General features: G+C 35.8%; 4 protein-coding genes and 1 long non-coding RNA gene across 5 annotated transcripts in view; all 5 read right to left on the bottom strand.

The window, feature by feature from the left end:
* LOC132170442 (cellulose synthase A catalytic subunit 8 [UDP-forming]-like) overlaps positions 1-2,912 on the bottom strand; it is an 8,233-nt gene extending 5,321 nt beyond the window's left edge. Inside the window, exons 1-5 of the mRNA XM_059581433.1 lie at positions 2,662-2,912; positions 2,025-2,101; positions 1,853-1,904; positions 1,606-1,759; positions 1,204-1,470 (exon numbers count right to left, since the gene is read on the bottom strand). Coding sequence (XP_059437416.1) covers positions 1,204-1,470; positions 1,606-1,759; positions 1,853-1,904; positions 2,025-2,101; positions 2,662-2,839 — 728 coding nt within the window. The 5' untranslated portion in view covers positions 2,840-2,912. The remainder of the gene's footprint in view (positions 1-1,203; positions 1,471-1,605; positions 1,760-1,852; positions 1,905-2,024; positions 2,102-2,661) is intronic.
* Positions 2,913-4,583: 1,671 nt separating this feature from the next.
* On the bottom strand, positions 4,584-5,215 carry LOC132168500 (uncharacterized). The gene is made up of 3 exons (XR_009438877.1): positions 5,147-5,215; positions 4,918-5,068; positions 4,584-4,840 (listed from the first exon to the last, which is right to left on the bottom strand). It is a non-coding gene; the product is annotated as an uncharacterized LOC132168500 (long non-coding RNA).
* Positions 5,216-20,367: 15,152 nt separating this feature from the next.
* Positions 20,368-22,179, bottom strand: LOC132172370 (UPF0481 protein At3g47200-like). The gene is made up of 2 exons (XM_059583856.1): positions 20,615-22,179; positions 20,368-20,447 (listed from the first exon to the last, which is right to left on the bottom strand). The coding sequence occupies exon 1, from the start codon at positions 22,082-22,084 to the stop codon at positions 20,690-20,692; it is 1,395 nt and encodes a 464-aa protein (XP_059439839.1). The 5' UTR covers positions 22,085-22,179; the 3' UTR covers positions 20,368-20,447; positions 20,615-20,689.
* Positions 22,180-27,090: 4,911 nt separating this feature from the next.
* LOC132170443 (uncharacterized) lies at positions 27,091-34,253 on the bottom strand. Its single transcript, XM_059581434.1, has 11 exons — positions 34,103-34,253; positions 33,686-33,782; positions 33,432-33,493; positions 33,203-33,259; positions 32,446-32,505; positions 31,549-31,605; positions 31,291-31,333; positions 30,620-30,697; positions 28,108-28,438; positions 27,879-28,029; positions 27,091-27,804 (listed from the first exon to the last, which is right to left on the bottom strand). The coding sequence occupies exons 1-11, from the start codon at positions 34,202-34,204 to the stop codon at positions 27,715-27,717; spliced, it is 1,128 nt and encodes a 375-aa protein (XP_059437417.1). The 5' UTR covers positions 34,205-34,253; the 3' UTR covers positions 27,091-27,714.
* Positions 34,254-54,842: 20,589 nt separating this feature from the next.
* On the bottom strand, positions 54,843-55,794 carry LOC132172072 (uncharacterized). The gene has a single exon (XM_059583506.1). It carries the CDS (start codon positions 55,736-55,738, stop codon positions 55,046-55,048), a length of 693 nt encoding a protein of 230 aa, XP_059439489.1. The 5' UTR covers positions 55,739-55,794; the 3' UTR covers positions 54,843-55,045.
* Positions 55,795-71,478: the final 15,684 nt, after the last annotated feature.

The raw sequence follows: 71,478 nt of genomic DNA, 5'->3' as shown, positions 1-71,478 counted from the left end.
AAAAAAAAAAACTAGGGAAAGGGGTGGCTCGAGCACCTTTTTGGCCCTTGGGGTGAGCCACCCCCAAAAGCCAATTGAAAAAAAAAAAAATAATAAATTTAGGGTTGGCGCTTGGGGCCAAAGGGTGGCTCGAGCCACCCATTTCCCCAGTTTTATTTTTTAAAAAAAAATTTATTTTATAATATTTTTAATTGTAAAATTTTTATTTTGTATTTTTAATTTATATATGGACACGTGTCGATTTTTTAATGTTGCTGACATGGCTTTTCGTTAAATTTTGGACGGAATTTAGACGTAGGTACCATCTTTTTTTTGCCATTACTTAGGTATCATTTGTGATACGAATTGAAACTGATGGGGCAAAAAATAAAGTTGTTAAATTATAAGGAGCTGAAAGGTATTTAACCCTTAAATATAAGCATTCTCATTCTTTGGAAAATACTCTCCTCCTAGAAGAATTTAACGATGAAAATTTCAAATTCTGTATGATTAAATTTTGTTTGGCTCCTTTCTAATAATAACATGAATTAATGCTATAAAGAGGACTATGATTATTCCAAATGTGATGTACTTTTTAAAATCACCATTAAATTTAAGATAAATATTATTGAATTTAATCAACTGGTAATTTTAAAAGTCACATCACATTTTAGATGACCACATCTCATTTGAGCGGACTCAAAAAGACTTTAATCCTCCTTATAGCATTACTCAATGACATGAAAAATAAAAACAATAAACAAAATATATCTTGTTCATTGATATTCTTTGCCAACAAAAAATTGTATAGTTACGTTATTTGTATTTTACTTTCCAAATTTCTTTCAAAAATAGGAAATTTATACAAGAGATTCCCTATATTATACTATATGGGAGATCAAGGCCATAATGTCAAGTTACTGAGAAAAAAAATGTGTTTCAGAGAGGATGCTGACATTAATAAAACCAACTCGGTATATACAAGTAAGCTTGTTGCACTAATTAATGTTAAATCATCACGTATTTTAAAAGATTAAGTTAATAGGAAGATGTAAATTTAATCATTTAATTAATACTTTAGTACTTTTCTTCACTTGTAGACTATAACTCTCTTTGAATAGGTGAAGCTCAACAAGTAAAATAAATAATTAAATTTATCATTTTGTATTAGCTAAAACAAGTGAGATAAATGATGATTTATCGGTTAACGCTTTGGATGTGTACCTTGCAGAGAGCTCGTCGGTGTATGTGATCCTTTCGATTGGAGCCCATTTGGGGAACTGATCCAACACCCAAGAAACAGCAAACCAGATCTCACATATCACAGAAGTGAGCCACAGACCAAAAGCACTATCAACAGGATGTGTTATTCGGTAATGGAAAAAGAGGCACAAAATTACGAGTCGCATAATTATAACACATCTGTATGGTGTGAGTTTGCTGGATGGAATTGGAATAACACTAGAAAGTGCCTGGGAAGCCTCTGCAGACCTGCAAAAGCAATCACCACATCTCACAAATGTACACAACTTTTCTAAGACAAAGCAAAGATAGAGATCCCATGGGAATTGGTCAAAACATCATGCAGGGAATTAATTTGGTCATATCTGATCCCTTCACACTTACTGCTTCCCTTCCATCTGCTGATCTGGTGGAATTTGGTCCTCCCTTTGAGCCTTAATCTCAGCCTTGGTTGGAGCCTTTTTCTTCTTGTTCTTCTTATCCTTCCAACTCTCCACTCTGTTTTTCCAGATTGGATTCCCGGATTCATCATTTAGCTCTTCAAGAAAACACCAGTAAACATAATCACCAAAACTATCAAGCAAAATTGAAGAAAAGGATCAAAATGACACAAGATATCAATATTACTTACCACTATCAACAGTAGACACACTACTCACATGTCTAGCATGAACTCCAACATCCTGTATCAACCAACATGAATGTTTTTATAGTTTGAATTTTTAATCAACATGACAGGGACAAAGGTTTTTTTTTTCCTCAAATTTTTTATGAAAAACATAGAAATAGAGTGACATCCTTACTTGAGGATTACTAAGCTGAGCTGCCATTGTGGATCGGTTGCCTGATACCGTCAGTTCAGCATCATCGACAGAGTTGTCTATAAATCAAGAGGCTCACAAGATTAGCAATCAGAAGACTTTATATTGGAAAGTTCACATAGCAATCTAGAAATCGTCTATGACTTCTCATATGTCCAACTCAATATAATTTTCTGAACAGACATAGAAGAAAGGAAAAATAAAAGCTTAAAAATCAAGAAAAGAAGCCATGTTTATTAGAAGTTCTTTTTCTTTTTTCTTTTTCCTTGCATTTCCCTCATTTTCAGCCTGTGAAATGCAAGAGTTTAACCCTTCAAACACCAACATTTATCTAGCAAAGCCGAACTTGACCAAGAACTTGTTAAAGACTTGATCAAATGATTAAATTTAATTTTTCTTATCAATTAAAACTTTTAGAATAAGTGGTAATTTATCAATTATCGTTCACCTAACTTAAACTTTTGAGATAAGTTATGATTTAACATGGTATAGAGCCATTTACTTCCCATTTCAATCACACATGAGGGTGACAGTTAAAGTTATATAATTTACTCTTCTCATCTGCTTAAGCTTTTGAGACAAATGGTAATTTAACAAACACATAGAGTTCGAGAGATACCATCGTACGGAGCAGCACACCGCAAGCATGCCTTCCGCCCTTCCTTGATCTCATAATCAACACAAGCCTTGCAAATGGAGAAATTGCACTCATGGCAAGCCACAAATACCTCCCCATTGGCGCCAACCCCCACTTGCTCACCACAAGAGTTGCAAAGAGGAACACCGGATTCCATCATATTGGTTACACTTATCCTTTTCCTTACAGACCCAACACCTTGGTTCCTGCAAGGTGTCCTTCTCTGCTTCTAAATCTTCGTTTTCTTTGATGGGTTTTATATGAATAACCTCAACCCCATGTAGGGTACTCTGGTCCTCATGGGAAGGTGGTGCAGGCATTTTTGTACCGTTGGGAAGGGGATTTGCAGGGTGGTGGTTGGACGGGTCTGCAGGAGGTTGGTGTGTTGGTGTCATTGTTCTGCAGAGAGACAGAGAGAGAGAGAGAGAGCAAGAGAGGTGAGATGCAACGTCTATTTTGTTGGTCTAAAGAAAAAAAAAAAAAAAAAAAAAAAAGATTTTGAAATTTTGCGGGCAGTCTAAGGAAGATTTCGGTTGGGGTGTGTACGTCTTTAACTAACCAACCATGAAGTCAAGTCTAAGGAAGTTCAGGCTGGCACAGTTGGTCAGGATGCTGATTGCAGGTGAGGAGAACCTGAAACTGAAACATTGCGTGCTGCTCTAGTTGTGGAATTTACATGGGTATTCAAATCTAGTTAAAGATGCACACATCACATTTGAATGGTCACAGCCGATCCTGTTAGGTTATGGTGGCAAGTAGGGTCGGTAATTTCTTACATGATTTGCTAACTTGATATGAATCCAACATGAAATTAATGGGTTCGGGTTTTGTATAATCGGGTTTGGATCAATTCAAGTCAACCCAAATTAACCTGTCTCGCTTAATTCATGCGTGCTAAAATTTTAAAAAATAGTTTTTATATAAACGAGTCGGAACCTGTTTATTAAAGTCAACCCAACATGACTTGTTTATTAAACAAATTATGCAAGTTGTGTTGTGTCACCCACTTATTTAAATGGACATGTCAGTGTTGAAGGATTTAATTAAATGGGTTATGTTTAAGTTGACTGGTGAGTCGACCCGATACAAACCCAACACGCCAACACGAATTGACAGCCTACTATAAATTGGCAAGCACTTGTCTTGTTGGAAAACAATTCTTTTCAAAATCCTCAGCAAAAGGGTTTTTTTTTTTGGTCCCCTTCCCTTTTTTCTTTTCTTTTCATTTAAGCAATATGGGTCCTTCAAATGGTAAATTGTGTTTATATTCAAGTTAGGAAAGTTAATTGACAAAGCTCCGCCTCCCACTAATTATACCTTTGTTTCCTCTTTCTTCTTTTTATTTTTCTTTTCTAGCCCCCTATATTGCTTTGAAAGAGCCATGAGCAAAGTGGAAATTGTTCTAGAGTTAAGAGCCTCTCACCTGCTCACCAACTTCTGATGTGCTTTTCTTCATATTGTCCGCCTGAGTTGTACATCGCAAGTAGAATGCACATTGGCACATAGTAAAAAAAACCCCAAATTCAATCTGATTACACTTGAATTCATTAAATCTTCTCAAGTAAATCTTGTTCTTCATTTCTCTGGGACTAGAATTATATTCTATTTTGTGGCACTAAATTGAGGGATGTTTGGTAGAATTCATAACCCAGAGACATGTCACAAACTTGAGGCCTATTAACTTCAAATAAGAATAATTAGACACTGATAAAGGACAAGGTGCTTTATCAAGGTGTTCACCGACCACTGATGGGGCAAGAATCCTCTCCATTTAAGCATTTTAAAAGGCGTTCCAATTCTGACCATGAGTAGAGAGGATCATTTTCCGCACTAATGTCTAACGTGCCATCAAACAGGCAGTTGCAACAGGCTATTTAATCAAGTTGATTGGTAAGACCCCTGCCAAGTTTCCTTTGGATCCCAAACAAAATGGGAATCACAGAATGAAGTGTGGTCTTCTAGTAAACAGACTAAGCAAACTTTGGACAATCTTCCACTATGCCAGAAAATTGGGGGTTTGTGCTCAAAAGTAGGGAATATTTGTCCACAGTCAACAATGTGTAGCTTTTGCCTATGATATGGAGTAGACCTTTACCACTTTTGTTGTATCACAAACAACAAGGTTTTCTGATTCAGTAGGAGTGGTACACAGCCAATTGACCTGCCAAGGAGTAGTAAGCATACAAGATTAGAAACTCCATACAAACAGACAAGAAACTGAATCCAAGAAGAACTTACTTTTTTGCTGAGATTGATGTTCAAAGGTGGCTCAGTGTTGCCATTAGCTTCCCTTGCATCAAGATAGGTGGACCAGTCCCAGACCTTCACAGATTTATCGTTCCCTCCTGATATTATGAATTTCCCTCTTTCCCCAAACAATGAAAATGCCCTGAACAGTAAATACTAGTTAGTAGTTAGAATAAATCAAATTTAGTTTCATTTCAGTGCATACAAGTAAATTACTTACACACAAGAGACAACAGCAGTATGCCCACCCAATGAGTAATCCAAATGCAACCTCTGTTTTCTATTTTGATCTAGGTTTACTACATCAGCATTTGGACTACCGTCTTTTTTTTTTTTTGGATGAATTAAATATTTGTAAACACAAACAAAGAATACAACTCTCTCTAGCCAAAAGCTAGAAACCAAGAGGCCATCAGCCAACAATTATAATCAGTAAATCCCCAAATACAACCCTCAATCTCAATCTTCTGAGATGAAAGTCTACAACAATCCACTATACAAGACAAGTAGTACTACAATACACACAAACAAAGGAACAGCAAATCTATACAACAGCAAACCAACTCAGCAACTAAAGCTCTGAAATCCACCAAAACAACTGATGCAGAAAGAGAACCAACACCAGCAAAAGCACTGCATAAAATCATCTGCAATACTAGAACTAATCAACCCAATTCCATTAACGACCACAAGCCACAAAACAGAATGCAAGATGCAGATATCAGTAACTCTGCTCCCTAAGCAAACAGCACCAGCAGCAAAGCAGAAATAACCTTCTGCAGGACTATAGCGCAACCCAATCAAATGTCACAAACCAGAATGGTAGGAGAAATGCTCCAATTATTGCAAATAGCCACATTTTCTTCATTCAACTTAAATTTCCCCTTGCCCATAATACGGGTCCTGACTTCCCAACAGATTCTCTGCAAAATTCTATCCTTAGAAAGAGCTTGGTTTCCAAATTTTAAGTCATTTCTTTACCTCTAAAGGTTAAACACAGAAGAGCCCCACGCAAACTTGCAAACAAAAGCCTTCAAGCTCTTGCCTTTCCACTCCTTCAACCCTTCACAAAGGATCTCATCCCAGGAAATCAGAAAACATCTCAGCATCACTCCCCGCCACAGCCTTCTACTAAAACTACAATAAAAAAACAAGTGATCTCTACATTCAATGCAACTCCTACAAAAACAAACATTTTGTTTCACCTTTAGCGCCCTACTTTAATGATCTATCTCCAGTTGAAATACAGTCTTGGACTACCAACCATAAGACAAAATCATGCTTTGAGATGGTCATGGAAAACCAAATCAACTTATCCCATTCCACTCTAGTTTGTTTCACCCTAATAGCTTCCCAAGTATCTTTACTTGAATACCTATTTGATTTGGAAGGCAACCATAGAGGAGTATCATGGGATCCCATTTTAACATCCGGGAGTTTGCTTTGAATAGCAACCAAATTCTGAGACCTTGCTGGCAACCAATGCCAATCACCTCCCCGAATGACACTAAACAACATGGCATCAGTTTTACTCCTAGTATCATATATTACACGATAGCCATAGAGGTAAAAAAGGACACCATCCAAGTGTCAAGAGTCCAACCAAAGGAAAGTTTTCCTGCCATCCCCAACCATGAATTTCTTTAAGTGCTTTGCAGTCTCCCTAAGCTTAAGGATCATCCTCTAACTCCAAGTGGAGTTTTGAGGAATTTTTAGTAGCCAGAATCCCTTCCCCTAATCAGATTCTTATTAATCCAAGCCACCCAAAGTGACCCCAATTTAGTGAAAAAGGTCGAAATGTGTTTTAGAAGAATAGCTGCCGTGGGCACCCTTTGGAGAAGTCCCACATAACATGTTTCGCATCAAGACCTCCAGTAATAACTGCCAACATACACAAAGCATAAATTAGTACTCAAAATTGATTATTCATGGTTTAGATCATATTTTTTAGTTAGATTTTGGGACAAGTAGCAAAAACACAACATGTATGTTGCATGTGAATTGTTCTTCTACCATGACTCACCCTGGCTGAAGATGACTCACAACTGTAGCAAAGATTCTATTGATATACAGATCAAGGTACTGTGGTTAGCATATTTTTCTCAATGCCAAAGCCAATTGCTCAATCCATAATAGTACCAAGTTACATATAGTCATAAACAAGTGAATTGTTACCAGATGCAGAATTGACAGTATAATCCTTTTTCTAGATTTTATGCAATGATACACTTCCAAATCTTTTAGCACCAATTTGAGATTGCTGCTATCATAAATATCGTTGCCATCATCATAAACTGTTAAATTACCAGTTATTCCAAAAGTTTAAAGACCCAACACGTGGAATATTTAATTTTAAATGAGGGGTGATTTGATGGAATCAAGGTTCGATCCCATGACCTTTGGCACTGATACTATGTTAAATTACCAGTTATCCCAAAAGCTTAAACAAATAAGAAGAAGTAAATTTAATCACTTAATCATTACTTTAACATAAAACTGAACGAAATTTACTAGCCTTTTCATGCTTTAGTTGCTTCCACAGTAACCACAGCTTGTATATCATCATTGAGAGTACTCCGCAACAAACACACGTTAGAAAAAAAAAAAAAAAAAAACTAGAAATACCTTCCCATTGAAACCGCGCGCATTCAGTATTAATGATTCTTGAAAAAAACAAAAAAAAAACTTTTTTATTTTTTATTTTTATTCAATATGAGAGAGGGGAAATGGGAAAATAATTTGCTTTCTTTAAAATCCATCCATACGAGTGTGAAAATGGGTATAGAGAGTGGGTGTGTGTAGCATTACACTTTACTTTACTGTTTTCTTTATTTTTTGCCCCTTAAGGTTTACTTTTTATTACAGGAGGTATCTCTGATTTGTATAAAGACGAAAATGGTACATCCGTCTAAATTCTGTTCACAATTTGACAGAACCCCACCTCAACATCAATCATAAATTGACACGTATCTATATAATTGATTTAAAATTAAAAACATTAAAAAATTATATTTAATTATTAAAAAAAAAAAAAAAAAGAGTTTGGGGTGGCTACTGGGGATGGTTGGCCACCCCCCGACCCTTTAGCCATGGGGGGCCACCCCCAAGGAGACAAAGGGGTGGCCGAAACCACCCCCAATGGGTTTGCTGGTGGTTTCGGCCACCCCCCTCGGCCATGAGGGTGGCTTGGCCACATCCATCTGGCTGGTTTGGGGTGTGAGCTACCCAGCGCAGTCGGAGGCTCCTGGGGGTGTCGCCACCCTAAATCGGCCAGATGGGGGTGGCCAAGCCACCTCCATGGCCAAAGGGGGTGGCAAGCCACCCTGCAAATGGCCAAGGTGGTGGCAGTAGCTTTTTTTTTTTTTTTTTTAAATATATATTTTTAATGTTTTTAATTTTAAAAAAATTATTATTTTTTAAAATTAATTATATGTACACGTGTCAATTTGTGATTGGTGCTGACATGGCGTTCCACCAAATTTTGGACGAAATTTAGAGGGAGGTACTATCTCCGTATGCAAACTAGAGGTACCTCTGTGATAAAAAGTAAACTTTATGTGGCAAAAAATAAAGAAGTTAAACTAGGTGAATAAGGTATTTAACCCAAATAATAAATATGTCTCTGCATCCAACTTTCATTTAATTTTTTGACAAAAATCGTTTAATACTATGTTAGCACTAATTAGATTATGACCAATAAAGAAAGTTATAATTAAATAAATATATGAAAAATAAAATAAAAAACTGAAACAAGAGTGTATTGACAATCCATGAGAATATTGTGTCATTGCATCTCAACCAAGCTGTGAACTTAGGTCCGTTCTGATTGGAAGGCTTAGGAAGAAATCCATCGATGAATTGCAGCTTGTTCTTGGCAGAGAGAGCCATACACATGGATCAATTCCAGGTGTTGTAGTTCTCACCAGTTAATGGTTGAAGAACCAATAAGAGTGCTTGGATTATCTCCATTGTGCAAGTAGAAATGACGGGAGGTATTATTGGTGAGAAAATTGAAGGTGGATCAATAAGAAGAAGAAATTGGAATAGCTACGGGAATCTCCATTGATGAATCTTCACAGAATAGTAAAGAACTTTGATTCCATAACAAATCGTAAAGGAAGAAATGAAATGGGAGAAAATATGAATTGTTCTCATTAGCTTTGAATGTAATCTTGCTTACAATATAAATACTCTAAAACAAAGTATGAGAAAGAAAAGTTAGTTACAAAATTGTTCAACAGTTTAACCAATTTAATTAACAAAGTAACTGTTTAACTAACTAAACTAATTACAACGCGTGTTAGTTTAGATAGAATTAATCTGTTGTTAAGATTGGTGTATAGAATTATCAGCAGAGGAACCAATCTACGAGAATAAATGGAAATATGTCCTGAGCGCTTCCGTCAAGATCCATGGAAAGCAACTAATATCAAATTGTAAAGGAATAGAGAAAGAAATTGGAGATAAATCTGTTCTCATTAACTTGCCAAAATACAAAGCAATACATGAGTTTATATACTCTGTTTTACAACTCAAATAACAAAGTATAGACTAACAACATAACAGTTTCAACTTACATTACTAACTAGCTGGTATAACAAACTAAACTAACTTATATACAAGTATGTAAGATAAGAAAGAGTAATCTGTTGATGATGAGCTGCTGTTACTCCCCCTCAAGATGAAAAATATTGAGTATGTTCATCTTGGACAGCAAAGCACTAAATTGTGCAAAACCAAAAGGTTTGGTAAATATATCAGCTAAGTTGGCAGCAGAAGAAACATGCAAAGTATGTATAACACCTTGTTGAATCTTTTCCCTGACAAGGTGACAGTCTATTTCTATGTGCTTGGTGCGTTCATGGTATACTGGATTGGCTGCAATTCATATTGCAACCTTGCTGTCACAGAAAAGAGCTGTAGGCTGTGGATGAAGGATTTGTAAATCCTTGAGCAAGCTGAATAGCCAGGTAACCTCACAGCAAGTGGATGCCATAGCCCTATACTCAGACTCATCAGATGATCTGGAGACCGTCTGTTGTTTCTTGGACTTCCATGAGACTAAGGCATCACCAATAAAAATACAATAACTAGTGATGGACCTTCAAGTGTCCAAGCAGCCAGCCCAATTAACATCACAAAAAACTTTTATCTGAAGATCTGATGAAGAAGGAAAGAATAACCCTTGACCAGGAGAAGCCTTTAGGTACCTTAACACCCTTTGAGCAGCATCTAAATGAGGCTGCCGAGGTTGATCCATGAACTAACTGAGAGTATGAACCACATAAGCTAAATCAGGACGTGTGATTGTGAGATAAATCAATCTGCCAATGAGACGTCTGTAGCTAGTTGGATCTGCCAACAAGGAACCAGCATCCTTAGAAATTTTGAGGTTCTGTTCCATAGGGAATTTAGATAGTTTAGAAGCCAATAAACCAGAATCTTCAAGGATCTCTAACGCATACTTCCTTTGAGATAAAGAGATTCCTTTGTCTGATCTAGCTACCTCTAAGCCAAGAAAAAACTTCAACTTCCCCAAGTCTTTAAGTTTAAATTTCTCATTGAGAGAAGAAGTAAACTGGTTGATGGCTGCAGAGTTGTTACTAGCCAAGACAATATCATCTACATAAACGAAAAGGGCAATGAAAACTGAACCCTCAGTTCTGGTGAAAAGACTATAATCAGCTTTAGACTGAATGAAGCCTTGAGCAACCAGTGTATTGGAGAATTTAGAAAACCACTGGCAAGAGGCCTGCTTCAATCCATATAGAGACTTTGTCAATTTACACACCTGTGACTTCCCCTTGATGGAAAAACCAGGTGGAACAGTCAAATACACCTCTTCATCAAGATCTCCATGGAGAAAGGCATTGTTGACATCCAATTGGTGAAGAAACCAATTGTTAGCTGCTGCAATAGCTAAAAGACATCTAACAGTAGTAAGTTTGGCAACAGGGGAAAATGTTTCATGATAATCTAAACCCTCACTCTGAGTATACCCTTTTGCCACTAACCTAGCCTTGTGTCTCTCTATACTGCCATCAGCCTTGAGCTTTGTTTTATACACCCACTTGCAACCAATAGCTTTCTTACCGGGGGGTAGAGAGGTTAACACCCATGTGTTGTTTGCTTGCAAAGCATCAAGTTCTGCTTGTATAGCTTCACGCCATTCAGGTAACTTGGCAGCTTGATGAAAAAATTTTGGTTCTTTGTGGGAAATAAGAGATAAACTGAATGCTTTATGGGAAGGGGAAAGATGGTCATAGTTCAAAACAGAAGAAAGGGAATATGGGATACCTGCATTAACATTATCAATTATAGTGTCATCAAAAAATCCAACAATAGAATCAGATGAAGTGGAATTGGAAGAAGCAAGTTGGCAATGACAATTCTGCAAGTAACTAGGAGCTTGCCTGTAGTGTCCCAGAATTTTCAAAGCTATTTAAATAGATTATTTTGATAATGATGTTATTTTAATATCCATTGTAGCTAAGGATTTTAATTCTTGGAAAATTTATGAGAGTGGTAATTAGAGAATGGTAATTGGTGAAATAGTATAGGGTTGGTGAAATAGTAAAATGAGGGTATAATTGTAAATTGAAGATAGAATGAGGGTATAATTGTAAATTGAAGGTAGAATAGTATAGGGTTGGTGAAATAGTATAGGGTTGGTGAAATAGTAAAATGAGGGTATAATTGTAAATTGAAGATAGAATGAGGGTATAATTGTAAATTGAAGGTAGAATAGTATAGGGTTGGTGAAATAGTATAGGGTTGGTGAAATAGTAAAATGAGGGTATAATTGTAAATTGAAGATAGAATGAGGGTATAATTGTAAATTGAAGGTAGAATAGTATAGGGTTGGTGGAATAGTATAGGGTTGGTGGAATAGTATAGGGTTGGTGAAATAGTAAAATGAGGGTATAATTGTAAATTGAAGGTAGAATAGTGTTTGATTTTCTCCTATAAATAGAGCTCTTCTCCTTCACAATTTTCACCACTCATCTCCTCTCCCATCTCTTGCATATATTCTTCCTTCTTCCGCTTTTTACTCGGTCTTTCTTCTTTCTAAGAGTGTTTACTCAGAACAGAGAGAGAAAGGGCGAGACCAAGCGCTACAAGAAAGAAAGAACACAAGAGATAGCGGACTTTAGAAATTAGTTTCAAAAGATATACTAGTGGTGTTAGTTATATTGGAGCAACTGGATTCCTTCATACCACTTTTAGCTTCAGTCTAGAGGTAAGTAAATTCACTACCCCTTCTAAAGTTACTTCATGTCATGCTATTTATTCATTCTTTAGTAAATTGTAAATGATTATTTTATTTACGTATTATGAAGTTATGTTGCATGCATGAAGGATTTCTAAAAGAATTATTTAGAAAGTTTATATTTCTTTAAAGGCTTTTTAAGCACAACAAGTTTATATTTGGAAAAGTTTCCATTTTAAGAAAAGAAAGTTGAGAAATGATGATGATTATAAGAAAGAAAAATGATGATAAACCCTCCTACATGTTGCCCTAAGATGCATCAAAAGAAGTACAAAGAAAAGTACAAGAGATGAGATAAATGTTTATGAAATGAGGGCACATGTATGGAGGAGAGTATTTTTGGCCCCAAGATAAGATAAGATGAGAGTTCGGTACCGATACTCGGATGGAGGCGAAACCACTGAAGGAGGCTATGCCAGAAGGTGGTATTCCATCAACTAGACCGTTGAGTGCACCAAGAAAGAGTTAATTGACGGTCGGGCATGGCTGTGGCCACAGTTCAGTGCCATGGTCACAAGGACCCGCAACCCTCGTGCACAGGGGTAATAGTGTACATGGGCCTTATTATGAGAAAATGATACTATATTTTCAATGAAGATATGCTAAGATGATTTACAAAGATTATTTATAATGATGCATTATGATGATGATTTATAAAGATGATTTACAACGATGATCTATTACTAGATGTAATAGTATGTATATGTTACGGGAGATGCAACCGTACGTACATATATTATTATGGCTGGATGTATATTTATTTGTGAAAACGATTTTCAAAACTGAGAACAAGGAGTAAAACTATTTATGGTTGTGGATTTTACTTGCTGGGCCCCCTTTGGGCTCATTCAGTTTTATTTCTTGTTTTCAGGTAGAAAGGATGCTGGAATAGGAGGCCGGAATGGGGTGGGAATAATTATTAATTTTCAAAGTCTTTTCATATAAGTTAGTGTAATGATATGATATTCCGCAACTAAAGTTTAATGTTTTCTAATTTCGCTTGTAATAAAATCTCTTGAATAATGTTTTATACATTTTTCGTATCCTTTAAAATCAAGTACTCTGATAGACCTTATAGATCTTTGCAAGAACTTTTGTTGTAAAAGAAGAAAAGTGGCAAACTCAGCCTTAACGGGCTGGGGATGTTACATTGCCTGGTGCGGTTTGATTTTCTAAGGGTTTTGGTTGGGATGATAGATGATTCTGCTATAGAATCTGATTGATAATTAATGTTAGGAGAAGATAAATGATGATCATGAGAATCATGAGAAACTATGTCATGAGTGGAGTGATCATCATGCAACTGATCTTCTGCAATAGGAGATGAATGGTGACAAGTATCATCACTAATATAGGGAAGATTATTGAACCAAGGAGAATTATTGATTGCATCATTTGAATGAACATCTGAATGGAAAGAAAATTCTTTTGATGCAAAAGGAAAAACATGTTCATGAAAGACCACATTTCTAGATACAAAAACAGAATTGGTATGAATGTTTAAAAGTTTATATCCTTTCATACCATGAGGGTAACCTAGAAAAACACATGCAGTAGCTCTAGGATGAAATTTGTGTCTATCTCGAGATAAGGTGGAGGCAAAAGCTAGACAACCAAAGACCTTTAGATGAGAATAATTAAGAAGGAAGCTCAGAAAACAACAATTCAAATGGAGATTTATTAGACAGCAAAGGGGATGGAATCCTATTGATCAGATGAGCTGCTGTTAAGACACAGTCTGCCCAAAAAGAGAGAGGCAAATGAGATTGAAACCTTAAAGCCCTAGCAACATTGAGTAAATGTTGGTGTTTTCTTTCAACAATGGAATTTTGTTGAGGTGTCTCTACACAACTGAGTTGATGTAGAGTTCCTTGAGAAAATAAAAAATTTTCCATGTGAAATTCTGCACCATTATCGGATCTCAAGATTTTTATCTTGAGATTAAACTGAGTTGCTACAAGTTTAAAGAAAGAATGCATAAGATGAACCCAAGTATATCTACTAAAGTCATCCATAATAGTAAGAAAATAATGCGATCCATTTGTGGATTGCTGAGAAAAGGGACCCCAAATGTCAACATGAATGAGATCAAAAGGAGCCTTTGAAGTTTTATTACTAATAGGAAAAGGAAGCTTTTTCTGTTTTGCCAAAGGGCAAATATTACAGACTTTATTTGAATCAACAGAAATGAAAGGAACTAAATTGTGCAACATGTTTATTCTAGAATTAGACAAATGACCTAGCCTAAAATGCCATAGGTCTGTTGAAGGAGTTTCGAGAATAGCATAATTAACACCATGGTTTGCAGAAAGTTTGCTTGCAGGTTGTATCAAATGGAACAAACCTTCTTTTTCCTCACCCACTCCAATCATTTTCCAAGTGATCAGATTCTGTATGAAACAATAAGAGTTAATAAAAATGAGGCAGCAACCAAGATGTTTGATGAGCTTTGTTACAGAAATGAGACTGCATGAAAAAGATGGTACACATAAGACATTGGTTAAGATGAAATGATCTGAAATTCTAACCGTGCCTATGTGTGTGACAGAAACTAAGTCACCATTAGGTAGTTTGACAGATGTGGATATAGTAGATGTAATTGTTGTAAACAAAAAAACACAATTAACCATGTGATCAGTAGCTCCTGTATCAATGATCCAAGGAGTATCTGTCGGATTTGGTTTGAGTTTAGATAAGTTGAGGTTTGAATGAAAAACAGAGTGCTTAATATTGAGAACATGAGTGTTACCTAAAACCTAAGAGAAAAGGTGGTCTGGAGTAGTAGGTAAAGAACCTACTTGATTGGCGGAAGCTTGATGAGGATTTGTTTGCAAGAATTCCAGAAGCCTTTGACACTGTTCTATTGTAATTGGCAGCTGAGGAACTTGTGGAGTAGGAGAAAAATTTTCTCCATGAGTCTGAGCAGCATAGTTTACACTTGAGTTTGGGGAAAAATAAGGCCTCTTTGTGAATTTGAATCCAAGAGGGAAGCCATGTAGCTTGTAGCATTTATCAATGGTATGTCCAGAAATACCACAATGAGTACAGACTGGTTTATCCTTTCGAGTCATCTACCTAGGAAACCTATTTTGCTGTGTGGGGACAAATTTGGTTATCAAGGATGTAGGGTATGAAGTCATGGATCTTATGAAGATTTGTCTTTGACTTTCTTCTTGAACAACTAGTGGAAACACTTTATTAATTGGAGGAAGTGGATCCATCAAGAGGATTTGACCTCTGATGTGAGCAAGACTCATTGAGCCCCATTAAAAATTGGAAAACGTACTGTTGATCAAAAAATGTTTGGACAGATTTCAAGCTACCACAAGAACACGCAGGAACACAAGTACATGGAGAAAAAGACTTATAGTTGCTAAATTCATCACAAAGGGATTTGAGACGAGTAAAGTAAGAGCTTACAGACATGCTATCCTGCGATAAGCTAGAGATAGCTTTCTGAAGTTGGAAGGCTTGTGGTCTGTTTTTCTATGAGAATCTTTCATTCAGACTCAACCACATATCCTGGCAATTGTTGATGTAGATTATACTGGTAGCAATGTCCTTCGATACAGTGTTAACAATCCATGAAGATATTGTATCATTGCACCTCTTCCAGGCTCTAAACTCAAATTCATTCAGAGTGGATGAGTGAGGAAGAGTTTCATCAACAAACTGCAACTTGTTCTTCGCAGAGAGAGCCATGGTCATGCATCGGCTCCAAGTGTTATAATTCTCACCATTTAATGGTTGAGGAACCAACAACAACCCTGGATTATCACCATTATGCAGATAGTAATGACTGGAGGGATTATCATTGAGAGAGAAAGGTAATGAATGGGAAGAAGAAATGGGAATGGCTTCAGGAATCGAGGAAACTGGGATCGACATTGATGAACTGAACTTTCACAAAGTGAAAAGCTCTGATACCATATCAAATTGTAAAGGAAGAAAGAAAGAAAGAAATTGGAGATAAATCTGTTCTCATTAACTTGCCAAAATACAAAGCAATACATGAGTTTATATATTCTGTTTTACAACTCAAATAACAAAGTATAGACTAACAACATAACAGTTTCAACTTACATAACTAACTAGCTGATATAACAAACTAAACTAACATATATACACGTATGTAAGATAAGAAAGAGTAATCTATTGATGGTGAGCTGCTATTAACTAATTCTTTCGCATGCTCTGTTTTGTTCTTTCTATGCTTCTAAGATTTTCTTTTTTCAATAATCAGTAATCTATATTTCATTTTGTTTGTTGTCCTACACAGAGCTTCACTGTGGTCTCTTTTATGACATTTTTAATATAAAGTGATTTATGATCATAGGCTTGCTTGCAGCTTGCCATTGTTGTGACTTCAGGGGAGAGCTCTATACCATTTACGATCAACTTTCTACCAAGTCATGTGTATCCTCTACCGAGATAACTACTATTTTTTTCGCGTGGGAGTATTATTGGTAAAATTCAGACGTGTATTGTTCATATGAAAGGAGTTAATGCTTTCTAGTACAATAATTGTGTGGTTGAATAATTGTCCACATTTTTGTTGGCTACCTAGGTCTTGTCCACACCTGTTGGGAATAAATTCACACTACAAGCCTACCAAATTCTGGGCCGAATGACCAATGATAGGCCCATGAAGATATTAATTAAATAAGTAAGGGCTATTTAATTAATTAGTAGGAGGTACATTCTAATTGGGGCTATAGGGGAATCAAGAAGTTCTATTCCAAGTCTACAGGGGAATAGGAGCTCAATTCCAACTCAAGCTCCCAAAAATCTTAGTTCAACTCGAGCAAGGCGAGCTATTAAAGCTTATCTCTACAGGATAACTATTCAAGTTTATCTCCACATGAGAGCTGTTCAGTTCTATCTCAACTCTTCAGGAGATAACCCTTCAAGAGAATTAGTTCAAATTTACTTCTACTCTTCAGCCTATAAATAAGCCCTTACACAAGGTACAAAAACATATTCTCTCCTATCAGAAATTATGGATTAGAGCTCAATTAGTCCCTTTGAGCATAATGAATTATTGTGCCCCGAAGCATGATCTTTCTCTTAGAAACTGACTTTGGCATCGAAGTTTCCATGGCATAGATGCCGTTGGACCTTTGACGCTTTTTGTTCTAGGCATAGATGCTGTTGGAAAGTAGTGGTAGAGAAGGGATGATCGTCCTCATTTTTCCACCTCATCTCTTATCTTATTCTGATGCTTGCAAGAATTGTGTCACAAAGGTAGATGTTGTCAGGTTTTTCTAAGAGAAATTGTACGCTTAAAAAAAAAAAAAAATTAGAATTACTTTCTAAATGTGTCACAATCTTATGAGATAGTAATACATTTTTCAAAATAATAGATTATGTAAAATTATGACACATCATTTGAGGAGCATATTTTTTTTTTTTAAAAAAAACTGTAACATTTATTTTCTCTTAAACATCGCCCGGGGTAATCCTTGAAATTTTAGCCCCAAATTAAGTCCACATCAGGGGTAGACAAAAGAAGAAGTTCTTGGATTTTATATTCTAGACAAAAGTTGAATTGACAAGTCATCAATCATTCGTGGCATAAGAACGTGCCACATGTATAAATATATGTGATATTCTAGACAAAAGTTGAATTGACAAGCCATCAATCATTGGTGGAATAAGAACGTGCCACATGTATAAATATATGTGATATTTTTCGGATCGAAAAGTGGGTCATATATAAATTCTTTTACTATTGCTACCTAACAATATGAGGAACAAATTAGAGAGCTTACTTAATGTTTATCTTAAGGTCTTGTTTAGTTTGTAGAATGAAAGTTTCATTAGGAAATGAATAGTTATTATTAAGAATAGAAGAGAGTGTAATTGAATAGTTATTTTTATTCTTTAGTTTAGTAACAACACAAATGATTTAAGTGAAATTAAATCAAGATTACTAAAAAACCATGGCTATTTCTTTCTTTTTTTCAACTTAATTTTTAAAAGTAAAAAAAAAAAAAAAAAAAATCTAAAAAATCTAAAAATTAAATACCATGGGTGGCCGACTACCCATTGGGTGAGTGGTCGGCCACCCACAGAGCGGTCGAGGGGTGGTCGCGGCCACCCCCGATGACTCGCAGGAGTGGCCACGACCACCCCCAAAGTTGTCTGGGGTGGTCACGGCCACCCCCAAGGGATTCGGGGGTGGCCTTAGCCATCCTGCAAGGCCACAGGGGTGGTTTTCCATTTTTATAATTTTTTTTTTTTTTTTTTTTTTTTTTTATGGAAAATGTAGTATATTCTTTTAGGAATAGCTATTCTTCTTTGTAAGAGCATTATTAGTAGCCTCACTAAATTTTACTCACCAAAATAGCTAAAAATTCATTTTTCTCTATTTTAACTATTTACTTTTTTAAAGTACTTCCAACAACCATATCATTTTAACAATTTACTTTCACTATTCTATTTAAATATTATGTTTCAAATATTTTTTTTATTATTTCTCTAACTTTTATATTTTTGAATCTTTGTGTTTTTCAAAGATTTGCATTTAAGGGGAGAGAGAAAACTGATTTTAATAGCATTTTTTATTCAATTGGTGAATGAACAGTACTCATTATCACGTTGCCAAGGGGTAGCACAATCAGCTGTAGACCACACTTATGAAGTGGAGGTCACTAGTTAGAATTTCTCCCCCCCCTTCGGTGGATATGTAAAAAAAAAAAAAAAGAGTACACACTATCACTTTTTTTTTTATTTATTTTTTTTATTATTATTTTTTTTTTATCGAGGTAGTGAGGCTGCAGGGGGAGGGTTTTATGGCATTTTCTCCAAATTGCCTCACCATTTTAACTAAAAAATAGTTTTGGTGAGGCTTTTAATAATGCTCTAAGGGATTAGTTATTCTCACGACAATAACTATTCCTAAGAATAATCCCCTACCAAACATTTAATTTAAGTATTCTTTAAATTAAATGTTAGCGAAAAAAAAAAAAGAGAACAAAAAGAAAATATTTAAATATTATTTTAAATAGAAAAATGTTATGGTTCCTTATGTTGTTCTTCTCATATTCTTTTGATCCTACATAGATATTATTTTCTAAAAATTTTTTTAGAAAGTAAGAATAATTTTTTTTTTTTTTTTTAAAAAAAACTTTTTTAAAAAACAATATCCACATAGGATTATAAAAACACCGGCCAAGAGAACTGTAGGAGGAACAATAGCATTTCTCTTTTAAATAAAATGATAGAGGAAAGAGAAAGTATTTTTATATTAAACTAAGGGAGATGCTAGGTGTTTTCTTGTGTTGTCCTGGCCCTAGATAAATATTATTTTCTAGAAAAGCAAAAAAGAAACTGGCCCCACCGGTCCTTTATTTCTCTCATTCGATTTTTAGAAAATAATATCAATTTAGGATCTGGAGAACACCTCACTCTCCTTAAAATAATGTTAAGGAAACCAAAAATTCTATCCTAAATCTAAGGTAACATTTTTCGTTTCCCATGGTGTTCCCTAGCTTGCAAGTTTAGGAAATACCAAGTAAGTAATTTTTGGACAAAAATTTCTCCGAAACCAGTTTGGAAGAAATATCTTCCAACTCATTTAAAATGGTGTCAAGTGTTTATAAGCATTTAAAACGCATATTAAATTCTTAAGGTCATTAATAGTAGTTTACTAACTTAGACTAATGTTTTAAATGTTTATAGATACTTGATACTATTTTATATGAGTTGGAGGATATTTCTTCCAAACTGATTTGGAGAAAATTTATGTACGTAATTTTTTAAGAGTTTTTCTTACTTTTAAAGAAAGAAATGATTCATCAAAAAAAAGAAAAAAAGAAAAAAGAAAAAATAAAGAAAGAAATGAGATTTAGGTAAAGTTACTAGTAGCTAGTGCTCTTTATCGATCGTACATTTACTGGTGGGGTAGATGGCTGGAGGCAATTTATCAGTGGGTCAAAGAGGAGTGAGAAATTACTGGCGGGCATGAGGGGGATTTATCCGGCGGGAGCTTCAGTATTTACTGGAATTAATTAATTGGTCTATGATGTGCCGACGGGATTGAATCTTTATATCGTAACAGATATCATACTAATGAACCAAATCAAGAATATTCAAGAATAATAATAAGGTTTGAAATTAATATGTATCGTAAAATCTTCTTAATTGATTTCTAAGGATAGATCTATGCAGGTGAGGTTTAGTTAATAATATCGATCAGGTGTGGAATACAAGGTAGATGGCTTAGAATATGGAATATGCCAGTCCCATGCTGCATGTAAAACACAAATTCATCATAATTAATATATAAGCAGCGAAAAATATATAATGTTGACATAGCTAGATCCAGCGCGCCATGTTTATTGAAGCTTGAAGCAGAAAATGACAGCAACAAAAGCTGAAGAAAACTTTGAAATTAAGAAAAAGGTTTCTTCTAACCTTTTGATCAGAAATCCATGCTCCTCTTAAAATAATCCCCATTGTGTGGAGTGGGGAATTAATGGAGTAGAAGTTCTAATTGTTGGGATGCACATAGGTGATGATGGAGAAGATGGTCTGCACAACCGTAAGCAGTAAGAGCACAAAGGCAGCCGACGCCGAGATGAAGGACCACGGCGTGTTAAAATATGTTCGTCTGAAGCTCGCAAAATATACATGGCTGTTCTTCCGATAATACTTGTCCACATCATTGAACAACTTGGACAAATAACAGTGGCGGATATCGACGGTCACGTCCTTGCCCAGACCGTTGATGAAGAGTGCAACTTCGTGGTCGTCGGCTAGGTAATTGTCAATAACTATGTGCTCGCGAAGGTATTGGACATCAGCGGAGGTGTTGACAAGGCAGTCTAAGAGAGTGGCGTACGCCGTGACGTACTTGGTGCAGCTCTTGTAGCACTGCTCGAACGCCACACAGTTGAGCAACAGATATCTCATGAAGTCGTTGATGGTTATGCTGGGCATCTCAATCAAGCCGTCCTTGAATTTTACTGCCAAGAAGCTGTCCGCCTTGACCGGTCGGACCCTGATCCCTGAACTGCGGAGATTCGAGATGCAGGGAATAGATTGGATATGTGTGTCTTGTAGTCGGGGTTCAATCATACGGACTATAATCTCGTAACGGCAACATTTAGAATATTGGATATGTGTGTCTTCGTCGTTCAGTGACGCCGTTGGATCATTTGGGATTAAACTCGATCGAACCAAGTCCAGCAAATGCAAGGGCCGATTTTCGGGATTGTCGTACCTCTCTATGGCTTCGTCGGGTCTTCTCAAAACGTTGTTAAAGAATCGCAAAGCAAGCAAGGGCAAGGACAAGGACGGACCGTGCTCCTCGTCAGGAATCATGGAAATATCAAATAACTTTTGCAGAACAAAAAAAGGGATTTGATTCTGAAGGAGGAGCAAGTCCACGTAGAAATACGGTAATCTCCACAGAAGGTGTGCTAGAGGTTCGTCACTCTTGACCACTTCCGGATCATGAAACTTGTAAAACAATTCTAATATAAAACAACCATCAAGAACCATCATTTCGAGGTAGTCATTCGAGCTGAGATCGCTCTGTTGAATCTCTGCAGAATAACACTGTCTGGTTTCTCTTTCAAGCGGGAGTAACTTTTTCATGCAGTCCTCCAAGCCTATACCTTTCTTTCGGGTTCTGGACAGAAAGGAGCCGAGGCACTGATACTTGTAGTCACGGTCAAGGCCTTCGCTGTAGTAGTAGTACGGCCCGATGGAGACGGTCCTGGCGGTGTACCAGTGGCCATTGTTGTCCACAAACTTTGATGGCACTCTGTAGATGCAACAACTGCTACTGCCGGCATCGCTTCGTAACCCCTTTTCGCATCTCTCGATTTCCTCTTTCATGTCGCTGGCCAGCTGCTTCGTGTTCACAAAATTGCTTGCCATGGTGGATTTTGGCGTTTTAGATTACGTACTATGTGTAGCGCATGTGACTTGATTTCTCAAAGTCTTCCGTGGCCCCTTTTAAGTCTTCATGGAGAAGTTTTTTACTTTACTTCACATTGAAGGCCGATCACTTATTGTATATATAGATGCAACAACTGCTACTGCCGGCATCGCTTCGTAACGTCCTTTTCGCATCTCTCGATTTCCTCTTTCATGTCGCTGGCCAGCTGCTTCGTGTTCACAAAATTGCTTGCCATGGTGGATTTTGGCATTTTAGAGTACGTACTATGTGTAGCGCATGTGACTTGATTTCTCAAAGTCTTCCGTGGGCCCCTTTTACTTCTTCGTTGAGAAGTTTTTTACTTTACTTCACATTGAAGCATTCTTGGCCGATCACTTATTATATATATATATATATATATAAAGACACTTTACTTTGAAACTCTGAACTTTCAATTGCTCTCAATTTGGATTCCTTCGTCTTTTTGACACTTCACTTTGAAACTCTGAACTTTTAATTGCTCTCAATTTAGATCCCTTCGTCTTTTTGAATCGTTAACCTCAAACAAAAGCGTAAACACATGACTTACGTGTGGTTTTTCACCCCTGAATTATCCGTTATACCCTCATACTTACTAACTGAAATACTCAAACTACTCTCCTTCAAGAAGGGGCAAAATTAAACCTAAATGTTCCAAAATGTTGAGCACAAATTGCCAAGCACTTCTCGAAGGGACTACTCGTGTGAACCATAGTCTTCATCATCGGCGAACCATTCTAGCTGAAGTTTAGGTATCAATTTGTAGCGGTTTAGTCACAAATCCCATTTAAATCAGTTTGAATCCACGATAATCGAATAAGTTTCATTATCCTTAAAATATAAATTTAGGGTTTGTATTTGTAATTTTATGACAGTTGTGTTTGATCAACAATTTGTAGTGGATGTTTGGGGAGTTTTGCATATAACGCATCTGAAAGGGATTTTGTGGAGGTTTTAGTTTAGAGTATATTTATTTGCAATGGGTAATATTCTCGTCGTTTTTGAAATTTGTTGTTTTCTGACAGTGCGTTAAAAGTTGTCATATGTTTGGTCATCTTGTCATTGGTTTTTTTTTTTTTTTGAAAGTTGTTGTTGTTTTGATCTAAGTGTGGTCCCCTAGCTTGGACTTGTGTTGGACATGTGATTAGCACTATGAGTTTTATAGTTTGAATAAAATGGTCAAGTGGTCCATTCCATTACTTGTCATTATACATTTCATGTTTGGTTGCCGACCTTAAATGATAAATGTGCTTAGTGTATTGATAGAGAGGTTCACTTTTTTTTGTGAAGTTGTTGTTTAGGGTTTAGGGGTAATGTAGTCCTTTGTCGCTATAAAAAACCGGACCACAATGCATACTGTGTAGCAGAATGTACTACTTATATTTGGTTTTGTTATCATTGTAGCAAATTACTACTTAACTTTGTTGGTTGGTTCGTGGCTAGTATGAGTATAGGGGTAAGATGGAGAATTTTCTAAAAAGTTGTGTTTGTGATTAAATGAACTAAGATAAAATCTATGCTTTGATTAGGTCCAGTTGTTGACCATCAGTTATGATTGGGTTGTTTTTACTTTGTTTTGTCAATAGTGAGTTGGGTTGTTTTTACAACAATGATTGATGAAGAGAGAAAAAGTTTAATACAAATGTCTACTCATTGGTATATTTATAACTTTCTGATTGTATTAATTGTTTGTGGTTAGAATTGTTTGGGGTATTGTATTAAACCTTTCAATGTAATAAATGTAGCAGGATATGTGATGGGTACACATTCTATAATGTTTGAGGTGCACCATGTGTGTACTTTTAATAGAAAATATAAGATTAATTTTGCTTGGAGCGATGTTAGTAATTACACAGACCCATATGATGGGAACAAATTGAATTTTTCTAATATAGATCACATATGCAAGACATATGGGTATAGTTCTGGGGACCTTGTTTATTACAGTTTACCAGGATTGCCTTGAGACCAAGACTTAAGACTTTTGTCATCTGACCACAATGTAACTGAAATGGTGGCAAAATATTTATCATGATCTTGTAGTGTTGTATATAGTAACTTATGGTGTAGTAGATGTTGTAGTTGATGGAGATGAAGAAGAGGCTTAACGGTAAATACTGCAGAAACCCAGAAGAATCAACGATAAATACTGCAGAAGCCCGGTCGGCCAAAGATTAACCCTCGAGAATAGACTTCCCTGGAGTATCAAATCCTTTGCTTCCCAGAGACCACTTATCATTGCAAACAGATATCGTTGGATATCCAAATTCTCGGCGCTCAGTAGATGATTTCCACTGGGTTGGAAACTCTTGTCACAATTATCCAATATCACAAGGATAATATTAAAGCTCATATGCAACTACTATTCTCAATTCAAATCAAGCTACACAGATAACACGAAAGAGAGAGAGGATCAACCTACAAGACTTGAATAGGATCAGTGTGAAGAAAAGATAATATCAAATGAGAAGTTCTAATTTGGGTAAACCTATTAGCCTCTTTATAGGCCAGACCCCAAGTATTAAAATCACGCATAATTATTCTAGCCCTTACACATACTTTCTCAGAGACCTTACTTGAGCATCAGAAAGAGATCAAGCTCAACACAGGCATTGGAGGGAGATCACGGTCAACGCCCTTCGGAGGGAGATCACGCTCAACACAGGGCGCTTTCTCTTCGTGTTTACCTTCTGTTTCAGGAGTTCATCCCAAAGTCCGCGCGTTCACACCATACCAGAAACTATTCTAACAATTAGAATATGATTTTATTCATTAACATAGGTGTTGTATTATACCCAAAATAGCTACATATTTAATCATTTATTTTAGTGTTACAACCAAGCTAAAAATAAGATCAAGTATTTCATTCCAACTTATTTTATTTCAATAATAATAATTCCTTTCCCCATAAAATAGTATAATTCTGCTTACAAAAACATGTCTATATTCGAGGGACAACTATTCTTCAGATCGTTGCTAGTTGTTTGTTGTAAATAAATGGTTCACAAATTGCCATGTCAGCACTCTAGATTAAAAGCCAAGCCAAAAGATATCTCTTTTTATAGAAAAATGTTAGGGGTCAATATTTTCTCCATATTTGACCCATCTCATCTTTTAAATCAACCATTAGATTTGTGGACTTATATGGATCTCACATAAGTTAATGGTGACCCTCATAAATCTAATGATTGATCTATTGAATTTGTAAGAGAATATAATTCTAATATAAAAAATTTATTGACCCCTAACATTTTCTTGCCCTGTCTTTTCAATTACCACCTTGATCTCCACAACCACGGGGTTGTTTTTGAAATGAATAGACGGGGTTGTTTGTTAAACATTCCATCCCCAATTACTGTATAATAATTAGTATAAAAAAAATGAAAAAGTAGTATTGAAAAGTAAAAAACATAAGAATATTTTGATGTTAATTTTTTTAAAAAAAAAGAAATGAATAGTAATTGAGGTCACATCTCACCCTCACCAGTCACCCCACCATATTGCTTTGAAAGAGCCCTGAGCAAAGTGGAATTCGTTCTAGAGTTAACGAGCCCCTCTCACCCTGCTGACCAACTTCTGATGGGCTTTCTTCCTGTTGTCCGCATGAGTTGTACATTGCAAGTAGAATGCACATTGGCACATTGGCACATAGTCAAAAAAAAAAAAAAAAAATCAAAATTCAATCTGATTACACTAGAATTCATTAAATCTTGTTCTTCATTTCTCTGGGACTAGAATTATATTCCATTTTGTGGCAGTAAATTGAGGGATGTTTGGTAGATGATAAGTGCCGAATATTGTATATTTGAAACCCTTAATTTACACTTATTAATCCTTTAGCTGTATTATGTTTTGATGTTTTGTGTTAGTTTATGTATTTTGATGTTTTGTAGGTTGCTACGGGAAAACTGTGCCTTTAAAGTGAAAAGTACGGAGTTTAGAAGAAAGCCAAAAAAGTGCCATCAAAGTAGGATTGAGCGCACCATTCTGCGCTCAAGCGCATGTGCGCTTGATCCTAGATGGGTTGCGCTCGAGCGCACTCACGCTCACCAGCTAGTTGCAAGCGCCCAAGTTCTGTGCTGCAGGAGAAGAGTACATGCTTGAGTGTGATCGAGCGCAATGGCCATGCGCTCTAGCACACTCGTTTGCCAGATATGCCATAGCGCCGTTTTTAGGGTTTTAAACCCTAGAAACCCCTATAAAATGACTGCTAAGCCTCAAGAAACACGAGGTTGGGAGACCAAGTCCGAATTTCAATAGTTTTTCTCCATTTTAGTTTAGTTTTAGGTTTAGGTTTTATTTTTAATAATCATGTGGAACTAAATTCTCAACTAAGGTTGAAGATGAAACCTCTCCGATGAAGAACAAAACACTTTCATGTAAAAGTTAATATCATATGATTTTATGGGTTTAAAGGTTTCAATTGTTTTACTTTAATTTAATTATTGATATTACTTTTGGATATCTATTGTGATTCCCAGATACATGTAATGATTTAGGAGAGTTTCATTTAATTGTTTGCTTGTATCTTTATTAAAATAAAATTGGATCTCTATTTGTAATTTATCCAACAGATACAATTGATAATTTGATTTAATCCGGATATCTTTTGTGATTTGTATAATGAATAGATACACTAAATGATTTAATTAAATTGTGAAGTATGATAAGACATATATGATTTAATTTGTGAGAACTTCAGATGGTATTGATGAACATAGAATGTGTTGTTCCAACTTGGTGAGTCTTGATGCCACAACTTTAGCATTTTATTTTTTGATTATTTCTAATTTATTTAGTTTATGTTTGTTTATTTTTTCAAAATCAAAAATTTCTTGGAACTAGGTTATGATTTAATTAATTTAGATATATTTTGTTTTCAAAACACATTTCCCTGTAGATTCGACCTCACATTTGCAAAAGCTATATTACAAACGAATCATACACTCGCAAGTAACATTAAAACTCACAAAACTCACAACCGTAGAATTCAGAACAATCTGACTGAATTAAGTATACAAGGACTATAAACCAAAAAAAATTACATCATTATGGTAAGAAGAATGACAACCCAAAAGTCGTCCTAAATAAACCTCAATGGCATGATGGGCTTCACAAAAAACAACAAAATAACTAGTTTGCCATAACCCAGGGACATGTCACAATCTGAATGCCTATTACCTTCAAATCAGAATAATTAGACACTCATAAAAGACAAGGTGTTTACTGACCACTGATGGGACAAGGATCCTCTCCATTTAAGCATTTTAAAAGGCGTTCCATCATTGACATTATATAAACTGTTAGATGAACTAATTTTAAATTCTAGCCATGAGTAGAGAGGATCCTTTTTCCCGGGTGTGCCATCAAACAGGTAGTTGCAACAGGCTACTTAATCAAGTTGATTGGTAAGATCCTGCCAAATTTCCTTTGGATCCCAAAGAAAATGGGAATCACAGAATGAAGTGTGGTCTTCTAGTAAACAGACTAAGCAAACTTTAGACAATCTTCCACCATGCCAGAAAATTGGGGGTTTGTGCTCAAAAGTTGGGAATATTTGTCCACAGAGTCAACAATGTGTAGCTTTTGCCTATGATATGGAGTAGACCTTTACCACTTTTGTTGTATCACAAACAACAAGGTTTTCTGATTCAGTTGGAGTGGTACACAGCCAATTGACCTGCCAAGGAGTAAGCATACAAGATTAGAAACTCCATACAAACAGACAAGAAACTGAATCCGAGAAGAACTTACTTTTTTGCTGAGATTGATGTTCAAAGGTGGCTCACTGTTGCCATTAGCTTCCCTTGCATCAAGATAGGTGGACCAATCCCAGACCTTCACAGATTTATCGTTCCCTCCTGATATTATGAATTTCCCTCTTTCCCCAAACAATGAAAATGCCCTGAACAGTAAATACTAGTTAGTAGTTAGAATAAATCAAATTTAGTTTCATTTCAGTGCATACAAGTAAATTACTTACACACAAGAGACAGCAGCAGTATGCCCACCGAATGAGTAATCCAAATGCAACCTTTGTTTTCTATTTTGATCCAGGTTTCCTACATCAGCATTTGGACTACCGTCTTTTAATCTTGATTGAGATCCTTTCCAGGGTTTTGTGGAGCTTTTTGACTTCATTGCGGCAAGTTCCAAGTCAATATTAATCACATCAACAGCACCATCACCCCTAGCGACTACACACAGCTTGTCTAATTTGTCTAACATATCTGCTTCTGGAACTGCTAGCGCATGGACAAAAGCAGGATTAAAACATTGTCCCGTACTACCACTACTCTTCATGTCAGGCAAACCTGCAGTAGTAAATAAAAAGGTGGCAAGATTGAATTAGATCAAGTGTTTGATACTACCTTGAGACTCCATTTGTTTCATGATGGATAAAATCATCAAAGGATCATGTGACAGGTATTAAGGTCTATCCATCTTTTGCAATTTACTTTTAATATAACTCTCTCTAGCCAAAAGCTAGAAACCAAGAGGCCATCAGCCAACAATTATAATCAGTAAACCGCCAATACAACCCTCAATCTCAATCTTCTGAGATGAAAGTCAACAACAATCCACTATACAAGACCAGTACTACAATACACACAAACAAAGAAACAGCAAATCTATACAACAGCAAACCAACTCAGCAACTAAAGCTCTGAAATCCACCAAAACAACTGATGCAGAAAGAGAACCAACACCAGCAAAAGCATTGCAAAAAATCATCTGCAATACCAACTAATCAACCCAATTCCAATAACGACCACAAGCCACAAAACAGAATGCAAGATGCAGATGCAGATATCAGCAACTCTGCTCCAAGTGGAGTTCTGAGGAATTTTTAGCAGCCAGAATCCCTTCCCCTAATCAGATTCTTATTAATCCAAGCCACCCAAAGTGACCCCAATTTAGTGAAAAGGGTCGAAATGTGTTTTAGAAGAATAGCTGCCGTGGTCCAATCTTCTTCAGCCCCAACCCACCTTCCCTCTTAGGAACACAAATAGATTCCCAAGAAACCTTTCTCCTTAGCAAAAGATTCCTCATTTCCATTTGATAAAAATGTGTTAAATTTTTGTTCCATAGCTTTAATCACCTTCTTCAATAAGATGAAGATGTTTAGCCAATAGATTTGAATACAATAAAGAACCGAGGATAAAAGTTGTAACCCACCAGAAAAGGAGAGATGCTTAACCATCCAATAGTTGATTCGGCTTAAAATGTTCTCCAACAAAGCTTCACAATCCGAAGATGACAGCTTGTTGGAAATCAAGGGGACACCCCAGGTATCTCACTCGGAGTTTACCCTCCTTCATTCCGAAACAGTGCAGCAGCATCTCCTTACTCGTTAAAGAAATGCCAGAATAGAAAACTGTGCTTTTAGAAGGATTAGCTCGCAAACCTGATAACTCCGCAAACTCCATCAAGAATTTTCAATTTTTTAATTATTTTTGCAATTTGTTTTATTCTCAACCTCAACCATTGGAGCCTTTTGGATCAAGCACTTCCCACTTCCACCACCACCCACTTATAGTCAAGGTCACCCCTCTCTTTGACATACTTCATTAACTAGTAACTATTGCCTAAAAAACTTGTAGTTGCATAGAATTTTTAAGAAACTAGAGATTAGTGGCCTGTCCGTTCAATAGATCTTGAAGTTATAATTGACAAGCACTATGTATATATTTTATCAATCAAAACATTACCAGATTGCAAGAACTATACATTTCTCTCATCACATGATTTGCCTAGCATCTGGCATAGTATGAAAAGATGAAAAAGTAGGCCACCTTAGTGCAAACAATGTAAGCTGGGGATAGGTAGAGAAATCATGTTTCCAGTCTACCAGACTAGACTGACTTTCTGAAGCCCATTGAAAGAGTGGGAACAACTCTAGGCCCGTTCAGTAAAATTTTTGAAAGTTTTTTTTGCTTCTCAAATGCTGAAAATTCTTTTTAAATACCAGTTAACCAAACAGATTTTCAAATGAGACCCCCACCACTAACTCATTTTCAAAACCAATTACAAAACTCTTCTCAAACTCAAAACACTTCTCAAAAATAGAACACACTATTTTTCAAAACACAACTTAATATTGTTTAAATGGGTGATGCTGCTGTTGCCTAATGGCAGTGCCCACTTTGTTTGGCGGTCCTGCAGTGGCCACGATCTGGAATGGTGGCAGCACCACTACCACGGTGGTAGCACTTTGTTTTTTTTTTTTTTTTTTTATAAAAATATTTCTCAATTTTCAATTTTTACAAAACACTCCAAAATTTAACCAAACCAATTTTCAACTTTTCTCAAATGTGACCCCCACCCCCACCAAATCAATTCTCAACTTTCACCTTTTTCAAAACCCAAAAACAAAAAACACTTCTCAAAAGTTTACCAAATGGGCCTAGTTTTGGCTAAACCATATAAGAGGCATAAAAAGTGCAAAATGAGATATTAGAGATAAGGAGAGACCAGAGAAGAAAGATACATACTAAAATCCAAAACTTTGTATGGGCGCCCTTTGGAGAAGTCCCACATAACAAGTTTCGCATCAAGACCTCCAGTAATAACTGCCAACATACACAAAGCATAAATTAGTACTCAAAATTGATTATTCAAGGTTTAGATGCTAGTTTTTTAGTTAGATTTTGGGACAAGTAGCAAAAACACAACATGTATGTTGCATGAGAATTGTTCTTCTACTACCATGACTCACCCTGGCTGAAGATGACTCACAACAGTAGCAAAGATTCTATTGATATTAGCGTGACACTGAAATTCTAGGCATTCGAAATTACAGAACAAGGTACTGTGGTTAGCATATTTTTCTCAATGCCATAGCGAATTGCTCAATCCATAATAGTACCAAGTTACATATAGTCATAAACATGTGACTTGTTACCAGATGCAGAATTGACAGTATAATCCTTTTTCTAGACTTTATGCAACGACACACTTGCAAATCTTTTAGCACCAATTTGAGATTGCTGCTATCATAAATATCGCTGCCATCATCAAAAACTGAACAGGATATTTACTAGCCTTTTCATGCTTTAGTTGCTTCCACAGTAACCACAGCTTGTATATCATCATTGAGACTCCACAACACACACACAGTTTACAAAAGGAAAAAAAAAAAAAAAAAAAAAAATACAAGAAATACCTTCCCAAGGTCTCCAAGGAAGGAACTGCACACTGCTACAGATCTATAATATAGAGTTAAGGTGATAGAATGACAAGTCTCATAGCATACGAGACAAGCAATGCAAAAGAACAGAAGACAAATGGGAAGTACCAATCAAAAAATGTTTAATAAAATCAAAAGATGCGGAGCAAGAAATTTGTTTAAAAACAACTCTGACATAACATAGGACCTAGTGAAGGTCAACAAAAAGGGTAGCCTTTAAATTTACAAGGATACACTTGTATGGCCAGATCTTAATGTTTTATAAAGGCAATGCTGGTGAACGTCAATGATCTGCCAAAGAGATCATAATCAGCAGTTGACCACAAGAAAGTAGCAATATCAATCTTCTATTCTTTTTTCTTGTGCTTTAAAATAACTTGAGATAAAAAAAAATCTTACAGGGAGAGAGAGAGACATCAAGAGGGGATATGAAATGCTTCAAATAGAAAATATAAACTCTTCCAAGTAACTAAGAATAGTGGCAAAATAAAAATATAGCGATCTATCCAAGGAAACAAGAGCAGAAGTAATCACATAGTGAAATCATAAATAATCACAACAGTAAAATCACGCCTTCTGCTACATTTCGAATTCTATGTTTTTGTCACATTATGTTTCCTCCAATTGTCATTTGGCACCCTAAACTTTTCTGCATAAATTGAAAAAAAACAAAATAAATAAATAAATTATATACAAAAATTTCAATTCCTGAAGTAAAAGTCGTAATGTAAGAACTTTATTGAACTATTTCCAGTGATAAAACCAAACTCATCTTTCACGACTAGATCCATGGCCTTGGCCTCCACAAAAACTCATGGGGTACAAACCAGTGACACCAAAAGACCTCATAATTTGATGCATTTTAAATACCCATAAAAAAACTCAATGATGACAATACAGATCACTAAACATTGCCAGCATGATAAGACACAATAAGAAGTAAAAAATTTCTCAACTTAACAATAACAATCTACATAAAGCAGAGAATAGAAAAATACGTATATACAGGTAATGAAATGATATATCTTGAGCATAAAACATTATGAGTAGAAAAGTGGTTATACAACTCAACACAGATGTACATTAGAAGCCATAGAAAAAAAACTGCCAAATATAATTTTAGCTAAGTACCTTAACTTCTCCGCTGTCGTCTGCAGCAGCAAGAAAAGAGGACTTAGAGTTGCATACAAGCTGCATAGACGGAAACAAGCCTTTATTGGAAGAACTTAGTATGAAAATTGAAGAATACTGTCTGACACAGAGAGGCACATCTCGTGGTCTACAGATACAGAGGGAGTCTGACAAACCACTAAGCTCCCATAAACATATGATAAGTCAATGATTCTTTAAGAACAGAAGAGAATGACAACATAAGCCAACAAATTGGAAAGATACTCCACACAAAGAATAATACCATAGACAATACAACAATTCGCATCATTTGAACAGCAAGAGGGACATATTAATATGTTTAAAGAGGCCCAAAAATAATTATTAAGCTAATACTTAAATCGACCGAAGAGAGACTAAATTTAAAGAGAAGAAAAAGGCATAAGGTATATGTTGTAGCTGCAGATACTGAAAGTGACAATTCAAATCTATTCATATAAATTATTAGAAGATATGATGCCAAGTCACAGTATTTTGATGCTGGAAACTCACATACCAATTTTTTAAATAAAAATGTTTATAACTTACAATGGGTATCAAGTCATATAACCATGTCTTAAACACCAAAACAGTAATGGGGAACAAGTATCCAATATGGGTAAAATAGAACTTCAATGCATTCCTTTAACTTTAGGAAACAGAAGCAGCATATAGATGCACCAGCCAAAGCTACAGCAGTCAAAATTAAACCATAAAAAAGCATGACTAAAATGTCTACCTGATTTATCTCCTCTTTATTATAAGTATAACTCTCCAGTGGCTTCCATGAGGCGGCCTCCCAAAGAGAGAAAAAAAAAAAAAAGTATATGTAAGTAACCATTATTAGATATACTGTTAAACAGTAACTAAAAATGTAACTCTAAGCTAATTGTAGCAATAGCTCCTCAAAAAAATAAGAAATGAATAAAAGTTGCAAAAGGACAACACGGGCTCCGAGAAGGGATTACCATATGTACATCAAAACACTTGACTTCTTTTCCTAAAGAAATGTAAACGATATCTTCATTCCCTGAATCCAGCAACAATCATTTTGCAAAGCATACATAAATAAACTTCTGAATATAAACTAGATTGCAAACTCAATTGCACACTAAACACATCACCAATCCACCTGGTTTTTAAAGAATTAACTATAAACGGGATATAAGAAATTAATACCCAAAAAGGGAAAAAGAAAAAATATTAACACAATCATACACACCTGACTTGAAACATAATGATGAAATGGGTTCCTCCCCAACATCCATGATAAGTTGCACATCTTTGCATCGCATATCAAACCAGCAAATGCAACCATCCTACTTCATTAAACGCTCCGAATAAGAACAAAGCAAAAATGCAATAAAAGTTAAGAATTCAGTTCTTTATACATTAAACATCATTTCAGAAACAACTATGTAATTAACAAAATAGTAAGCCTTTTTCTTTTCTTATTCACAATTAATTTAACTTCCCCACATAGTTTTAATTCACCTAAAAGGTGAAAAGCTCAGCTCAAGTAAGTACGATAGTTATATAAGTTTCTCCCGATTAGTATTCCATATTTGAATTTCTATGCCTTTTTCAATTCCTAAGCAACCAAAATAAAATAAATAAATAAATTCAAGAGAGATTTTACCTCGCCGGAAGTGACAACGAGGCCAGGACGGTCACGCGAGGCGATGCAGCACGTGGCTGTGGCCTTGTGACCCCTTAGCCGTCTCGGGCTTCTCTCTGCCATGTCGTCTTCGTTCGTCTCTCTCGGACTCGAGAGAGCTTTTCACTTTTTTGTCTTTCTTTTTTTAAAATACAAAATAGGTCCCTCAACTTTTTTTATTTTTATTTTTGTGTATTAACTCGGTATCCAGTAAAGTTGAAAATGTGGACGTGGTTAGTAACAATATTTGCATTCACATCCGTAAAATGCCGATAATGATTTTATATCCAAATATTCATCCGCATCCACATCCGTATTATGTAATTATTATTCGCATCCGTGCAATTATTACTGTTAATAAATACAGTTATTATCTATTCGCATATAAAGTAATGAGCGTTCTGGAGCTTAAAGTTGTAATGCTTGCTCATAGTAAATATAAAAAGACATTATCTATAGTTGAAAATTATTATTCATATCACACTTGCTAATCTATTTTTACGAAATCTTTCAAATTTCATTCATAAAAGATTTGGAGCATAACAGCTCTATCATCACAGAGCATAAAGCTCTAACATAATATAGCCAATTGCTATGTTATTACAAAGTCATAGTTACAATCAGAAAATCCTTACAATTAAAGTTTATCTATAACAGCAGCCTCCGTTAACACTATACAATTTCAGTTATAAAACAAATCAAATCTGGCCTCCAAAAGCATACTAGATCTAAGATATAGGTAGCTCATTTTTTCCCTAATCTTATTTTCTAGTCGTGAGAGATAATCCCCACATCGATCTAACCATCATCGGCTCAAAGGTCAGGAAAAAAACAACATTCCTCGACCTAATGGCTATAAAAAAAAAGAACAAAATTGATGTAGGACGTGTGTCTCCCCACCTCAAGAATAAATAATTTACTTTAGTTTATTTTTATTTTTATTTTATAATCCTTTACCCACTAGGAGTATATTTACTTTTCTTACTAGGTTTATGTTTACTTTCTCTACTAGGATTAGATTTACTTTCTCTACTAGAAGTAGGATTACTTTCTCTACTAGAAGTAGGTTTATTTTATTGCAAGGATTTCTCTTCTATAAATAGGCTAGCTTATTATGTTAAACTCACTCATTGAATTGTTATCAAATCAAAGAAGTTTCTCTCAAATATTCTGTGGAGTTTTATCTTTCTTTTAGCCTACGAGCTTGTTTATATCTTTTTGGGTAGAAGACGAAAACGCTTCTCCTTTCAGAATCAAAGACGCTTCTCTTTGGTTAGTTATCTTAGTCTTCTACTACGTTAGTTGGTATCAGAGCAGGCTTTATTCTGATCATAACCAATTAGCGCAACGGTGACAATCCCCTTAATGACGCCGCTTGTGATAAGGAGGCTCCTTCAAGAGCCGAATTCCAAGAGCTCCAACGGATCCAGCAAACGATGCAACAGGAGATGTGTCAAATGCGGGAGATGATGGAGCGCATGCACATAGGTCCTAATTGTAATCACAAGGACAATGATGCCCATGATGACAATGGGATCTGAGTGAGGCCTATTCCTCACCAACGACCTGCACCCATAAATCGACCATTGGTCTATGAAGATCTTAGTGACAATGAAGACTTCGCTGGATAGAACGTTGGAGTAGATCAACGGGGTGAAGGACGTAGGGGTGTCAGTCATTGTGGCGTAGGCTTTAGAGGCTATGAGTATGGTGGCGCTGGCCATATGGGGAATGTCAATGAAGGCGCTGGCTACCGGAATGCTTATGGAAAGCAACCCAGACATCAGGATCATGGTAGGGAGGAATCCCACGAATACCGAATGAAGATTGATTTCCTATCATTCAACGGGCATCTTCACATTAAAGATTTCTTAGATTGGGTGATGGAGGTAGAGAGGTTCTTTGATTATATGAGTATTCGAGAAGATCGCAAGGTGAACTTAGTGGCATATAACTTCAAGGGAGGAGCTTTTGCTTGTGGGAAAAATTACAAATTTTTCGAGCTCGACAAGGGAAGGGACCTGTAACTTCATGGTTGAAGATGAAGCGGCTACTCAAAGCATGGTTTTTACCACCAGACTTTGGGCAACAACTATTCCAACAATACCAAGAGTGTCGACAAGGAGATCGAACCATCCAGGCATATGTCGATGATCTCTATCGCCTATCTGCCCGGAACGATTTCATGGAGACAGATGATCAACAAGTTGTAAGGTTTATTGGTGGACTGTGTGTTGGCAATACAAGATAAGATTTCTATGCATCCTCTCTTTTCTTTGAATGAGACAGTTAGTTTGGCAACCCGAGTAGAGAAGCAACTACAGAGGCCTAGAGCACCAACCTGGGAGCGAAACCCAAGCGATTCGACGAGACCAACATAGGTTCGGGGAAAACAACCTCTAGTCCCAACAGTCACACCAAGTCAACCAGTGATTACCACGGGAAGAGGAGCGAGCAACAGTTCAAACATCCCGAGACAACCATCCAACAATCCGTGCGCACGGCCCAATCCAGACAAGTGTTATAAATGCAACCAACCAAGTCACCAGGGACTACCACGGGAAGAGGAGGGAGCAACAATTCAAACATCCCGAGACAACCATCCAACAATCCATGCACACGGCCCGGTCCAGACAAGTGTTATAAATGCAACCAACCGAGACATAGGTCACATCAATGTCCCCGGAGAGATATGGTAAACTTAATCAAACCCGAGCCAGAAGAAGGATCCGAGAATGGAGATGATGATACACCCGAGTATGGGGAAGAGGAGTTGGTTGACGCTAATGAGGGAATCCCACTTTCCCGATCCTTATTAATTCAATGTCTGCTCTTGACCCTGAGGCAAGAGGATCAATCTCTAAAGGCACAAGATTTTTCGTACTCGCTGCACAGTCAACGAGAGGGTATGTGATGTGATTATTGATGGTGGTAGCATAGAGAATGTGGTTTCTAAGGAGATGGTTTCGAAGTTGGGTTTGAAAACTTAGAAGCACCCAGTCCCATGCAAGATCAGATGGATCCATCGGGGAATGGAGACACTAGTAACCGAGAGATGCCATTTCACATGTTTGATCAGTAAGCATTACTCATATTCTATTTTGCTTAGTGTAGATGGACGTGTGCCATTTAATCTTGGGACGACCTTGGCAGTTTGACGTGGATGCCTAGCAAAAGGGAAGAGATAACATCTACACTATCTTTTGGGATGGTAGGAAGATAACATTTCAACCCTTACAAGAAGTCGAAAATTCTAGTCATTCTAAGGGTAAGCCGGTCCTCCTATCCATTGGATCAAAATTTACAGAAGAAGTTAATAGGCCCAAGACATCATAGCATTGGTGACCGAGGAAACCTCGGGCTCCGTCTCACAAGAAGTTCCTGAGACAATGCGACCGTTGTTAGAAGAATTCCAAGACATCATGCCTGAAGAGATGCTGCCCATAAGAGATATCCAGCACTATATTGACTTAGTGTCAGGAGCAAGTCTCCCGAACTTGCCATATTACCGAATGAGCCCAAAGGAGAATGCTATTTTGCAAGAGCAAGTAGAAGGGTTAATTCGGAAGGGACACTAGCGAGAGAGTATAAGTCCATGCATAGTACCGGCCCTACTTGTACCGAAGAAAGATGGGAGTTGGTGAATGTCCGTGGATAGCTAGGCAATAAACAAGATCACGGTCAAGCATCGGTTCCCTATTCCCCGAATAGGTGACATGTTTGATATACTACCTGGGGCTAAGATTTTTTCAAATATTGACTTGAGGAGTGGATATCACCAAATCTGTATACGACCGATAGAAGAATGGAAAATTGTGTTCAAGACTAAAGAGGGGCTTTACGAGTGGATGGTGATGCCTTTCGGCCTTTCGAATGCACCAAGCACTTTCATGCGATTCATGAATTAGGTACTGATACCTTTTACCGGAAAATTTGTCGTTGCCTATTTTGATGATATTCTTATCTATAGTTGCAACCCGATGAATCACATGGATCACGTGAGGAAAGTATTGGAGGTCTTCTGTGAAAATAAATTGTTTATCAACTTAAAGAAGTGTAGTTTCATGATGGATCAGTTACTCTTCCTTGGATTTGTAGTCAGTGCCGATGGAATCCAAGTGGATGAAGAGAAGGTGAGAGCAATTCGAGAATGGCCCACGCCCAAGTCCACGGGTTAGCAACTTTCTATAGAAGGTTCGTTCATAATTTCAACAGTATTGTAGAACCGATCACCGAGTGTATGAAGAAAGGAAAATTCAACTGAGGTGACGAAACCGAGTGAAGTTTCTCAATCATCAAATAAAAGCTATACACAACACATGTACTTGCCTTACCCGACTTTGACAAGCTATTTGAAGTTTAGTGTGATGCATCAATCATCGGGATAGGAGTTGTGTTATCTCAAGAAGGGAAGCCCGTGGAATTTTTTAGTGAAAAGCTCGGAGAAGCAAGACAGAAGTGGTAAACATATGAGTTGGGGCTTTATGCTGTCTTGAGAGCCCTCAAGGTGTAGGAGCACTACCTGATCCATCGAGAGTTTGTCCTCTATACCGACCATCAAGCATTAAAGTTCATCAATAGTCAAAAGAATTTGAATCAGATGCATGCTCGATGGGTTTCTTACATTCAATGGTTCACTTTTTTTCTTAAGCATAAGTCGGGAAAACTGAATTGTGTAGCTGACACTTTGAGCCTTCGAACTACCTTGCTAATCACCATGAAAGCTAAAACGACTAGATTCGAGTGCCTAAAGGAGTAATATGAGGAAGATGAAGATTTTGGTGAAACTTGGAAGCGTTGCAAGGCAGGGCAACCAATTTCCAAGATACATATTCAGGAATGGGTATTTATTTCGTGGGAATTGGTTGTGCATTTTGAGGAGTTCCTTACGGGAATAAATAATCCGAGAATTACATATTGGAGGTTTGAGTGGTCATCTGGGAAGAGACAAGTCTATATTGCTTTGGTAGACGAGCGGTATTATTGGCTGCAACTGAAGAAAGAAGTTGGTAATTTTGTTTGAAGATGCCAGACTTGTCAGGTCGCCAAGGGGCAAACCCAAAATACGGGATTATACATGCCTCTACCAATACCGGAAGCACCGTGGGAAGATGTATCAATGAATTTTGTATTGGGTCTCCCGAGAACCCAACGAGGAATGGATTCTATAATGGTCATCGTGGATAGATTTTCCAAAATGGCTCACTTTGTTGCTTGTAGGAAAACATCTGATGCTGTTCAAGTGGCCGATCTATTATTTCGAGAGGTGGTCCGATTGCATGGAATCCCAAAGTTTATCACTTTTGACTAAGACACCAAGTTCTTGTCTCATTTTTTACGAACATTATGGAGGCGGTTCGACACAGCATTGAACTTCATTAGCACGAGCCATCCCAAACGGACGGTCAAACAAAAGTTGGTAATCGAACTCTAGGTAATTTACTTCGGTGTATTGCAGGTGACAAACCGAAGTAGTGGTACTTGGCTTTAGCACAGGCTGAGTTTTCCTACAATAGCATGGTGAATCGATCTACTGGGAAGGCACCGTTCGAAGTTGTTTATGGGAGAACTCCGAGACTTGCAGTAGATCTTGCAACTTTACCTAAGTTACCGGGAGCTAGTGTGGCAGCGAAGCATCTAGCAGAACGGGTAAAAGCTACCTAAGAAGGAGTTCGTTAGCATCTAGAAGAATCCTATGCTAAGTACAAGACGGCAGTAGACAAGGGTCGGCGATCGAAGATTTTTCGAGAAGGAGATTTTGTGATGATGTATTTATTCAAAGGGCGACTGCCGACTGGTACTTTTAGAAAGTTGAGGAATAAGAAGTATGGTCCATGCAAGGTACTAAAAAGGATTAGCGACAATGCATATGTCATCGATCTTCCAAAAGAAACGGCGATATCCTCAACATTAAACGTGGCAGACATAGTTTCTCTCAAATACTCTACAGAGTTTTATCTTTCTTTTAGCCGGCGGGCTTGTTTTTATCTTTTTGGGTAGAAAACGAAGACACTTCTCCTTACAGAATCAAAGACGTTGCTTTTTGGTTAGTTAGCTTAGTCTTTCGCTACATAAAAAACAAAATACAAAATACAAAAATCAAAACGAAACACACTAAAAACAACAAGAAAAACCTAACAAAAGTAGCAACGGAGGAGCATAACATCGTAGACATCAGAACATAAGCGTCGGAGCGTGAGATCCACGCACTGGCACGCGAGACTCCATTGGTTGATCAGCACAGCTCAATGGAGAGTGGAGAAGCTGGCCCAGAAGGTGTTGGGGCGTGTGTGATAGTATGGCTAACGGAGAAGAGTAGATTTGAGTTTGAAAAACTATATCTAAAACAAAACCACCGAAAACGGAGACCAGAAAAGATTACAGAGAAGACACCGGGTACTACTACCAGGAGAAGGAAAAGAGAGAAGGACTGGGAAAGGGGAGGAGGGAAGAATCCTCTTTGTTTTTTCTCCTCTCGAACTCTGGTTTTGTTGGCTTGACAATTTAACCTAAATAATCATTTTGCCATGAAAGTTTCATCTCATACATTATTTAGCTTCTTATATCATCTATATATAGTTGGTGATTGGGAAAAAAATATTTGTAAGAATAATAATAATAATGGAAAAACATATAAGTAATTAAATAAGAACAAATCAGAAGAGTTTCAAGTAGTGAAATCTAACAACATTACAAATCCAGCAAATATAAAAAAAATAAAAAATAAAAAATAAAAAATAAAAAATAAAAAATAAAAAATAAAAAAATTACAAATATGGCAAACATAACAAAGAAAATGGGTTGTGTTTGTGATAGGGGTGGTTATCAGTCATATCGGTCTGGTTTTGGCCATTTTCGGTTACCGACCGATAACTATTGGTTAATCGGTTTCCTAACTAATTACTGACCAATAAGAATTTATACCAAATATTATCGGTTAATCGGTAATCGGTTAAACCGATTTTTGTACGTTAAGCCTCTATTTGTTTTCAAGCAAAATAGTTTTTGGCAACGGAAAATGATGACGGCGAAAACAATTTTTGACAACTTTCGGCGAAAGTATGGCAGTTTAAGAAGAAAAAATTGCTTAATCAAAGGCTTGAAGCAAGAAGAGAAGAAAGCCTAAAGAAAGTGTGGAGGATTTGATGTAGTCAGGGGGAGGAAGAAGAGAAGAAAGCCTGAAGCAAAGGCCTTTCATTTGGATTCTTCTGTTTCTCTCCACCATCTTTTGTTCAAGTTTGGATGCCTTATTGCTGCTATTGATCATCTTCTTCATCGATTTCCCTCCCCTCTCCCTCACACCAACACAAAACATATATATATAAAAAGGGAAAAATACATTTTACCCCCCTAAACTATTCACAAATTTGCATTTTGACCTCTAATGTTTAAAAAGTGACACTTAACCCCCTCCTCCCCCTCCCCCCAAAACTTCCAAATTGTTGCAATTTGACTATTATGACTTTTTTTTTTTTCTTTCCAAAATGCCACCATCCCAAGTTAAAAAAGAAAATTTAAAAATTAAGGTGTTCGGTTTGTGGTGGCCGAAGCCACCCCTAGGCCCAACTGGGGTGGCCAGCCACCCATTAATTTTTATTTTTATTTTTTTAAAAAAAAAAACTTGGGAAGGAGGCATTTTGGGGGGAAAAAAAAAAGTCAGAATAGTTGAATTGCAACAATTTGGAAGTTTTGGGGAGGGAGGGGGTCAAGTGTCACTTTTTAAACATTGGAGGTCAAAGTGCAAATGGGTGGATAGTTCAGGGGGTAAAATATATTTTCCCCATATAAAAAAGCAAAAGATCGATTTATCAATCTATCAGAGAGTAGGTGGGGCGGTAGTTTTGATTTAGGGTTAGGGGAAAAGAGAGAAAGATAGGTATATATATGCCTTAACAAAACGACGTCGTTTTGTTTTCTATAAATTGTATATTATGAAAAATGAAAAATTGAGAATTACATTTATACCCTCTTATCGGTTATATTGAAAACTGATAACGACCGTTTAATTGACTGCTAAGATAATTGGTATAAAATTTTAACCAATTACCGACCGATAATCATCGGTTGCGGTTAATATCGGTTCGATCAAATTCGGTAGGCGATCGGTAATCGGTTAATCTGCCAATCCCTAGTTTGTGAGGCTTGAGGTATGATTTTGAGATGACAATAGGAGACAAAAAAAAAAGTCTAACATAACCTAAATGTCATAAACTTATCAAATCCAAAACGGGATTGTTTTAGTGAATTTAATTTTATATATATGTTAAATATATAATTTATATATTATATATAAAGAAAATGCGGATGCAATTATTATTTGCATCCGCATATAGGGGTGTAAACGAGCCGAGCTTGAGCGAGCTTCCCTTGTTCAGGCTTGGCTTGTTTAAATTTTACTCGAGCTTGAGCTCGAGTCGAGCTTAAGGGCGAGCCAAAAAAAATCGAGCTCGAATTAATAATAAGTCGAGCCGAGCCAGCTTGCGAGCTGGCTCTTATATTTAATGTTTTTGTTTAAAAAAAAAATTTTAACTTCAAGTACTCTTAAATAGCTTAAGAAGTTAGTTTGCATATGAGTATTTGCTTAACCTGACTAGTCGAGTATGAAGCCTGAGTCAATACAGCAAGGCATTTGGTTTCAAAGAGAGAGGATATGCATCCTTTTATAGATAAGCAAACTTGGAGATTAATGTTGTCTTAACAATGTGGGACAAGCTAACAGGTTGCATTTAGACTGCATTGGGACAACGCCCCCTACAAAAAACTATTTTTTCAACGTCTCTCTCTTAATCCCCCTCACCAATCACAGCGCATCTTTCACCTGAACTCTCATTTCCCACTCTCTCACTCTCGCTCATCAAATAGGTAGTGATAGTGTTTGAGTCTGTATGATTCTTCAATAGTTTATACCTTTTGCAATCGCCCTCAATAGTTTCTACTTGATTCTTCTTCCTTTCGTTTGGGTCTGCTCTAATTGAATCGAGGTCTTTTTAGTGATTGCTCTCTCTCTCTTTGATCACGAAGGGTTTAGAATTTTTCATTCTCTAACGCATAAATATAAATGCAATTTTAAGATTTTAATAATTATGAGATTTATAATTAATTATGTATTACTTAGTTTATATATATATATATATATATATATATATATATATATATACACACACACGAGCTTAAATGAGCTTGCTCACGAGCCTATTCGAGTCGAACCGAGCTTGCTTCGTTTAATATTCGAGTTAGGATTTGTGTTCATGAAGTGCTTCATTTAATATTCGAGTTGAGCACGAGCCGAGCTTATGCGAGCCGAGCCCGAACTTGTTCGCGAGACGTTTCGCTCACTTAACAGCCCGATCCGCATATGCGGATAGTAGATAAGTACAGATGCAGGCAATTATTATTTGCCTGCATTTTCACCCTTATTCGATATTGGCCATAGCCTTTCCCTTTTTCGGAAAATTTTCATATAAATAGCTAAATCTATATTTTGGACCAAAATAATTAAGCTTCTCCTATGGCCTTATTATAACAAAAATCATTTTATATTCAAATCTTACCCAGGTCAAATTTATCATGAGCAAATATGTTACTAAAATAATTAGGTATGAGTAATAACTTCCGAGAGCAACATAAAAGGGTTTTAAACATAATAATAAGGGCAGCAACATAAAAGCTGAATTGGCACAACCATGACATAATAGTTTCAAGTATCCATTCCTCTTAATTTTTGATAATATTTTGGTTTGATTTTTTCTAGTTGATATGCTTAATGAGAGCCATACACCACTTTGTTGTTTAGGTTGTAGTGACATCATGAGATTCTTGACAAAATCAAACCACTTACTTTTCTAAAAATTTGTTTGAGATATTTCGTAATAAGATTCTTATTTGAAAACTATGGTTTTTTTTTTTAGGGCCCTCCTCCCCCAAGCTAAGGTCTTGTGTGGCGCTCTCTAGGAGATAGGGTTTTTTTATTTTATTTTTTTATTTCATAAAACTATAGTTATTTGGCTGCATATTATAATATTTTTTAATTTTTATTTGATAACTATAGTGTATTAATAGTAGTTTTTAGTTGATGAAACCAACAAAACGAATTTATTTAGCTTCATTTGGTTTGTTGAAATATCATTTTAGGTCTACGTATGCTTTCTCGTTTTTATAAAGAATTTGCTTTAGAAAGACTTGGTGAAAGAGACCATTAAGAAATTCTTAATTCCTAAGCTTAATTTGTTATAATTAGTACAAGGAGAGCCACGCAACAACCCTACTTATAAATAAAAAGATTTTCTTGCATTTTACCAATGTGGGACAAGAATGAATACTGAAGTCAATAACTTAGGTTGCCTCTGTCACCATTTTATTTTTCGTCAAAAGTCATGGATGGTTTCCAAGAAGCAATTTTAAATCATGGCAGCGTTTTGCGCTTGGATTGTGAGACCTATACAAATAAACCATTTTGAAACAAATAAAGCTTAGATTATTTCTTAATGATATATTTCCTATATACTTACAAAAAAAGATATACTTTTTAATACGTTAATTATTTGTCTTTTAAATCTTTTGGTAAACAATATGGACAATGTTTCATCCCTGCACACTTTCTATAATCCGATTGCTCAAAATCAAACACTACAAAGATGAACACCCTAGCGACCATTAATTGGTGCAAATTTATAAAAACTTAATCATCACAGGCCAGTGCCACCTAGTTTTGTGTTTTCCCAAGTATCCACAGTCTAGTGTGAACATGCAAAACGCATAATTAGATACAAAGATATAAATAAAAACAAGGAATATAATTTGTAATTTTTTTTTAATTATTATTATTTTTCTAATTCCTATATTTATGAGCTTCTTGTAATTTATGTATAGTCCACAGGTTTTGGCAGTTATCCAAAATGTGTAGGACATGATCTAACAAAAACAATATATGCGTTCACTTAGAAAAATAATAAATGCATTCCACCTGACTTGGTCATAACAAAATGGTTGCAACACAAATCCTTGCAAATAATATTTGGTTCATGCATGTATAAATATTTTGTAGTTTTATAAATATGTATGGTGAAAGTTTTACAATGGAAAATTTTGTTTATACAGTTTTACGATGCAAATGTTTACTTACAAACTTGATTTATTGGAGGAAATCAAATGTTTGCATGATAATTTTCATACAAGAAACGCATGAGCCAAAGATTAAAGAGAGGTGGAAGAGTTATAGATGTAGGGGTAATCACACCATAATAGAATGGTCATCACCACACCTTAATATCTCTATAGAAGGTGATAACTTACCAAAGATATATAGGGAAAAACAGTAACCTAAGATTCATTCTGTAATTTTTACGCTTGTTTAGTTTTTCTCTTTTCTCTTTACTCTTTAGTCCTCTATAGGATTTCTACTCTTATGAGACTAAATCCTTCTATGTAAGATTGTCATAACATTTTCGCAAAGAAGTAGAACACTTGACTTAATTCGATATTGGATTCGTATCCTCTCACTAAACTCCTCTAAAGAAATGGATAGCATCTCTCTAAAGAAATTGAAGGCAAAAAGGTACCATGTCCTCCAAAAAGTTAACATTGTCGGTTCCAACCGATGTGGAGCCCCTTTTTTATTCAAAAAACCAACCCAAACATTCTAGAAATTTCTCCCAAAAAAAAAAAAATTTCCCCAAATTTTTTAACTCCTCCCTCTCCCACCGTTCTCCTCCCTTAACCACACACCTGCTTCCGACGAGCCACCACTGACGAGCCGGGCCATCAAAAGAGGTAAGCTTTTCTCTCTTCTTTTCGTTTTTTCCTTGATTTCCTCTGGTAATGTGATCCATAGATAAGTTTTTTCTTGTTGTTTTCGATTGCCACCCACCAGCTACTATGTATTGGATGTGTGAATGCTGTGAATTTATTTTTGTTTCTGCCATTTCTTTGTGTATAGAATGGATGACATACGATTGGGGCTCAGCAGAGCCATTTCTGCATCTAGTAAAAAAATTGATGTGACTTTGAATTTAAAGCTTTTGATTCAGCTTGCCATTTGATAACCTTCTAATTAATTGCATCTAGTGGGAATTATGTTAGGTGACTCAATTTCGTTTAATATGTATCCTTTTAAAGTTGTTTCTACCAAACTTGTTTGAAATTGTGTTAGTTTCCTCTTTTCTTTTCTTTTCTTTTTTTTTTTTTTTTTTTTTTTGGACTGTGGGAATTTTGGATTTGGTTATTTCCTTCCTTGGTTCCTACATTTGAGGTTGTTCTTGTACGTTTTTAGACTTGGCTCTTTGGTAGAACAAAGGGTATAATGAATTTCATTTGTAACATGACAGAGTGACTGATATACCTCAAAATAATATGATTTTAAGGTATATTATATTCATTGAGGCTGTATTTGGTAAAGGAGAACTTTAAGTTCTGCATATGGTTCAGAATTATTCATTACTTATCAATATGAAAATATTTCTTCAGGGCCACTCTGTTTCAAGGAGAAGATTTGAATGGATAGTGTCATAAATGAACGATGAAGCAGCCTTGGATTAAGCATTCACGAATGAGAAGGGTAGTGAAAAATGGGATAGTAAGTACATGTATATATAGATTAGAAGATTAATATTATGTTTTGTTATATTCTTTAATCCATTATAATGGAAAGATAAAACTAGAAGTATGTGTTCGATGACACTATGAAGCTCTATTATTTCTTTGTTGAGTGTGATTTGGCTAGCGTGGAACTCGTCGTTAAGCCATATGCTTCTTGTACGTATTGGTGTTGTAGTTATGTATCCATGTGGTTTGGATGAACTTTGATCCATGTGCGATAATTGTTTGACATTAATTTATAAGGCATATAAGGTAAGGAAATAAAGCAACAAAAGCAAGACAAGAAGACAAAGGAAGAAAAGGAAACAAAGCAACAAAAAAAAACAAAGTAAAAGCTACAATATAACCACTAGTAAATCACTTGTATAAATAAACCATCAATGAAATGAAATATATCAACGAAAAAATGTAGTCCCTAATATTTCTCAGTATTTCTTCCTCTCTCCCTCACATTTTCAATAATCAATAAACTTTCATTTGGTATCATAGCCTGCTGGCTCACGCCATTTTTATGCATCCTGGTTTTGATTTTTTTTTTTTTTTTCTTCATTTGGTTGCTGCACAACCCATTTGGGCTGTGTTCTTAATTTTTTTATTTTTTTTTAGAACTTCAATAAACAGCACCCATCAACACAAATCACTCTCTTCTTTTAGGTATTTCTTCAAACACCACAACCACATATCGCATTTCTCCAGCAAAATGCACAAGATCCGGCACCAGACCGGATCTTCCACTGCCACCAGATAAGAACAGAAAAGAGAGAAAAAATGCAAAAAAAAAAAAAAAAAAAAAAAAAAGGGACAAGGTCACAATAATCTGACAAACAAGTTGAAACAACGTGGGAGAAGGAGACAAAGGAAAAAAAAAATGATGAAAAAAAAAGAGGGTTGTGGAGGCAGGCGTGAAAAATTGAGAAAAGAAAAATAAAAGTGAGAAGTGATCTTGGGTATCGAAAAAAAAAAAAAAAATCGTTGGAGGTGCTGTCTGGCAATGTGTTTCATTTTTACTAGTCTTGCTGTTACGTTTTTTAATTTGTTTGATATTTGCTGCGAAAGTCCCTTGTGAGATCTACATTACAGGCTATCGGCTTAAATTGTCGGAGTCAAGTTAAATTTGAAAGCCCCAATTTGTGAAGCAAATAGCAATAGAATTTTTGAAGGCCAAAGTTCAAATACAGGCTATCGTCTAAAATTGCCGAAATCAAGTAAATTCGAAGGCCACAATTGTCAAGCCCCGAAATTCAAGCATATCATTCAATTGTTCAAGAGGTCCAAGATCAACACTCCTGTCGGACGGTTCATCTTGAGGAGGAGTATTAAGGCATATAAGGTAAGGAGACAGAGCAACAAAAAGAAATAAAGCAACAAAAGGAAGGACAAGGAGACAAGGGAAGAAAAAGAAACAAAGCAACAAAAGGAAACAAAGTAATGGCTACAATATAACGACTGATAAATCACTTATATAAATAAACCATCAGTGAAATAAAATGTATTATGGAAAAAATGCAGCCCCTAATATTTCTCATTGTTTCTTCCTCTCTCCTTCACATTTTCAATAATCAATAAACTTCCTTATATTTATCAATCTATCAATTTGTAAAGAGACATTCTAGTTTCAGATGGCTGGAACCATGGAAATAAATTTTGTTTTCAAATAAAAGTGTTTATCTGATTAAGTACAACCTTAAAATTTGTTTGTCCTAATAGATTGAGTTGTTTCACATTTTCTTATCAATTACATAAGAAAGTGTTGTAGTGTTACAAACAATCCGTTGGTTTACCATTTTATCTTAAACCATTGTTAATTTTTATGGAAAATGAAATCATCTTCAATTAGTTGATTAAGGTTCCATTTACTTTGACGTAAAATGGTTGCCGTCGAAAAGTATTTTCAGGGAAGTCATTTTCCCTGAAAATATTTTATGTCGAAAACATTTTACGGCGTTTATCGCGTGCACGAAATATATATATAATTTTTTTTCTTCCAAAAAGGTCCCTGCTGAGACTCGCCGGGACCTGCCCAAGATTTCTTCTGGACCCTGTCGGGACTCGTTTGAGACTTAACCAAAACCCACCAAAGACTTGTCCAGGACTTTACCAGGTACCGCCTAGGACTTGACTGGGACTTGACCTAGACCCCGCCGGGACCCGCCCAGAACTTGACCAGGACCTGCCCGGGACTTGACCGGACCTGCCCGGGACCCGCTCAGGACTTGCCTGAGATTTGAGCAGGACCTGCCCAAGACTTCGCCAGGACCTACTTGGGTCTTAGTCAGGTCCCAGCCAAGTTCTGGGCGGGTCCCGGCAGGGTCTCGGACAAGTCCCAGAGGGGTGCCGGTCGAGTCTCAGGCGGGTCTCGGTCAAGTCCAAAGCGGGTCCCGGTCAAGTCTCGGTCAAGTCCTGGGTGGGTTTTGGCGGGGTCCCAGGCAAGTCCCGAGCAGGTCCCGGTGGCGTCCCAGGCAAGTCCTGGGCGAGTCCCGGTGAGGTCCCGGTCAAGTCCTGGGCTGGGTCCCGGGGGGGTCACGAGCGGGTCTCAATCAAGTCCCAGGCGGGTCCCGGCGAGGTCCTGGACAAGTCTTGGGCGGGTCTCGGTCAAGTCCCGGGCGAGTCTCGGCAGGGTCCCGGGTAGGTCTCGATTAAGTCCTAGTCAAGTCCTGTGTAGGTCCCGATGGGGTCCCGGTAGGGTCCTGGGCAAGTTCTGGTTATGTCTCGGTCAAGTCCAAGGCAAGTCTCGAGCGAGTCCCGGTCAAGTCCCATCGGGGTCTTAGGCATGTCCCATGCAGGTCCCGGTTAGGTCTCGACAAGGTCCCGGTCCAGTCTAGGTCAAGTCCCGGGGAGGTCCGGTTTGATCCCGGTCAGGTAGGTCTCGGTCAAGTCTCGGGGGGGTCTCAGGCAAGTCTCAGGTGGGTCCCGGTCGAGTCTCGGGCGAGTCTTGGGCAAGTCCCAAGCGGATCTTGAACAAGTCTGGGCCGGTCTCGTTCAAGTTCGGTCTGGTCTCGGGCAGGTCTTGGCAGTGTCCAGAGCGGGTCCTAGGCGAGTCCCGGTCAAGTCCAGAGCGGGACCCGGGCAAGTCCCAGCAAGGTTTTGAGCGGGTCTTGGCAAGGTTTGTCGATTTGAGAATTAGATGCTCAAAGTTGGAAAATTGTTTAAGGTTTTCAAAACCGTAAACATTTTCTGAATATTAACGAAGAATTTTAGGTCAAAAGGAAAACATTTTCCGTTGACCACTACTTTACGTCGGAGTAAACACCATAAAATGCGGAAATCATCTTTTATAGAAGGGAAAGAACTCATCTTTAATTGATTTTTAAGGTTTGACCGTTGGTTTAAAGTCATTCGCAGCATATATACTTGGAGTACATAACTTGCTCCCAGGCCCAACCACAATTGCCTGTTACATCCAATGCCTTGAATATTAGAACAACATTTAAATGCACGAAATGATAGAAAATCAAACTCCCAAAGCAACAATTCATTTAAATTCCGAAAAGCTACCAAGCAAGTTTCCTACCAATTTAATTTGAAAGTGCAAGATCTAGAACCATAGAATCTGTGCAAAAAGCCTCACTTTTCAAAGTTTATTACTACAATTTCAGCTCTTACAAGAACTGAAAAAGAGTTTCAAACATGGTGTTGTATCATGTGATTCCACTCACTCATAGAATGAAAAACTCAAAGCAGGCAAGCTACAGAGAATGGTATACTTGGAAGGTTGAAGACTTTTGGGGTGAGGGCCGGGAAAGAACTGTGTTCTGGTACACTAAGAGCTAGGAGGGCTTCGGTGGAGATTTGAAAACAAAAACTACAATAATCAATAATAATAAACGAGAACGGTGGGAACCTCGTCGTAAAAGATCACGCAAGTGTGTGTGAACTTTGAGGGTTGATAAGTGCTAAAATATACATATTTTAGAAAGATGATGCGAGGAAGGAGTTGCAAGGTGACATGAGAAAATCTTTGCTCCCTAAAAAGTAGAGGTTAACTAATACCTAGGGTTGGTGGGGATTGAAGCTTGTAATTAGGCTGCTTTTACATCTTTGCACTATTGGAGATATTCTAGAATCATATCACCATCAATCAAGGAATGAACACACATCCTACAAGGAAGATTTATTGGAGATATTGTAGAATCAGTTGGTTTGTTTCCATGGTTTGACAAGTTATTTCTTGCCTCGTTTTTTTCAACTCTCCACAAGAAAAATGAAACCGTTTCCGTATATCAGTGTTTTCCTTGCAACAACAGCATTAAAACAGAAACTGAGTTTTTGAATTTTGAATTATTCCTATCATTTAAATTGTTCTGATAAACGGTTTCGTGATTTACTACAATTTCAATAATATGATCAGTAAAATTGTTCCTCCCAGATGGTATTCAAAAGTCAGAATTACCATTTCTCCTGATTATGCTTTTGATGTCTTTGTTTTAATTGATTTTGGTTCTGATTTAAATTGCATTCAAGAAGGATTTATTCCTAGTAAATATTTTGAAAAATCCACTCAGAAACTTGACTCTGAAAGTGGAAACAAATTGCACATTGATTTTGAATTAAACAATGCCTATGTATATTTTAATAATATTCATTTTCATATTCTTACTGTTCTTGTCAAAAATATGAGTGAAAGGGTAATTCTCGGAATGCCTTTTCTTGCTTTACTTTATCCATTTTCTGTTGACGAAATTGGTGTTTCAACTATTAAATTTGATGTTAATATTCAAATACCTTTTGCTTCAAAATTTGAAATTGATGTTAATAGGTTGGATATTAAGTTTAGGCAGTCCTTAGACCTAGAGTCGAATAAGGACCCTATTACCAACAGAGTTTTGTCTTGCCTAAACACTCTCCTGACGGTCGTGTTTTCCCATAATTCTTTATATATATATATATATATATATATATATATATATTATTTGGTATTAGAGTGAGTTATTGCGTCGAGTATAAGATCGGATGTAGCTCGTCAAGTATGAGATAAAATAAATTGCGGCTTTATAATTGAGTCATGGAAGAGGCAACTTTAAGTTGGATTGAAATGTCCTAGTATTATGTATGAGTATCATGTTATGTCATTAAATATTAATAAATGAGTGGAGTTATTGATAGATAAATGTTTACCATTGTATCACTCGCGATAGATGTGGGCCGCCGTTGACATCGGCTGAAAAGCGTGGTAGCATGTTATATGATCCTAAGTGTTTCACATGACTTAAGTATAATTTTAATCACGTGTATATAAGCTCTTAAACACTCTTTCTTACTTACCAATTTTAAAAGGTAAATTTTACCTGGAATTTGCCTCATAAATATCATTTTTCTAAATTAATTAAATAGCAAAGTTAATGACAATATCATGCCATTCCATGCAAAAACTGAAGAATGCTTACATTACATGCTCTGTTTTTCAAAGAAATATAAACAAAAGCCAAGCAAACAATTAAAGAAAAGAAAGAGCATGACTTTTTAACTTTTAGAAATTAAAAAGAACAACCTAAATCCTTTCTCAGATCAGAAAAGGAAATGTTAATCTGAAACTGGTTCATCTGACAGCAACAGCAACCGCATAAGCCCAAGACTTAAGATGCTCTTTCATGGCCGCAGTATCGTTGAATGAAGGCATTATGCTTTGATGTCGACATGTTTCCACAGACATCCAACACCCACAAACATCCTCAACACTCAAATCAGGCTCTCCAGAAACATTCTTTCTCCTTTGAATCAAGCTTCTCTTGCTTCTTCTCCTTGTCCTCCTCCTCTGTTTCATCTCCGTTGACGTCTGCAACTCCGGCGACCCCATTTCAGCCGGTTTAACCTCCTGGGATTCAATCTCTGCAGCAATTGACAACTCCTTTAGCTGATTTTGAAGGATTGGAGTATTGGGTTCTGGTGGTTCCTCTTTGACATGGTTATCTGTGGTGATTTCATCATCAGTTGCAGAACCCAACGACTCTTTTCTTGGTGAAAGAACGTTGGTGAAGAACCAGAGAGAGTCTAAGCTCTCCATGACCCGTGAACCAGCCATGAGAAACAGCAAGAAAGCCAAACAAAAGTAGAGCAGAGGAGATTCGTGATTCCATCAAATGTAATTTGGACGGACCCTCTTGACATGGTGCGAGAGGAAGATAAACAATGCGTAATTCTCGTTAAGTGGGTATAATTTTTTGAATGACTAAATTAGCCTTTCTTCTCTCCGTCAATGTGGAAGAATCTTCGAGGATAGTTTGGTTCATCGGAAAATCAGTGGCACTAGCTCAAGTACATTGACTTTTAGGTATTCAGTACATTGACTATCGGTATTTGCAAGTGACGGCAAGTCGCCAACGGTCGAAAATAAAGTTATTTCATGAATTTTCTTTAAATTTAAAGTTTTTAAATTCATAAATCTTAACCATTCATCTCATATAAGCGTCTAAAATAAATTTAATTTTTAAATTCATAAATCTTAATCGTTCATCTCATATAAGCGTCTAAAATAAATTTTGTTTTAGCATTTAATTAAGAATTTCATCTAAGCATTTAAAATAAGTCATATTTCAGCATTTAATTAGGAAACATGGCTTATTAAATTACTTAGGGGTATATTTTGTATTAAATACTAAAACATGGCTTATTTGGATCCAAAATTCCTAAAATTCCAAGGAAATTTCAATTTCTAAAATTATGCAATTTTGGCCTAAAATAAGCCATGTGTCCCACTATTAATAAAATAATAAAAATATTATTTATATTTTTTTAAAAAAGAATGTAAAATAAAATAATAAAGAAATATAAGGAGTGGCTAGCCCCCCATTTTTGTCATAGGGGGTGGCCGGCCACCCAACTGAGCCATGGGGTGTGGCGAAGCCACCCCAAGGACCAAACCCAATTTGATTTGGCCCTTTGGGCCTAGGGTGGCTGAACCACCTCCAAGGGCCATGGGGGTGGCTTCCAACCAGCCCTTGGGTGGCTTCACCACCCCCCATGACTCAGCTGAGGTGGCCAGCTACCCACTTGGCAAAAATGGGGTGGCTATTTTTTTTATTATTTTATTTTACATTTTCTTTTGAAAATATAAATAATATTTTAATATTTTATTAGTAGTGGGATACGCGGTTTATTGTAGACTCTTGAATTAAATCCAACGGTCAAACTTGAATAATTTTAAAAACTGGAATTTCAATAGATCTGGATCGACTTATTTTAGACGCTTAAAAACGACTGAGATTTATAAATTTAAAAATCTCAAAATTCATAAAAATTTTAGAAAATCTAAATCCGTGAAAAAAGGGGGTGGCAAGGTAGGATGAGAAAGTCTTTGCTCCCCACAAAATAGAATAGAAGTTAAGATAATGAGATGCTTTGGCATCTTTTTGCACTATGGGATATTTTAGAGCCATGTCAACATGAATCAAGGAATGAACAAATATCCCTATAAGGGAGCTATATCCATATTGGAGATATTATAGATAAATCATGATCCACATGAAACACGGAATGATCACAGAAACTCTCCAACTACCACCGAATAAGCAGCAAGAGATATGTTACTCAACATTCTTTTAATAATTTTTTAACTATATATTTTATAAATTTACAGTTGAATTTGTGGACTCACACGTGGGTTGATAAATCCAATAGCAAATAATTTTTATTATTTCTCTTTCACTCATCTCCGTATAGTATAGTTAATGGATAACTTCACCATTAAACTTATGTGGGGCTCATATGAGTTCACAAAGAATTATGTATACCATGTTTTAAAAAGAAAAAGAAAAAGTCTCATCTTTAAATTTCTTTCAAAAACACAGTTTTACGCCTTTTTTTTTAGAGAAGAAAAAAAGTATTTTTTTTAAATTTTGTACAAAACAGAAGACTTTTTAAGTTTCTTAATGCAATCCGGAACACCTTTTAAAATTCTTAATGCAATCTCGAACTGAAACTTTAGTCAACCGGACAGAAACAGGATTGGTTACGGTTATGAGAGCAGGAACAGAGGATGTTGCAGTGGACGATGGTAGAAGAGGAGGAAGATGATGCCATATGATCAGACCTGTGCCTTTTTGGGGTCTGATACCAGAAAGACGATTAAAGAGTGTTGCAATTGACTACTAACAGAGAATTACAAAGAACAAATAGAAAATGGTAGCTGAAATTGATACAAATAATGACTGTATTGATACAAAAAATTCTATACATTGTAATTGTATATTGGGAATGCATACTCACTCATACATGGTAACTTGTTCATCCAAAAAATCCTCTCAAAAAGGAACAAGCAAAAACAATTATCTCCAACAGTTTATAAAAGAAAAATGGAAAAAGTAGCTTGATCTTCAGCTTCAACTGGATTCATCCTCATCTGACGGTGGAAGCAACAGTATGAGCCCACAATCTTAGACTATCTTTGATGTTAATCTCACTGCTCAAAGCAGGAATTCTCCAATTCATCAATGGATTCTCTGCCTTTCTCCTCTCAAAAACCTCCCAAGCTTCAGAAAGATAAGGCCTTGAGATTGCAGACTCATCAATCTCCTCTTCTTCCCCATCTTTCTTTCCGAATCTTTGCAATCCAGGAAGGATGGAAGCCAAGTTTGAATCATTTCTATCTTCATCGGAGAAAACAAACCCCAGATCCATAAACCCTTTTAGCTCCTCAAATTCGAGGTCAGACAAGCTCTTGGTTCCGCCTCTTTCCCTTGTCATCTTCTTCTTGGATGACACTTCGAAATCTGTCGGCTTTGGTTGCTCTGGTTCCGATTCTGTCACCTCTTTTCCGGAATGGATGGTGTGGAGTTTGGCCGTGAGGAGGACCGAGACCGGAGACAGAGCAGCAGATTTGAAGCTTGTTTTGGAGCTCGATTGGTCGCTCATGGACCTGGTATGGAGGGTTGGGACGCGTGAAATCTCTCGTTTTGACGGTCCTTCTTGAATTTGGTGATCTGGGTTTGCTTCAGAACTTGATGAATCCGACGGATTCGGTACTTTCTTGAGGATTTCAAGCTCAAACCAGCAAGAATCAAAGAGCTTCATGACTTGCTCAACGTCCATTAATGGCGACCGTGAAAGAGAGAGTTTCCTAATTGTGTACGGTTAGATCATTTCTCCTTAATTTATACCAAGTGAGTTAAACTTGAACGGGTTTTTCCACGTTTTGCATTTGGTCAAATCTTAATAAATTTTGTTTTAACAGTCAAAAATCTTAATAATCTTGTATTAGTGAGAGGAAGGTGCATTGAAGGGGTGGTCCACCGGGGATATTCCGTGTGTAAATATTATTCCTCCGGAGGTTACTAGATGAACCGAGATGACGCCACCGCCGATGGAAACTGAATTTTGTCACATCTCCATGGATGTTGATGCATATCCTTTTACATCTCTTCAATAAACTATCTACCAGTCCATGGTTAAAGCAATTTTTCATACTCTATAATACTATTTTTTTTTGACTTTTGTGGTTCATACTCTATAATGTTTATTACATTTCAATTTCTCTTTCTTTCTAATAAAACATTTGAAATAAGAGTATATTTGTGATTGTGATTGAGAGCTTAGAAAATATTTTTAATACTTAAAAAATTGTGCTAAACAAAAGCTAGTATGTTTGGTAAAAAATTTCAAAAGTACTTATTTGACTTTTTTTACCCTAAAAATTGTTAAAGCATACTTTTGACAAAAGCTTAAGAGTATGTTTGAGATTGAATTTGAGAAATAGAGCTTTTAAGTTAAAAAGCGTTCTTTGGTAAAAGATTTATTTTTAATCTTTTGTCAAAATTACGTTTTGACAATTTTTTAGCTTTTTTAACCCTTAAAAGCGCTTTTGATTTTTTTTTTTTTTTACTAAGCATGTACTTTTTTCTTCAAACCTACGTTTTGAGTGTTAAACACACTTTTAAATCTTTTAAACGCACACTTAAACAAGCCTTGAAAATAAAACGTTTGCTTCAAAAATACTTTTTGACTTAAAAGCTCTATTTTTTAAATACAATCATAAACATGCTTTAAATCTTGACCCTTAGCAAAGAAATTAATTTTACTCTCTTTCTTTTTGGAGTGGTTTTTTTTTTTACTGTACTTAAGTCTCTCACACACACATATATATATATATATATACCATTAAAAGAATTATAGTGCATGTACGTAGTTTATTAATTTTTTATGACACGTAAGCCAAATTAAAAAATTATATTCACGTGTAACAAGTAATAGATTTATTTTATGATTAAATTATTGTATTAGAGGAGTTTAATGGTAAAGACTCATTTGCACGTGTAACAGGAGTTCTTTAATCAGATTAAATTATTTCTCACTCTTATATGGATGGAAGTATTGGGCAGTATAGGGGTAGATGAGGAAAATTTAAGAGGGTCAGAAAAAGGCAATAGCGACAATTTTCTTTTTTCTTTTTTTTTTTTTAGAAAATTAAGTATGCATGTAATTAACTTAATTGCTTGTGGGGCACGCACATGGTATGTATTAGGTGACACGTTTTACATATTTGAAATATATAATATTGCCTAACTAATTAATTATATATTTTGGATGTACCCATCTTTTTGGACCACCAAATTATGGTTTTCGTACACGAGTTTTATAGTCCAATTATGTAATCGACAAAGACCACCAACTTCGCGTCTAATCTTGGGTGGTGGTTAAGTGGTCTAGAATATATATTTTTTTTTATTAAATTTTTTTGGAAGTGGTTCAAATCTCTCAGTGGGTTTTGGGGTTGGTTTTTTGGCCACCCCTTAGCTTCATGGGATGGCCGAGCTACTTTCAGTACCTATTGGGGTAGTTTCGGTTAGGGGTGTCAATGCGAGCGGTTAAAAACCACCCGCTAACCGCTTAATTGTATTAACCGCTAACCGTCTAATCGTTATAACCGCCTAGCGGTTAGCGGTTATTAGGTTTACTAATCGTAACCACTAAAAGCCTTTTTATATAATATATTTTTATAATTATAATTATAAAAATATTTATACATATAACATAATCACTTGATCATTAAATCACAATTTGAGTATTAATATATTATCACTATAATTTATATGATTATATCAAATAACCACTTGACCATTAACTCACAATTTGAGTATTAATATATTATCACTATAATCTATATGATTATATCACATGATCAATTGATCATTAAATCATTTGATTATATAATAACAAATTATACATATATAATATGACATAACTCATAAGTATATCAATTCATACAAATACAACAATTAAATATCTAGAGACTTATTTTTAATGTATGTTATAAACTTATAAGTCTATATATGTTATAAGTCTATATAAGTCTACATATGCATATGAATAATATAAATATATAATATCAATACTTAATCATATGATTCAATGACAATTCAAATACTTTATTCAAGACTTCAAGTTAATCATATTATTAATATACAATGATGATATGATTCGTATAATATCAAATTAAGTAATTGACAGTGGATTAAACAATGACCAATGTGTTACTTATAAACACAATTTAAGTATAAATGTATTATCATTATATATTGTGACAGTTGTCTGAATTCTGAACTTTTTTTTATATGTTGTGTTGATTTTTTATTTTTTATTTTGTATTTTTTAAAGTTAACCGGTTATGATTTAATATTTAAAGAAATTTTTTTTAAAGCACAAGTAAATGTAAATTTTGGGTCAAATATTTTTGATTTTTCAATATAGGCTCTTTTTATAGCAATTGGGCCTAAGAAGATACTAAAAATACAAAAAAAAAAAAAAAAAAAAAAAAAAAACGTAAAAAAAAAGCCCAAAAAGGTCCAAAAAGCCCTAAAGAAAGAAAGAAAAAAAAAAACCCAATTTTGAAAAAGCGGTTAGCGGGCGGTTATCTATTTCACTAACCGCTAACCGTTAATCACTAGGCGGTTAGTAGTTGCGGTTAGTGAAATCTACTAACCGCTAAGGCAGTTACGATTAGCGGTTATTGCCAATAACCGCTAATCGTAACCACCTTGACACCCCTAGTTTCGGCCACCCTGTTGGCACCTTGGAGGTGGCTCAACCACCTCCATCCGGCCAGATGGGGGTGGCCGTAGCTACCCTGATTTTTTTTTTAATATATATATATATATATTTTAATATTTTAATTATTTTTTCTAAAAGTAAAAGATTTAATTAGGTGGCCACATCATCAGTGATAACGTGGCCATTTATTCTAAGTGTCAAATTTTAATTGGTCCACATATCAATGACACGAACTTCCGTTAAATCAACTAATGGTTAATGGATGGAATGACTAATTTGGTATTTATCAAAACCACAGGTATTTCCTGTGATAAAATTCAAACTTTAAAGAGAAAAAAAAATAAAGAAATGAAACCCTAGGGAGATATTAAGTATTTAACCTTTTTTTTTATTATTATTTTTATCATTTATTTTTTATATATATCTAATTAGTGTGAATTATCATGGGTCTTACAATGTTTTGATGGAGTGAGTCACGCTATGTATCAATTGAATTTGTGAGAGTACTTGCGGTTCTCGCTATTTAAAGAGTGTATTTACGGTTCTTACTATTTAACTATCTAAACCCCACGTGTGGTTTCTTAAGATTTGAGGGAGCACTTGCATTTTTTACTGTCTAAACTAGTAGCAACTCTGATAGCTCTCTCCTACGGCTTTTTTAATTTAAAAAAAAAAAAAAATTCACATCTAATCATTTGTTATTGTTAGGTGGTATTGAGCTTATCTCAACCCCAAAAGCTAGCTCAAGAGGTGTGACTTTCTCTTACACTTATCAAGTGACCACCAGCCCATTTCACAACCGATATGGGATAACCCAACAATCTTCTCCTCACACATCGGGCCCTAGGTCGGAGCAGCGACAACCTGTTTCTCCTGTGGACTGTTGGGCTGAGACTTGTTGGTAAACATGCGCTTTGATACCAGTGTTAGGTGGTTTTGGACCTTTTTCAACCTCAAAAGCTAGCTCAAGAGGTAGGACTTTCTCTCACATTTATAAAGTGACCATTAGCCCATTTCACAACCGATGTGAGATAACCCTAATAGTTAGTGTTATATATATATATATATATATATATATATATATATATAATTTGCTCGGTCTGCCATAGTAGTAATATGATATTTATGTGGGACAATTCCGAAGATACAGATAATAATAAATTATGGGTGCGTGCAAAACTTGAGATACAACTTAGATAAATATTACTTTTAGTCGGCAATAGGAAAAAATTTAAAAGAGCCCCAAAAAAATAGACAAGTAAATACCGTGTTATCGAAAATTCAAATTCAAAGTATGCAGAGTTTTTCCCAGTCAACCTCAAATCATTTTTGGTAAGCCAACATTCAAGGGCATCATGTTAATTGACTATGTTTCGCAACCCGTTCAACTTATTAAAAAAAAAAAAAAAAAAAAATTTCTATTTTTCTCTCACAAAAATTAACATCTTATTTATATTTATATCATTTCAATTGCTTCTTATTACTATTTAAACAATAAACCAAAAAAAAAAAATTACCAAACACCCCCGAATCATCTCTGGCTGAAAGGTTGTTCTGATACTCCGCTGTCAATGGAAAAACTGGTAGTTGAACTCTTACGTACGTACGTACGTGCGCCTTTAGACCCACGGGGCCACCGATAGCTAAGCTGAGACTTTCTGCAACAACTAGACTACATGGGTTGTTGGATTTGAGACTTTCCCTGATCACCGAGATGTTTCATAATGAAAAATTAGTTGCATATATCCGTAAATAAATTATAATGAAACTTATTATGCCATAAATCTTAATTATTGAAAACATTTATTCGGTAAACCTTTAGAAATTGAGAATGTCATGGACTCATGGGTTGTATCAAAATATAGGGGTGCAAAAAATATATATAAAAAGTTCAACACAAAGCATATAAAATAAGTTCAAATAAAACATTAAATGATATAAATAAAACATTAAAACTTCATCAATGGTTAATTTGTAACAATTTTAAAAAAATTGTTACAAATGGTTCAAAAAATTCAAAATTGTTCAAAAAATGGTTAATTTTTTTTTTTTTTTTTTTCAAAAAATGGTTAAATTTTTTTTTCTAAAAAATGTTCGAAAAATACATTAATACTTCAATTGTGATTATAAGTAACACATTGTTAAATCTAATGTCAATTACTTAATTTGATATTATATAATCATATAGACTCATTAAATTATATGATATGATTCATATGATTAATTATTTAAATTCTTATCATATTTACTTATAATCTTTTTTCTTTGAATTGAACTTAATATCTAATGATCAAGTTAAAGTTCAAACTCCTAAATTCTATATTCCTAAAGTATCTAATAATGCTTTAATTAAATTATAGATTTGTAGTTATAAGTAATATATTGTTTAATTCAATTGAATCAATTGTGATTATCATTATACATGAATCAGATGATTAACTTGTAGACTTATGACTTATGAGTTATGTCATATTATATATGTATTATTTATTATTATATAATCATATGATTTAATGATCAAGTTATCATGTGATATAATCATATCAATTATAGTGATAATATATAAATTACTAAAATTATAATGATAATACATTAATACTTAAATTGTGTTTATAAGTAACACATTGGTCATTGTTTAATCCAATGTCAATTATTTAATTTGATATTATACGAATCATATCATCATTGTACATTAATAATATGATTCACTTGAAGTCTTGAATAAAGTATTTGAATTGTCATTGAATCATACAATTAAGTATTGATATTATACATTTATATTATTAATATGCATATATAGACTTATATATGCATATAACATATATAGACTTATAAGTTTATAACATGGAAATAAGTCTCTAGATATTTAATTGTTGTATTAGTATGAATTTGTATACTTATGATCAGTTATGTCATATTATATATGTATAATTTATTATTATATAATCAAATGATTTAATGATCAATTGATCATGTAATATAATCATATAAGTTATAGTGATAATATATTAATACTCAAATTGTGATTTAATTATTTTTTAAAAAAATTGCGATTTAATGATCAAGTGATTATGTTATATGTATAAATATTTTTATAATTATAATTATAAAAATATATTATATAAAAAGGCGGTTAGCGGTTATGGATAGTAGACCCAATAACTGCTAACCACTAACCGCTAGGCGGTTATAGCAGTTAAGCGGTTAGCGGTTAATGTGGTTAAGCAGTTAGGCGGTTAGGCGGTTAACGGTTATAACGGTTAGCGGTTAGCGGGCGGTTTTGAACCGCCTGCCTTTGCACCCCTATCAAAATATATATATAGGTTTACCGAATTTTGATGAAACCCATGAAATTATCAATTTTTAAAGGTTTAAGGAATATGTTTTTGATATTAAGGCTCATTGCATAATAAGTTTGGTGATAATTTATTTATTAAATAGTTGACTTACGCAATTACTTTTCAAGTTAACTTGAAACACCTTGATGTTTGTCAAATTACCAGGTTTGATGGATTGTTGAATTGAGTATCTCGTTGTGATGAAGATGCAAAGCAAATGACTCATATAGTTATGTTTAAATAGAATCGTTAGAAGTTTTATATTGTACTTACAAAGCAGAGCAAAAAACTCTTAAAGCATAAAGCATAAGCTCTGCAAAATTATAGCCACACGCTATGAGGTTACAAAGTCATAGATACAAATAAAAATTCTTACAATCAAGTGCTATCTATGATTTCAATCTTCTGCTAAACCATGTACAAATACAGTTAAAGAGCAGATCTGCCCCGAACAGACTAGATCTAAGATATGGGTAGCCAAATTTCTTCACAAGATTTATTTAAACCAGCCTTGAGAGATAACTCCTCACACTGAACTATCAAGGCAGTGAGAAATTGATAGGGATAAGATAAGGATAATTTGGAATGTAATTACAAATCATGAGAATTAGATTAGATTAGAATAATAGTTGAGTTAAAATAGGATTTCAATTATTTAGGATTAGCTTTATTTGAATATTTGATATGTTATCTTTTAGTTGTTATCATGTTATCAATTGTAGTCTATTTATAAACCATTTTATTAATGGAGAAGGTAGAGAATGATTTAGACGTATGTCTTTGTGGTTTGTATCCAGCCCCAATTGGATTCACTTGTGGTTTGTCTCCGGCCCTAATTGGAGTTCATTATCATTATCAATACCATTTCCAATCTCATTTCCACGTTCATCCACTATTCATCCATTTCATCAGAAATTTCCTATCAGAAATAACCTCTCACATCTAATTATTCCTCCTCGCTCATGATGGCAAATCTAGAGAGAAGAAACCCCTTATTTAAAACAAAAAACACAAAGAAACAACCAGCAAGCAGCAACAGCGGCTAGGGAGGAGATGGATGCGCAACACGGTGGAAAGTGGATGGACGCATAGTGGAGATGCCGAAGTTGCAAATCTAGTCGGAGAACACCTACAAACATAAAGACAAAAAAAAAAAAAAAAAAAGGGAAGGGGGAGGGTAGGAGGGGGAGTAGAAGGGAAAGGGGAGAGGAGGAGGGCCGAGAGACGGCTTCTAGGGTTTTCCCTGTACTTATAAATCTTGAAAACTGTGTTTATATCAATGTTAGTTAATGCTGTGTATTTAAAAATATCTAGTCACTTTTTGCTATACTTCACTTTGATAGTTAGTGTTAAGTTTAGTAAATTCAGCTAACTACAAGTAAATTAGTGTGAAGGCACTAAGAATAACACTTCAAGTTAATTATTTTAATTATAAATTTTTGGGGCAACATAATAGGAGAGCAATTAACTAAATGTAGCAACAAATGCATGAGAAAAATCGAATCAATTTAAAACTTCATTAATTGTGGCCAAAATGGGGTAGCCGGCCACCCCTATTGGCCAAAATGGGGTTGCATAGAATTTTCAACTTTTTAATATATATATATATATAGGTTTAGTTTATTTTTATTATTATTTTTAATTTTTATGACATGTGGCATATTTTGGGAGTGACATGTGGCGCTGACGTGGAATTTCGTTAATTTAGACTAAAGGAAACTAACGAAGTATCAATTTTGCATTTTCCCATAGGTGAGGTATAACATTTGGCTGTTTTGAAAACATAGGGGGAAAAAAATAAAAACGTGTAAACCGAGGTACTAATAAAGTAGTTAACCCATTACTATTTGATCGAAATTCAATAGTAATCAATTACAAGCTTGATGGTGATTTTAAAAGCCATATTATTCTTGGAGGGATACAAAAGGAGTTTCTAGCATTACTTCACATTTTGACATCCTATTCCTGGCTTATAACCTAGAAACAAAACAAAAGGGGAGAGCGAAAAAAGGCTAAGTAAGATAAATTCTCAATCATAAAATGATTAAGGCTCCGTTTACTTCGACGTAAAATGGTTTTCGCCGAAAAATATTTTCAGGGAAGTCATTTTCCCTAAAAATATTTTCGGTCGAAAACATTTTACGGCGTTTATCGAGTGCATGGAAAATAATTTGTTTTTTTAATATATGTATATTTTCCAATAAGTTCCGTGCCGGGACCTTCTTGGACCTGCCCGGGACTTGTTGGGGATCCTGCCAAGGCTCGTTCGAGACTTGACCGGGACCCACTCGGGACTTGTCCAGGACCTCACCGGGACCTACCTAGGACTTGACTAGGACCCGCCCAGGACTTGACTGGGACTTGACTAGGACCTCACCGTGACATCCCCGGAACTTTCCGGGGATGCCACCTGGACCTGCACGGGACTCGCCCAAGACTTGATCGGGACTCGCCCGGGACTTGACCAGACCTTTTCGGGACCCTGTCGGGACCCCCCAGGACTTGACCGGGACCCGCCCGGGACTAACTAGATACTGGATCGGGACCTACCCAGTAAACGCCATAAAATGTTTTCTGTTGAAAACATTTTCAGGGAAAATGACTTCCCTGAAAATATTTTCTGCCGGGACTTGTTCGGGTCTCAATCAAGTCACGGTCAAGTCTTGGGTGGGTCCTGGGCAAGTCCCGGACGGGACCTTGTCAAGTCTTGGCGGAGTACAAGCCAGGTCCCAATCGAATCCTGGGCATATCCCGGCGGGGTCCTAGTTAAGTCCTGAGCGGGTCCCAGGGTAGGTCCGATCAAGTTCCAGGCGGGTCCCAGTCAAGTCCTGGGTGGGTCCTGGTTGAGTCTTGGTGAGGTCCCGGGCAGGTCAGGTCAAGTCTCGAGCGGGTCCCGGTCAAGACCTGGGCGGGTCCTGGTCAATTCCTAGTCAAGTCTTGGGCGGGTCCCAGTGGGGTCCCGGGCAAGTCCCTGGCGAGTCCCGGCGGGGTCCCGGGTGGGTTCCGGTTATGTCCCGGTCAAGTCTCGAGCCGGTCTTGGGCGAGTCTCGGTCAAGTCTTGGGTGGGTCCCAGGCAAGTCTCGTGCGGGTCTCGACGAGGTCCCGGTTCGGGTCAAGTCTCGGACAAGTCTGTTATGTCCTAAAATATTATTTTATCTCCTTAATTTACACTTGTTAATTTCTTAGTTTTGTTATTTTGTGCTATTTTATTTTCTTTTAGTGTTTTCTACGTTTTTGTAGGTCATGGAAGACAAGGAAGCAATTTTGGAAAGTCGAGCTTAAAGGGCAAAAGTGGGAAAAAGTTGGATGTGCGATCAATCGTACAACTCCTAGGCTTGAGAGCACCTGCGCTTGAGTGCCCAAGCCAAGGAGCGAGTGCAGGCGTGCGCTCGCGCGCACAAGGATAAGGCTCGAGCGTGTATATGCTCGAACGCCGAACTCCAGAGCTTGATTGCAATGGTGTGATCGAGCGCACTCGTGCGCTGGAAGAAAAATCCAGATGCGGCCAAGACTCATTTTCCTTCCAAAATAGGGTTTTCTAAATCCTAGTTGTACTAGGACTTAGCCCTATGATTTTACTAGGGTTTTGGGGTTTTTAGGTCTTTCCTAGGCGTATAAATAGACCTCTAAGTCTTACAAATGCAACACAATTTTTGAGAGACAAGCTCTAGGAGAAGAATTGACGGCTATTCAAGGAAGTGTTTTTTCGAGTTTATTCTTTTCCTTTATGTTTTATTATGAAGATGTTTAGAATCAAACTCATGTGTAACTAAACTCTTTAGTAGGGTTAGATTGAAGCCCTAATCATGTCTCTTTAATATTTCAATATTGGCGCCTTTGTGATAATCATATTGTGATGCTTAACTTGATTATTTCCTGCTTTATTGAATTCCTCATATGAATGTGTGTGGCTAGCATATACATTTGGTATGGATTAGTTATTTAAGTCAATTTGGATGATCGAGTCCTGTACTTAATAGAGTAGCAAAAGAAATCTTTGCGGGTTCTTGGGATAATCAACATGGAGAATCGGGAGTAGACACCCATGCCCTAGGCCTTATGTTTTTGTCGATTTTTACAAATTTATGCTTTCTTAAAGAACAACTTAGTAGACACCCATGCTAAATCCTTTAAGAAAGAAAAGAATTAGAGTAGACACCCATGCCTAATTCGTTGCTTAGGAAAATTAATAGATTAAGAAGTAGACACACATGCCCTTAGGTTGGCAAATATTAAGTAATCATGATATGATTGGATCATTGACATATTGTTATATTATTTGAGTATGATTAGTGGTGGATATCAAAGCCCTACCTTTTATCTTTATTGAATAAAAAATCAATCTTTTCTCTTGTTTTAATTGCGGAATTAATTTTAATTAAAATTTACCAATCCTTGTGATAATGATCTCGTACTTGCACCATATACTATTATTTTGATCTTGTGTACTTGTAAGTTAAAACGTAGCAAATATTATCTATTAATTTAGGTGGTATTTGTCACAACAAAGTCCCGGGCGGGTCCCGGTCAGGTCCCAGGCAGGTTCGGTTCGGTCCCCGTCAAGTCTAAGGCGGGTCCCGGCCAAGTCCCAGGCTGGGTCCAGGGCAAGTTCCGGTTGGGTCTTGGGAAAATCCCAGGCGGGTCCTGGGCAGGTCTGGATGGATCCCGTTCAAGTTTGGTTGGGTCTCGGGCAGGTCCTAGCAGGGTCCCGAGTGGGTCCTGGGCAAGTCTCGGCGAGGTTTTGGATGGGTCTTGGCAATGTCCGTCAATTTGAGAATGAGATGCTCAAAGTCGGAAAATGGTTTACGGTTTTGAAAACCGTAAACCATTTTCCGAAAATTAAAGATGAATTTTCGGTCAAAAGGAAAATGTTTTCCGTTGACCACTATTTTATGTTGATGTAAACACTGTAAAATGCGAAAATCATTTTCTAAAAACCATTTTACATCGAAGTAAACGGAACCTAAGTTAAATTCATTTTCTTAGAGCGCTTTCTTCTTAATAGTCCCATAAAAGCATATTTATTACTTCTCAACACTTTTATTATTCTATATATATGTAAATTCATTTTCTTCCAAAAAAAAAAAAAAAAAAGAAATTCCCCTTTTAAAGCACATTCTTTTTCCTTGAAACATATAAAAATTTACTTATATGTAACATTCTTTGTCCTTGGAACATATAAACATTTACTTATAAGTATACGTATCATTCTTATAGTAAGGCCCATGTACACTTTTATGCTCCATGTATTAGGGTTGTGCGGTCCTAGTGACCATGGCAAAGCTTGTGGCTGCAGGCATGCCATTCTGGTGATTAACCAAGGTGTACTCAGTGTAACAACATAACATATTAATGGATTTCCTACCTTCAAGAAACTTCCTTCTCTGGTTGCACTTCCATCCCAGCAGGGCTAGCACCAGTATCATGTTGTGCCTTCTCTGAATTGTCTTGGGGCCAAAATTATCTTCTTCATATGGTGTGGCAACGAGATCTTGTCTTCTAAAACTTTTTTCATTCCTTTTAGTTCTATTGAAACAACTTAGGTAAACACGTAGGAGGGTTTTACATCAATATTCTTTCTATATTTAGAATCTCGAAAATGGAAACACTTCTTTAAATAGAACATCCTTATTAAGAAACTTCATGAAAGTGGGATGTTGTACCCATAAAAGATTGAGTGACATAAAATAAATTTTTCGCTTTAAAATTTTTCAGGAAAAATCTTTCATGAGACTATATCAACTCAAATAACAAAAGTGAAATAACATATTTATATAATCTTAGCGAAGTAAAAGCAATTGATAAAAATACAAGCAATGAAATTACACTTAGAAAGAGTTAAGAGTCCTCAAGGAGTAGCTCAATCGGTTGGGGACCACACCTTATGAAGCAGTGGTCACTATTTTGAATCTCCTCTCCCTCCTCTTGTGTGGACATGTCAAAAACAAAAAAAAAAGAAAAAAAGAAAGGGTTAGAGATTCTACGTCTTCTAAATAGGTTGACTAGTATTGTTAAACACAAAAACTGATAAAACTTAGATATCTCATCCCTAAACTAAACACATAAGCCCTAATTAGAAGCAGGTTCTAATTAAACTTGACATTTATAACATTTTTTTTTATGGAAATAATCCAAAAATTGTAACATTATTATATTATTAAAGGAAATATGTCAGAATAGTCCATTTGGACCTTCTACTAATAATGAGGTTTACTATCTAAGGCCCTTAACACCAATAATAGGCCTAACTAGTTTGCTAAAACTTAAAATACTTTTGTTAACATGCTTAAAACATAGTTGGGACCCAACCCTTAGAAAAATTGGATCAAATATCCCTATAGATATATACATTCTTGATAGAAATTTCAGAATTTATGCTCATTCATAGTGCAATTTTACATTAAATCAATCAATTTTTGGTACTAGGTTGAACATTTGCTAAAGGGCTATTACTTAAAACAATTTTAATACTCAAATAAACCATTTTTTTTTTTTTAGAAAGGTAAATTTCATGTTATTGATTTGTTTTGAGAACATTTTTCACATCATTAATTTAACCATTTATGGACTTTAGTTTAAAATCCATAAATTAATTTCAAGAAAATTGTCACTAAATGGACCATGATTCAGCTAAGGTGTGTTCCTCCCTTTGCCAACTGATGTACCTCCATATTATGATGTTTTAAAAATATTTTTACACAACAAATCATAGGGTTATCAAAAAAAAAAAAAAAAAAAAAAAAAAAACATCATATGAACTTTAGCCAAATGACAAAATCATGTTATGCGACATATATGTATTCGACTACTTCATGTTATTGTGGGTTTTGATACAAAAACATGTTGATGTCCGTATTCCTATTAAACATATATACTAACACGTGATTGTGGACTTCAACAATTTATGCAATAAAATTTCATGTGAAATGAACATTTTAAAGAAATCATCATCATTTCATGCATTCGGTTAACAAGAAAACTACATTTTTTTTTCTTTGCAAGATTATAAAACGTGTTTACCAAATCATTCATGAAACTATCAAACTTTAGAAAGTAAGAAATCAAGAAACACAAACAAAATGTGATGCTAGAAGAAGAGAAGTACCGATGTTACCTTTTTTTTCTTAGAAGAAGAGAAGTACTGATATATATAATGGCCGAATGGTCGTTCCTTGGTTCTTACTTCACCTTCTTCTTTTTTGTTTTTTTTTGTTTTTAATTTATTTATTTGTTTTTTTAATCTATCAGGTTTTGAGAGAGAGAAAATTCTTGAGTGTGTATAACTCAAAGCATCTCTAGCGCACAGTGACAACTATTTTAGCTACTAGTTTTTCAATTCAAATTTCAACACATTATCTATTCAAGTATCTACTTTATTTAAATATTATTATTTTTATTGTTTCTTAAGGGAGAAAGAGAGGGGGAGGGAGAGGGGGAGAGAGATCGAAAGGAGAGAGAGAAATCATTAAAATAATTGTAGAAGGTGCTAAAATGAATTTCTAAATATGAAAATTTACTGTAACAATTATTACATTTTAAAGCATATGCCGGAGATGTTCTAAGAGCCTTAATACAATAAAGCAATGCAAAAAAAATCTAAAACTATTAGGAATTAATGCATCAAATAGGATCTTAGATATTGCACATCTAGCTTAAGCCTAAAAATCATATGAAAGAAGGGCTAATTAACTGGATGTTCCTCTTTAAAACATTTCGAATTTTGCTCCAATATTTCGTGCAACAATCCCGTTTTTCAAAACCATTGGCGGCGGAGCCACGTTGAGCTTTGCTGCTTTGGGGGTGCCACAACACCCTTCAAAGATTTTTCTAATTTTTTTTTTTCCTACCCAAGTTCCACACGGCACCCCCAAAAATAATTAAAAAAAATTTCTTTTTCTTTTCTCCTACTCTAAGCTCAATTATTAATCTAAGTGCTCTTGTAATTTGGATATTTTGGTTATTAAATGAAGAGAATATTGGTCATTATAATTTAAACATTTAATTGGAGAATTTGACACAATTCTAAGCTCAATTCCTCATTGTATTTAGGTACTAGTGATTAAAAAAAGAAGAAAAAAATAGAAAAGAAAGTACCAGTTCATTAATCGATGCCAAAAAAAAAAAAAAAAAAAAAAAAATCCTAATAACCAAAAAAAAAAAAACTTAAGAAAAAAAAAAAAAAAGTTCAGCAGCCCTACAATATAAATTGTCTGGATCCGCCACTTTTCAAAACTATGGATTTGAACTTTAAAATACTCGAACAACAACAACATGAATATGGACTACATGGATGTCTAAGTTCATGACAAATATTTAACTTTATTCTACGTACCCATCTTTCCTTAAAAAGATTGTTTCAAAATTTTAAACCTAATGGAATAGCATGCATAATTTGTTTGTTTGTTTTTATTTTTTACATGTTCACACAAGGGAAGGAGGATGGGGGATTCGAATTAGTGACCTCCGCTTCATGAGGCGTGGTTCACAGCCGGTTGAGCTACCCCTTGGAGACGTCATACGTTTACATGCGTGGTCCACAGCCGATTAAATGGCCATGCGTTTCCATGTCATATATATTCTCAAACCATTTGAACCATGCATGCATGTCATTCAGATTAATTAAAATAAAAATTTTGAATTTCTTTTTCTTCGTTCAGGTGTCTTTAATCGGTTTTATTAAGCTAATTTACTTGCTAAGCTAGGATTTAAAGTAAGAGTGTTGCACCTTTGAAGCCACGATAATGGAGATTTGAGCATTCGAAGAGAAATCTGAGAAAGATTCGAGCTTTTGATAGTTGAGATTCGAGAAGACTTTAAACTTTCATAGATTCAAAGTTTTAGATTCGAGAAGACAAACTCTCTGAGTTGAGGATGCGTAAAGTTTGTATGCCAAACGTGAAACGACAGTGGCATATAAATCGGTGACGGTAACAAATCAATTATGTGTAGTACTGAAATTTCATATTTCAAATTATTGATTAAATCATTATTGTCGAACACTTCATGGCATTTTTGTTTTTCAATACATCCAATATGGGGGCATTTTGGGGAACAAACGTTTCTTATGTCAATAACCAAACTGTAGGTAATTTCGTCATTTGATCGGTCGAAAATGGGAATATTTTCAGTAGGGGTGAAACGTCAGTTATCGTTAGCGGTTATAAACTAAAAGCGCTAATTGAAACCGCCTAGGCGGGGCGGTTAGCGTTTAATAACCCCAATAACCGCTAACCATTTTTTAATAGAAAATAATTTAAAAAATTAAAGAAAAAAACTAAAACGACGTTGTTTTTATGGTAATACGATAATATCCTACTACATAAGACATCATTTCTAAGTTTTTATACATTTTTATATATATTTAAACACAAAAATGACATCGTTTCATGTATTTTCATATATATATATGGTTAACGATTAGCGATTTTTTCAAACCTTAAACCGCTA

The sequence above is a fragment of the Corylus avellana genome, chromosome ca2, assembly GCF_901000735.1.
Source record: "Corylus avellana chromosome ca2, CavTom2PMs-1.0".
Lineage (NCBI taxonomy): Eukaryota > Viridiplantae > Streptophyta > Magnoliopsida > Fagales > Betulaceae > Corylus > Corylus avellana.
The sequence above is the reverse complement of the archived record's forward strand: the minus strand, read 5'-3'. Positions and strand labels throughout refer to the sequence as shown.

Excerpts from the sequence above, each read along its gene's own strand:
- LOC132172370 (XM_059583856.1), bottom strand. The coding sequence starts at position 22,084 with ATGGCAAGCAATTTTGTGAACACGAAGCAGCTGGCCAGCGACATGAAA.
- LOC132170443 (XM_059581434.1), bottom strand. The coding sequence starts at position 34,204 with ATGGCAGAGAGAAGCCCGAGACGGCTAAGGGGTCACAAGGCCACAGCC. Across the intron at positions 33,260-33,431 it reads AGTGTTTTGATGTACATATG|GCCGCCTCATGGAAGCCACT; the intron begins GTAATCCCTTCT and ends TCTCTTTGGGAG. Across the intron at positions 28,030-28,107 it reads ACTGCTGCTGTCTCTTGTGT|GGCATTTTCATTGTTTGGGG; the intron begins GTAAGTAATTTA and ends TTTACTGTTCAG.
- LOC132172072 (XM_059583506.1), bottom strand. The coding sequence starts at position 55,738 with ATGGACGTTGAGCAAGTCATGAAGCTCTTTGATTCTTGCTGGTTTGAG.